The 72,089-nt window shown below is 46.1% G+C and overlaps 1 protein-coding gene across 1 annotated transcript; it reads right to left on the bottom strand.

The window, feature by feature from the left end:
• Window positions 1–23,200: 23,200 nt before the first annotated feature.
• NIFK (nucleolar protein interacting with the FHA domain of MKI67) lies at window positions 23,201–56,818 on the bottom strand. Its single transcript, XM_063933994.1, has 7 exons — window positions 56,645–56,818; window positions 56,143–56,275; window positions 48,580–48,708; window positions 48,232–48,340; window positions 47,572–47,783; window positions 24,561–24,623; window positions 23,201–24,484 (listed from the first exon to the last, which is right to left on the bottom strand). The coding sequence occupies exons 2-7, from the start codon at window positions 56,251–56,253 to the stop codon at window positions 24,296–24,298; spliced, it is 813 nt and encodes a 270-aa protein (XP_063790064.1). The 5' UTR covers window positions 56,254–56,275; window positions 56,645–56,818; the 3' UTR covers window positions 23,201–24,295.
• Window positions 56,819–72,089: the final 15,271 nt, after the last annotated feature.

Raw genomic sequence — 72,089 nt, 5'->3', positions numbered from 1 at the left:
GGTGCCTCTTTGTTTTTATGGATTTTAGGCAGGACATACAGGACCGGTATAGATGGATTTTCAATGGTCATATACTTGGATTCCTCCTCTGTGATTGTGCCCTGTGTAAGGTACAATCTCAAGAAAACTTCAAATTTTTTATCTACATTATCACTGGGATTTCCCCTTAATTTCTGATATGTGGAGGTGTCCATGAGTTGCCTCATGACCTCCTTATTGTACTCCACCAAACTCATGATTACAATGCTCCCCCCCTTATCGGCGGGTTTGATTACAATCTCTTTATTATTTCTCAGACTTGTAATGGCTTTCTTTTCTTCCTTCGTTAGATTGGTTTTCCTATTTGGTTTGAAGGTAACAATATCTAAGTCCGCCTTTACAGCCTTCTCGAATGATTCGATAAAACTTCCCTTCTTATGTTTGGGGTAGAATACCGATTTTCTTTTAAACTTAGATTTGGTATTTGTACCCGTCACAATGTTTCCATCAGGCATATCACTGAAGAATCTTTTTAACGTGAGCTTTCTCACAAATTTTTCTATATCTACCAGGACCTCAAATTTGTCACATCTGTTAGTGGGAGAAAATTTTAAACCTTTCTCAAGGACTGCTTTTTCATGGACAGTTAATTCATATGGACTTAGGTTGTAAATTTTTGATACCCCTAAATCATCTTTCTTAGAATCATTTAGTTCTTTTGCACTAACTGCAATCAGGCTTTTTGAAGTGTTATCATTCTTTTTTCCCTTCCTGCTTCTTTTATTCAGATGTTTCCTTGTCCCCCCTCTCTTTCCTCGTATTTTTGTACCTATCTTCTTCTCTGTGGTCTGTACACACCTCTCTCTAAAAAAGAGGGGCTTGAAGGACCGGGGTTGGACGATTTAGGGAGTTCTTCAAAATCCCTTCCATTCCTATCTGTTGTCCTATAGTTATTATAACCTCCTCTGTATCTCATAGTGTTACCGGTTCCAAATTCTCTTCTGTCGTAGTGATTTCTTCCTCCTTCCCTCCTGAAGTAACTACCATTACTCTCTATCCTTTCTCGATTTTCTTCATCCTTTCTATTCCTTAAATTTGATGTTTCTACGTTTATTTTGATAATGGACCTCCTCCTGGTCTACATGTAGGGATCGTGTTTCTTCCTCTCCTCTCTTTATTTGATAATCGGGTACTTCCCTCCAACCACCCCGATTTCTCCAAGGGGTCCTCCTTGGTAGACCTCCTTGATTGATGTTAACTCCCACTTGTTCCACCTGTTTTGGGGGCCCTATAATTCCTTCTTTTTGATCTTTCTTATCCCTACTGTACTTTTTCTGCTTTTTTATTCTTACCTCCCTCTCACTTCTTAGAATTTTTATGGCGGCTGCGTCCTCCATTTCCTTATACTCCTTAGTCCCCATATAGGGTTCTGCTAGTGATCTATAGGTTTCTATTTCTCCTTCCACCTCCTGTAATTCCTTCTTCTTCTCCCGGATAATTAATTCCATTAATGAGAAGGAACATGTATCAACCAACTTTCGCCATTCTTCAATAAATTCCCCTGACTCTCTTTGGAACGAGGGGAGTTTGTTGATTCTTAGACCTCTAGGTATTAGTCTGTCCGCACAATATTTTTCAAGAGACACCACCTCCCACCATAGTTTTCCCTCTTTAATGAGGAATTTCTCCAGTTTATACATAACATTATCTAGATTTGTGTCTACTAAACAATGTTGATCCTTGTTTCCAAATACATCATCAACCTGGGCCTTTCTCTGAGCCCTATGTGAAAACATTTTCTAAAAATAGGCAAGATACAACTCAACTGGTGTACATTAAATCTACAAAAGGAAAAAAAGAGAGTAGTAACTCGCGCCCTTATAGCAGCTTTGCACTAAGACCCTTAGGGGTAACAAAAATTTACAACCTAAGTCAATATGAATTAACTGTCCATGAAAAAGCAGTCCTTGAGAAAGGTTTAAAATTTTCTCCCACTAACAGATGTGACAAATTTGAGGTCCTGGTAGATATAGAAAAATTTGTGAGAAAGCTCACGTTAAAAAGATTCTTCAGTGATATGCCTGATGGAAACATCGTGACGGGTACAAATACCAAATCTAAGTTTAAAAGAAAATCGGTATTCTACCCCAAACATAAGAAGGGAAGTTTTATCGAATCATTCGAGAAGGCTGTAAAGGCGGACTTAGATAGTGTTACCTTCAAACCAAATAGGAAAACCAATCTAACGAAGGAAGAAAAGAAAGCCATTACAAGTCTGAGAAATAATAAAGAGATTGTAATCAAACCCGCCGATAAGGGGGGGAGCATTGTAATCATGAGTTTGGTGGAGTACAATAAGGAGGTCATGAGGAAACTCATGGACACCTCCACATATCAGAAATTAAGGGGAAATCCCAGTGATAATGTAGATAAAAAATTTGAAGTTTTCTTGAGATTGTACCTTACACAGGGCACAATCACAGAGGAGGAATCCAAGTATAGGACCATTGAAAATCCATCTATACCGGTCCTGTATGTCCTGCCTAAAATCCATAAAAACAAAGAGGCACCACCTGGCCGCCCTATTGTAGCAGGAATTAACTCCAATCTATCTAATCTCTCATGTTATATTGACCATATTTTGCAGCCAATTGTTAAGACCACACGTTCTTATTTAAAGGATACAATAGCTACTATAAATCAGCTCATGAGGGTAGATTGGCAACCAGGATTTCTGCTAGTTACGGCGGACGTTACGTCTCTATATACGGTAATCCAACATCAATTAGGTTTAGAGGCTTTAGAATACTTTTTGAATAAAGAGGGGATGTCTGCGGATAGGAAAAACTTTATTATAGAGGGCACATCCTTGATTCTGCGTAACAATTTTTTCTGGTTTGAGAACTCGTTTTATTTGCAGTTAAAGGGTACTGCCATGGGCACCAGACTGGCACCAAGCTATGCCAACCTTTTCATGGCATATTGGGAGGAACAACAGGTGTGGAAGGGTCATGAGTTTGGTGCCAGTCTGGTGTCATGGAGTCGTTACATCGACGACATTTTGTTTATATGGAAGGGGGACCGCCATTCTTTAGATTCCTTTTGTACGGGGTTAAATACTAATCAGTATGGTATCAACTTGACATTCAATATCAGTGATTCAGAGGTAAACTTCTTGGACCTCCGTATTTATGTGGATAATGGGGTAATCAAAACGAGCAATCATATCAAACCCACTGACTGTAACTCATACATAGATTACAGTAGTAATAATCATTTGAACTGGCTTAAAAGCATTCCAAGGAGCCAGTTCCAGCGGATAAGGAGGAACTGTACTGATATCGATATGTATTGGGAGCAGGCACAAACCCTGCAGGAACAGTTTGAAATAAAGGGATATGATCAAGAGAATGTTAGATCAACCATGAAGATAACTGGGGAATATGACCGTATGGATATGTTAACTAAAAATCCCGTTAGAAATAATGAAAGGTCAAACGAAGTGCTATTTATCACCACATACAATAGTCAATACAGACAGGTTGAACAAATAATAAGAAAACATTGGTCCATTTTAGGAAAGGACCCCTGTCTTAAAGAAGTCGTCTCGAGGGTACCAAAGTTTACCTATAGAAGAGCTAAAAATCTGAAGGAAAGCATAGTAAGCAGTGTGGCTACGGCCCCAAAAATGCTTACTAGGAACAGATCAAAAGGCTTTTTTAGATGTGGCCTGTGTATGATGTGTAAAATGTGTAAAAGTAAAGAAAGCAAAATTACACAATATAAGTCCATACAAACCCAAAAGTCCTACAACATTAAAGACTTCATAACATGCAACTCTAAGAACGTTGTATATCTCTTAGAATGTGTGTGTGGGTTGCAGTATGTGGGCAGAACCACCCGTGTGCTTAAAATAAGAATGGCTGAACATGCCCGTAATATTAAAAAAGGGTTAGAAACCCACAACGTATCATTGCACTTTAAAAATGCCCATGCCTGTAATATTAGTCATCTAAATAATTTTTGTGGAATCAAACTGATTACCCCTAATTGGAGAACCAATGATGGGGAAAAACAATTGGCAAAAATGGAGATGAAGACCATCTATGAGCTAAAAACCTTGGTCCCAAATGGGCTAAATGTAGAATTTGAAATGAAATGGTTTCTCTGATTGAAGTCCATCTCTGTCAAAAGGATGAATAGTATCAAAATGTAATGGTGTATATGGGAGATTTAAGCATTGGTTGATATTATGATTATATGGAATTCAGCTGTTCGATTCACCACTAACATATTTTTCTTTATGTTGTTTTTGTCTTTTACTATGAAAATATATGAATAAATTATCCCTGTGCTGTGGGAAACGGGTTATACATCCCAGGGAACTTCCTGCTTTGCGTTCCATCTAGCCGGAAATACGTCAGTGCAGAAAGGAACTGACGAGGGACAACGGTTTCCATGGCCACAAGCGCGGGGAAGGACTGCCTGACGATGCAGTTTCCAGGACAACATACAGGAAACACGTCATCGTCTGTAAAGGACCATCAGAGTCACGCAATCTTACGGAGATATGTATGCCTCCCGTGGAGCCGGAACCGGAAGTGACGACCCGCGACAGCACAGCGTGATTATGTGGATATAAAATCCGGACTGGAAGGGACTCGTCCATATAGAATAAATGGGGACTTTTATAAAGGGCGTTCCGGGACGGAGTTTGTGGAACACCAATTAATGTGAAAACCTATTTTTCTCTTTGTTGCTTGTTTTAATTCGATATGTAATATGGAAGGAACTATGTATAAATATTCAAGAATACAGTGATAGCAATTTTAAACATTAGAATTATGTCTATAACAGATGCCCATACCAGTGGTGTCTGATTGGTTTGTAAAATGGGAGGGAAGCTCAGTTGGGTTTAAAAGGCCGACTGGATAGGTCCCAAACATGCCCTGAGGAAGGATTTTTTCCGAAACGCGTTGGCTTTTATCTATTTTTACCCAGGTCTAAAGGTTTGTCTTCTATTTCTTGATCTCCCCGATCAGGAACCCAGGCAGTAAGTGCCAAAAATTTGTTAAAGGAATTTTTTTTGGGGGTGAAATTTTCACCATCGGTTCCGAAGGGAGCATAGAGGGACAAACCCAGACGGCCTTGTTGGGGTACAATTGTATGTTTTTTATTGTATGTGAACTTTTTTATTAAAACCGCACTTTTTTACCACTGTGGACGCATAGTACTTTGGAAATCGAGTGCTTGAGATTGGAAAGAAGTGGTTCCTCTCCATTACCCATTCAGCGAATGCTGACTACAAAAGAAACCTTTCAAGGAACATAGGGATATACCCTAAGGTGAGCGTCACAATAAGGGAGAGGGTGCCTTCAGATTGTGGTGGATATGGTGTGATATATGAAGATCTTAAAGAAACCTTTCAGAGCATATAGGGCTCATATATGAGGTGAGCGTCTTGTAAAGAGGGGTTATAGAAAAAGAAGACCATTGTAAAGTATTGTGAAAAGATACCTTTATGTGTGTACCATCACTCAAAAGGAGGTCAGTTTGGAGGTGCGAACTGCCCGGAGAACAGTGAACATCGTTTATTAAAGTATATTTTGTACAGAAATTTTAGAGAAAGGAGGAAATTCCTTTCATCACTAGGATTAGGAGCGCTTGTGTACTACCCTATTTTCTGTAATATATATGTACTCTGGAAGTGGTGTTTCCAAAGGGTCTTAGTGCAAAGCTGCTATAAGGGCGCGAGTTACTACTCTCTTTTTTTCCTTTTGTAGATTTAATGTACACCAGTTGAGTTGTATCTTGCTGCCTATTTTTAGAAAATGTTTTCACATAGGGCTCAGAGAAAGGCCCAGGTTGATGATGTATTTGGAAACAAGGATCAACATTGTTTAGTAGACACAAATCTAGATAATGTTATGTATAAACTGGAGAAATTCCTCATTAAAGAGGGAAAACTATGGTGGGAGGTGGTGTCTCTTGAAAAATATTGTGCGGACAGACTAATACCTAGAGGTCTAAGAATCAACAAACTCCCCTCGTTCCAAAGAGAGTCAGGGGAATTTATTGAAGAATGGCGAAAGTTGGTTGATACATGTTCCTTCTCATTAATGGAATTAATTATCCGGGAGAAGAAGAAGGAATTACAGGAGGTGGAAGGAGAAATAGAAACCTATAGATCACTAGCAGAACCCTATATGGGGACTAAGGAGTATAAGGAAATGGAGGACGCAGCCGCCATAAAAATTCTAAGAAGTGAGAGGGAGGTAAGAATAAAAAAGCAGAAAAAGTACAGTAGGGATAAGAAAGATCAAAAAGAAGGAATTATAGGGCCCCCAAAACAGGTGGAACAAGTGGGAGTTAACATCAATCAAGGAGGTCTACCAAGGAGGACCCCTTGGAGAAATCGGGGTGGTTGGAGGGAAGTACCCGATTATCAAATAAAGAGAGGAGAGGAAGAAACACGATCCCTACATGTAGACCAGGAGGAGGTCCATTATCAAAATAAACGTAGAAACATATCAAATTTAAGGAATAGAAAGGATGAAGAAAATCGAGAAAGGATAGAGAGTAATGGTAGTTACTTCAGGAGGGAAGGAGGAAGAAATCACTACGACAGAAGAGAATTTGGAACCGGTAACACTATGAGATACAGAGGAGGTTATAATAACTATAGGACAACAGATAGGAATGGAAGGGATTTTGAAGAACTCCCTAAATCGTCCAACCCCGGTCCTTCAAGCCCCTCTTTTTTAGAGAGAGGTGTGTACAGACCACCGAGAAGAAGATAGGTACAAAAATACGAGGAAAGAGAGGGGGGACAAGGAAACATCTGAATAAAAGAAGCAGGAAGGGAAAAAAGAATGATAACACTTCAAAAAGCCTGATTGCAGTTAGTGCAAAAGAACTAAATGATTCTAAGAAAGATGATTTAGGGGTAACAAAAATTTACAACCTAAGTCAATATGAATTAACTGTCCATGAAAAAGCAGTCCTTGAGAAAGGTTTAAAATTTTCTCCCACTAACAGATGTGACAAATTTGAGGTCCTGGTAGATATAGAAAAATTTGTGAGAAAGCTCACGTTAAAAAGATTCTTCAGTGATATGCCTGATGGAAACATTGTGACGGGTACAAATACCAAATCTAAGTTTAAAAGAAAATCGGTATTCTACCCCAAACATAAGAAGGGAAGTTTTATCGAATCATTCGAGAAGGCTGTAAAGGCGGACTTAGATATTGTTACCTTCAAACCAAATAGGAAAACCAATCTAACGAAGGAAGAAAAGAAAGCCATTACAAGTCTGAGAAATAATAAAGAGATTGTAATCAAACCCGCCGATAAGGGGGGGAGCATTGTAATCATGAGTTTGGTGGAGTACAATAAGGAGGTCATGAGGCAACTCATGGACACCTCCACATATCAGAAATTAAGGGGAAATCCCAGTGATAATGTAGATAAAAAATTTGAAGTTTTCTTGAGATTGTACCTTACACAGGGCACAATCACAGAGGAGGAATCCAAGTATATGACCATTGAAAATCCATCTATACCGGTCCTGTATGTCCTGCCTAAAATCCATAAAAACAAAGAGGCACCACCTGGCCGCCCTATTGTAGCAGGAATTAACTCCAATCTATCTAATCTCTCATGTTATATTGACCATATTTTGCAGCCAATTGTTAAGACCACACGTTCTTATTTAAAGGATACAATAGCTACTATAAATCAGCTCATGAGGGTAGATTGGCAACCAGGATTTCTGCTAGTTACGGCGGACGTTACGTCTCTATATACGGTAATCCAACATCAATTACGTTTAGAGGCTTTAGAATACTTTTTGAATAAAGAGGGGATGTCTGCGGATAGGAAAAACTTTATTATAGAGGGCACATCCTTGATTCTGCGTAACAATTTTTTCTGGTTTGAGAACTCGTTTTATTTGCAGTTAAAGGGTACTGCCATGGGCACCAGACTGGCACCAAGCTATGCCAACCTTTTCATGGCATATTGGGAGGAACAACAGGTGTGGAAGGGTCATGAGTTTGGTGCCAGTCTGGTGTCATGGAGTCGTTACATCGACGACATTTTGTTTATATGGATGGGGGACCGCCATTCTTTAGATTCCTTTTGTACGGGGTTAAATACTAATCAGTATGGTATCAACTTGACATTCAATATCAGTGATTCAGAGGTAAACTTCTTGGACCTCCGTATTTATGTGGATAATGGGGTAATCAAAACGAGCAATCATATCAAACCCACTGACTGTAACTCATACATAGATTACAGTAGTAATCATCATTTGAACTGGCTTAAAAGCATTCCAAGGAGCCAGTTCCAGCGGATAAGGAGGAACTGTACTGATATCGATATGTATTGGGAGCAGGCACAATCCCTGCAGGAACAGTTTGAAATAAAGGGATATGATCAAGAGAATGTTAGATCAACCATGAAGATAACTGGGGAATATGACCGTATGGATATGTTAACTAAAAATCCCGTTAGAAATAATGAAAGGTCAAACGAAGTGCTATTTATCACCACATACAATAGTCAATACAGACAGGTTGAACAAATAATAAGAAAACATTGGTCCATTTTAGGAAAGGACCCCTGTCTTAAAGAAGTCGTCTCGAGGGTACCAAAGTTTACCTATAGAAGAGCTAAAAATCTGAAGGAAAGCATAGTAAGCAGTGTGGCTACGGCCCCAAAAATGCTTACTAGGAACAGATCAAAAGGCTTTTTTAGATGTGGCCTGTGTATGATGTGTAAAATGTGTAAAAGTAAAGAAAGCAAAATTACACAATATAAGTCCATACAAACCCAAAAGTCCTACAACATTAAAGACTTCATAACATGCAACTCTAAGAACGTTGTATATCTCTTAGAATGTGTGTGTGGGTTGCAGTATGTGGGCAGAACCACCCGTGTGCTTAAAATAAGAATGGCTGAACATGCCCGTAATATTAAAAAAGGGTTAGAAACCCACAACGTATCATTGCACTTTAAAAATGCCCATGCCTGTAATATTAGTCATCTAAATAATTTTTGTGGAATCAAACTGATTACCCCTAATTGGAGAACCAATGATGGGGAAAAACAATTGGCACAAATGGAGATGAAGACCATCTATGAGCTAAAAACCTTGGTCCCAAATGGGCTAAATGTAGAATTTGAAATGAAATGGTTTCTCTGATTGAAGTCCATCTCTGTCAAAAGGATGAATAGTATCAAAATGTAATGGTGTATATGGGAGATTTAAGCATTGGTTGATATTATGATTATATGGAATTCAGCTGTTCGATTCACCACTAACATATTTTTCTTTATGTTGTTTTTGTCTTTTACTATGAAAATATATGAATAAATTATCCCTGTGCTGTGGGAAACGGGTTATACATCCCAGGGAACTTCCTGCTTTGTGTTCCATCTAGCCGGAAATACGTCAGTGCAGAAAGGAACTGACGAGGGACAACGGTTTCCATGGCCACAAGCGCGGGGAAGGACTGCCTGACGATGCGGTTTCCAGGACAACATACAGGAAACACGTCATCGTCTGTAGAGGACCATCAGAGTCACGCAATCTTACGGAGATATGTATGCCTCCCGTGGAGCCGGAACCGGAAGTGACGACCCGCGACAGCACAGCGTGATTATGTGGATATAAAATCCGGACTGGAAGGGACTCGTCCATATAGAATAAATGGGGACTTTTATTAAGGGCGTTCCGGGACGGAGTTTGTGGAACACCAATTAATGTGAAAACCTATTTTTCTCTTTGTTGCTTGTTTTAATTCGATATGTAATATGGAAGGAACTATGTATAAATATTCAAGAATACAGTGATAGCAATTTTAAACATTAGAATTATGTCTATAACAGATGCCCATACCAGTGGTGTCTGATTGGTTTGTAAAATGGGAGGGAAGCTCAGTTGGGTTTAAAAGGCCGACTGGGTAGGTCCCAAACATGCCCTGAGGAAGGATTTTTTCCGAAACGCGTTGGCTTTTATCTATTTTTACCCAGGTCTAAAGGTTTGTCTTCTATTTCTTGATCTCCCCGATCAGGAACCCAGGCAGTAAGTGCCAAAAATTTGTTAAAGGAATTTTTTTTGGGGGTGAAATTTTCACCATCGGTTCCGAAGGGAGCATAGAGGGACAAACCCAGACGGCCTTGTTGGGGTACAATTGTATGTTTTTTATTGTATGTGAACTTTTTTATTAAAACCGCACTTTTTTACCACTGTGGACGCATGGTACTTTGGAAATCGAGTGCTTGAGATTGGAAAGAAGTGGTTCCTCTCCATTACCCATTCAGCGAATGCTGACTACAAAAGAAACCTTTCAAGGAACATAGGGATATACCCTAAGGTGAGCGTCACAATAAGGGAGAGGGTGCCTTCAGATTGTGGTGGATATGGTGTGATATATGAAGATCTTAAAGAAACCTTTCAGAGCATATAGGGCTCATATATGAGGTGAGCGTCTTGTAAAGAGGGGTTATAGAAAAAGACCATTGGAAAGTATTGTGAAAAGATACCTTTATGTGTGTACCATCACTCAAAAGGAGGTCAGTTTGGAGGTGCGAACTGCCCGGAGAACAGTGAACATCGTTTATTAAAGTATATTTTGTGCTGGTTAGCAAGACTTGGTACGGTCCTTCCCACCTGTCAATGAGGCAACCTGAGCGTAGAAAATTTCGAATCATTACATAATCCCCAGGTTCAATGTCATGACAATTACTGTTCGGTAGGTCAGGAATCACCAGCTTTAGATTTCTATTTTGATTTCTCAGCTGCTGGCTCATCCCAACCAAATATTTCAGTCACTTCATTATTGCATTTCAAATCATCCTTGGGGTCTATCATTACATGAGGTTGTCGGCCAAAACGAATCTCAAAGGGTGATAGGTTAAGGGGGGACCTGGGAGTGGTTCGGACGCTGTACAATACTAGTGGCAAAGCTTCTGGCCACAGCAATCCAGTCTCAGCCATCACTTTGCTCAGCTTGTTCTTAATAGTGCTGTTCATTTTCTCCACCTTCACACTCGCCTGTGGTTGGTACGGAGTATGCAGCTTGCTATTAATTCCCATAAGTTTGCACATAACCTGAAAGACTTCACCTGTAAAATGGGTACCCCTATCGCTTTCAATTATTCTAGGGATACCATATCTACACACAAATTCCTGCACAATTTTCTTTGCAGTGAACGTAGCAGATTTGTGGCAGCAGGGAACGCTTCTACAATTGGAAAATACATCAATACAGACTAACACATATTTTAAATTCCTACAGGGTGGTAACTGTATGAAATCAATTTGTATTACCTGAAAAGGTCAGTCTGTCGGAGGAATATGGGATGGCTCTGTTGGTATTGACTTTCCAATATTCTTCCTCAAGCAAGTAAAACATGTCATTGCTCTCTTACCTGCATGAGAAGAGAATCCTGGCGCACACCAGTAGGCTCTCACTAGCTTGAACATATCCTCTTTGCCTAGGTGAGTCAGACCGTGTGCCGCCTCAGCTAGACCTGGAAGATATGCTCTGGGGGCCACTGGCTTACCGTGTCCACCTGTCCAGAGTACTGAGGACTCCTGGCCATACCCCTTTGACCTCCAGACCGCCTTTTCCTGTGAGGAACACAAATTTTGCATTTCAATTAATTTTTGTGTGTTGATTATGTTGAATGTCATCAATGATGTGATGTTCGTTTGTATGGGAGTGCTGGCTGCTGATTTAGCAGCTTCGTCTGCCCGGCTGTTACCAAGTGAAATTGGGTCTTGGTTGTAAGTGTGTGCTTTGCACTTGATAACAGCCACTCTGTCTGGTTCTTGTATCGCTGTTAGAAGCCTTTTTATGTCATGCGCTACAGGTGTGCCAGCTGCCGTCATTACATTTCTGAGGCGCCATAGGGCCCCGAAATCATGCACCATTCCAAAGGCATACCTAGAATCTGTGTATATATTAGCTGACTTACCCTTGGCCAATTCACACGCTCTGGTTAGGGCGACCAGCTCAGCAACTTGTGCTGAGTGCGGTGGGCCCAGGGGTTCAGCTTCTATGATACCTCTGTCATCTACAACTGCGTATCCAGTACACAAGTCTCCCGATTCTGTCTGTGGCAACTACCGTCAGTGTAAAAGGTAAAGTCTATGCCTTCCAGTGGGTTGTCACTGATGTCAGGTCTCGCAGTGAAAGTCTGATTCAGGTATTCCATACAATCATGCGTATCAGTCTCTGCACTAAATCCTCCTTCACCATCATTCTCATCCTCCACCCTTTGTGCCTGTCCAGGCACACTTGGCAAGTAAGTTGCAGGATTTAGTGTGCTGCATCTCTTAATGGTGATGTTTACAGGGGCCATCAGTGATAATTCCCATTTTGTAAACCGTGCCGATGAGACATGTCTGGTTTGGGCGGAGTTTAGTAAGGCTGATACTGCATGAGGTGTATGGATTGTCAGGTTGTGTCCTAACACTACGTCTTTGCTTTTACTTACTAGCAAAGCTATCGCTGCAACACTTCGCAAGCATGTGGGGAGACCGCGCTACGGTGTCCAACTGTGCACTGTAGTAAGCTACTGGCATCACCATGTCTCTGGGTTAAGACACCTGCCGCGCACCCTGCACTTTCTGTACCGTATAATTCAAAGGGCTTCCCATAATCTGACATACCTAATGCAGGTGCCTGTGATAGGCACTGTTTGAGTCTCTCAAATGCCAGTTCGGTCTCATCTGTGTGCGAGATCCGATCTGGTTTGTTCGAAGAGACCATTTCTTGCAAAGGTAAAGCCAGCATGGAGAACCCTGGGATCCAGTTTCGGCAGTACCCACACATTCCAAGGAAAGTGCGGATCTGTTGCTGGGTTTGTGGCAGAGTCATGTCGCGAATCGCCTGTATTCTATCAGCGGTGAGATGTCTAAGTCCTTGAGTCAAGCAATGTCCCAAATATTTTACCCTGGTCCGGCACAACTGCAACTTATCCTTTGAAACCTTGTGTCCTGTATGGGAAAGATGAAACAGAAGCTGTTTCGTGTCTTTCAAGGACGATTCGAGTGAATCAGAACACAACAATAAGTCATCGACATACTGTATTAGCACTGATCCACTCTCAGGTTGAAAGGATTGTAAACAGTCATGCAAAGCCTGGGAGAAAATACTTGGGCTGTCAATGAAACCTTGGGGGAGATGAGTCCAGGTGTACTGTACTCCCCTGTATGTAAATGCAAAGAGGTATTGGCTGTCAGGGTGCAGAGGGACAGAAAAGAAGGCAGAACAGAGGTCAATGACAGTGAAACATTTTGCAGTAGGGGGAATTTGTATGAGGATGACAGCTGGATTGGGCACTACGGGGAATTGGCTCTCAACTATCTTGTTTATCCCCCTTAGATCCTGCACTAGCCTGTAACCCCTCCCCCCACTCTTTTTTACAGGGAAGATGGGACTATTGGCCGTGCTGGACGTCCTGACTAGTATGCCCTGTTGTAGCAACCGCTCTATGACGGGGTACACTCCTAATTCTACCTCTGGCTTCAGAGGATACTGAGGGATTTTTGGAGCTATCCTACCGTCTTTTACTTGCACTACTACCGAAGCTACATTTGCCATCAATCCAGTGTCTTGTCCATCTTTGGTCCAAAGGGAACCCGGTATTTGTGAGATCATTTCCTCTACCTTTTCTGGACACTTATCTATAACAGCAGAATGCAACATTAGCCTTTGAGGGGTATCTAACATATCTTGTACTTCCTGAACGTGATTCTCAGGTATATCCAAGAAGACACCCTCAGGAGTACAGTATATGACACACCGCATTTTACACAATAAATCTCTTCCAAGCAGGTTAGTCGGAGCCGCTGCAGCCAGCAAAAAAGAATGCTTGGTTTGCAAGGGCCCTATCATAATCTCTGCAGGTCTACTGGGTAGTGTTGCACTGTTCCTGTTACTCCCATTGCTGCAATTGTTTTACCCGTGGTTTTTATACCTACAGTCGAATTTAACACTGACTTGGCCGCCCCTGTGTCTACAAGAAAAGGTAATGGTATACCAGCTACATCAACCGTGACCTCAGGTTCACTACCGAGGCTAGCAATCAACTTCACTGGCTGCAGACTACAGGTGTGGCCCAACCCTTATTGTGTGATGAGACCCTCCCGCAGCGCACTGGCAGCTACAATGTGAGGGGGGTAGCTGAGAATTTTCAGAGGTCTGCCAGTCCCTCCTAGGTGGGTACCTCCTTGTTTCCCCTGCGTGTGGCTCGTAACTTCTCCTATGCGTTCCCTGATCCCAATTATGTGTATTGTAGTGTGGTTCATATCCTGGTCTAGGGGGTCGGTATACATTATGTGAACCTTTATTCCTACATTCCCTCGAGTAATGTACTACCTTGTGACAATTATAGCATGTTGCTTCACGTGACTTACCATCAGGGGTCTGGGGTTTCGGCTGATGTCGTTTTGTGGTAAGTGCACCTATACTTACAGTCATCAGTTTTTCCCCGTGACTCCCTGTGTTTAACGATGTTCCTATTATGCTCGATAGCAGACTCTCTCAATGCAGCAACTGAGATACCTCTCTAGTTTGGTAGAGGTCTGTACCCTTGTCCTCAGTGTGTCCTTCAACCCGTCCATTAATACAGAAACGGCTACCTGCCTGTGATGTGTATTGTCCTTAATATCCTCGACCCCAGTGTATCTAGCCATTTCCTGCAGTGCTCGATGGAAATATTCAGATGCCATTTCACCTTCTTTTTGTCTTATGGAAAAGATTTTATTCCATTTGACAACAGTAGGGAAAAATACTCCTAATTGCAGATTTATTTGCCGCAGATTCTCCTGAGTGTACTCCTCAGTGAGAGGTACCTCTGCGTCTAAGTTACAATCAGTTATGAACTTCGCGGGGTCAATATTGGAGGGTAAACATACCCGTAGCACTGTTCGCCAATCTTTGTTTGTGGGTTCGGTGGCGTTACCTAACGCTTTAATGAACCTCTGGCATGCGACTAGATTTTTTCTGGGATCAGGAAATTCTGACATAATTGACCTCAATTCTGTCCGGGACCAGGGACAATGCATGGCAATGTTCCTGACGGGAGTTACTCCCTGAGCGTCAGTCTTCCCATTGGGGACTGCAATCACCCTGACAGGATTTAATTCAATTACATCATTCTGGTTTGATTCTACAATGTGGGGTGCTATTGTCTCTGCATAATGTACGGTACCGTAGCTAGGGGGCCTGACTACTGCTCTTGATGGTTGGGCCGTGCCCACCTGAGTGTCTGCTAGAGAGAGTGTATGGTGGCTGCTAGAGAGAGAGTGCCGATATTGTGCTGGGCTCATCTTCCTGCTCGCAGTCCTGGGGAAAATTTAAAATGGGATACAACTGGCAAGGGTTAGCGTTAGTAACATTTATCAATTACACTCTTATCTTGTACCAATGTGCCATTATCTGTAGCCACTTTCTCCCCCACAATATACGGTGGTGGTGGTGCGGTCGCCATTATTTTCCCGCTAGGTTTGGAACCTGCTGTGCGAGCTAATTCTTTGTATATCCCCCTGTTGTTGCCATAAATGTAAACAATCTATGTCTAATCCTTTGTTTTCTGGATTTTATTAAACATATCCTTAAATTCTGCAATACCTCTGGTTCAAAACTGCCCACTTTAGGGAATGGTACCCTATCCTTGTCAGTCATACGTACCCATTCAGACAAAAAGTCTTCAGTGTGTGATCCATATTTACCACACATAACAAACCTCGCTGACCCCTTGGGCCACGGCACCTAAACCCTGGTTAAACGTCCACCGCTTGTGCAATTGGATCCCATCGCAGACTTTTTCCTTATTACGCAATCCCCAATGCACAATACGAATAGACGGTGAAAGTTCTTAAACCGCTTTCACCCACTCCTTTTCCGCCGGGTACCACGACTCACTCCAAGAATGACCACCGCGTACCCAGTGAGGTCCCTATCTGATTTCTATTCACTGGAAGTGTTTAGGAGTGACTTACCTATTTCCGGTGAATATACACCGTTGGAGATTTTCCTGAGAGAGACCAGCGAAAACGCCCTATACACAAATCACACTTGCGTATGCTCTATACAGTGCTAATGGTACCGCGATTTTAAGCAAAGCACGTAAAGGGGTATCCAGTTGCGCTATATATATCGCATCCACAAATGCGTGGTCCAATCGCATAGCATATAGGTACTTGTTACTTATCTGCCGTACGACCACGGGTCGGTATACAAACTGGGGCCCTCAGTCTGGAGCGTAATACCAAAAACCTTTTTACTTCAATACTTCGCAATACAATGCACTATCATGATCCTTTACAAATCACCTTACGATTTGCGTTTTAAACCTTATACTAACGTGCGTCAGCCGCCTCACGCCACCAAGTCTCCACTCACTTGATGTACCAAACGACTGGATCCCGAATTCCGGGGTTCAAATTTCACTCACTCCTACGTTCGCTCACTCAGGTATACTTGGTTTTTCTGTACAGAAAATTATCATTCATTCAGATAAGCAGCTCTACTCCCAGAGGCAATACAGTAAATAAGAGTTTTATACTAAACTTTGGAAACTGGGCAAGCTTGTTCTATTGTAGCGTGGCTACTGTCCCACCTTTAAACTAAACAAACTATCGTGTGGTTTTATTCTGCGCACACGCTACGCAAGCTTGCGTAATTACGCAACCGTGCATACCTCTCTGCCACGTGCACGTTTTTGTGTACGCTGTCCTCACGTTCCGTACCACGTGTACCAACGTGCGGACACAATAAAACAACTCACACAATTTCTATAAATGTGAGCAATATTAACTATAATTGCTCACTTAACACGCCACACAATTTCTTTCTGTATAAACCTTTATAACTAGGCCAGACTGCGTTTGTGTTTTACACTTACTTCCTTAATATTTATATTATGAATCTAGCAATCAGTCCTATGGCAACAATGTGAGCGGGTGTACAAAGAGTATGGGTGTACGCTTTTGTTGTGTACACATTTGGCGCCAAAAATAAATTCACAGATTTTAAATAGCTTTTTTTTCTGTTTACTTAAGAGTTCTACCAGCATCCCTACAAACTATACAGAGCAGACGTCATCTAATCAGCAAATAAGTAGGGTTTCTCCGTGCATCCACCGACCAAGAAAAGGATACGTAGGATACCTGTCCACCATTTTGCTGATAGGTTAAGTCTGCTGTGACCTGTTAGCCTGTAGATATGTGGAAAACCGGACGATGACCCCAATTGATAATGTCGATTTATATACAGGAACAAAAAGCTATACCTTCTATACACTCTAAACACACTTTAAACCTTAGCCGCTGCGGACGCTATACTTGGTACACACGCTACGTACTTTTTACACTAATAGCGTACAGAGTCCCGTACGATTTACGGACTCTGTGTGAAAACGCCGCGCTGACGGTACAATGCACCTGCAGCACATACACACCCGATGAATACGCTTTAAACCTTATACAGCAATGCAATGCGTTACTAATACACTTTTAAACCTTAGTGGGGAAAGGAAGACAACACCAATTTGTAGTTAAATCACTGGGTTCCAACACCACAGCGTAATATTGCTGAAAGGGGGTTACAATATATACAATATAACAGAATGGCTACAGTCAATGGTACATACGTGAGTATATTCGCGTGCGCTTCCCGGTCCGGTCCTCCGTAATCTAATAGATAACGTTGTGAGTCTTGAGTCAGACCAGGCTGCAGCAGGCTTTATTTATACAATTCTTCCAAAAGCAATACAATGGATACTGTAATCCCTTTGTCCATTGGACACAGGAATGCTTTTACAGTACAGGAGAGGTCATAGGTCGGTTTGAATTGGTGGGCGATGTCTGCTCTAACTGCTCTTGTGGGTGGTCTCCTCTCGATTCCTGCCGCATACATAATGTACAGTAAATACAGTTCATATCTATATTCTGCACATAACTATCCGCAGGAACATGCGATCTTCCTCAAACCAACACCGGAATGTTACCCTTAAAATACCCTACAGCTGGATACCAAACACCACCTTATGACCTTGTTCTGTCCCCTCCTAGTCTGTAAAGGTGAATCCCCTTGTTCTGAAACCATTTAAAAACTGTTGTTATTTTCTGGTGTGGTGCAGGAGGATTATGTGTACATTGTGCACTATTTGGATTAAATATGTAATGTGATTTGATAGCTCTCCATGCGTCCACAAACTCTACCATAAATACCCATACCACGCAAAGATGCGCACGACAGCGGGAGCGACCATACGCAAATTGCGAATATGTGCACGCACAACAGAACAAGTACACGCGCAGAGGCCATCTGTGTGTAGTTCATACGTGGTGTGTACCGCAATATTTTTTGACTTTGACAGTCCTTACGGAGTCCCCAGCATCCTTTAGGACGTAAGAGAAATTATCAATGGAAATCAAATTTATTAACCCATGGAGGTCTGGATTTGGAGTCACACTCAAAATTAACGTGGAAAAACACACTACAGGCTGATCCAACTTTGATGTAATGTCCTTAAAACAAGACAAAATGAGGCTCAGTAGTGTGTGTGGCCTCCACGTGCCTGTATGACCTCCCTACAACGCATGGGCATGCTTCCGATGAGGAGCGGATGGTCTCCATGGGGTCTCCTCCCAGACCTGGACTAAAAGCATCCACCAACTCCTGGACAGTCTGTGGTGCAACATGTTGTTGGTGGATGGAGCGAGACATGATGTCCCAGATGTGCTCAATTGGATTCAGGTCTGGGGAACGGGCGGGCCAGTCCATAGCATCAATGCCTTCGTCTTGCAGGAACTGCTGACGCACTCCAGCCACATGAGGTCTAGCATTGTCTTGCATTAGGTGGAACCCAGGGCCAACCGCACCAGCATATGGTCTCACAAGGGGTCTGAGGATCTCATCTCGATACCTAATGGCAGTCATGCTACCTCTGGCGAGCACATGGAGCGTTGTGCGGCCCTCCAAAGAAATGCCACCCCACACCATTACTGACCCACTGTCAAACCGGTCATGCTGGAGGATGTTGCAGGCAGAACGTTCTCCTTGGCGTCTCCAGACTCTGTCACATGTACTCAGTGAGAACCTGCTTTCATCTGTGAAGAGCACAGGGCGCCAGTGGCGAATTTGCCAATCTTGGTGTTCTCTGGCAAATGCCAAACGTCCTGCACGGTGTTGGGCTGTAAGCACAACCCCCACCTGTGGACGTCGGGCCCTCATACCACCCTCATGGAGTCTGTTTCTGATCGTTTGAGTAGACACATGCACATTTGTGGCTTGCTGGAAGTCATTTTGCAGGGCTCTGGCAGTGCTCCTCCTTGCACAAAGGCGGAGGTAGCGGTCCTGCTGCTGGGTTGTTGCCCTCCTACGGCCTCCTCACGTCTCCTGATGTACTGGCCCGTCTCCTGGTAGCGCCTCCATGCTCTGGAGACCACGCTGACAGACACCGCAAACCTTCTTGCCACAGCTCGCATTGATGTGCCATCCTGGATGAGCTGCACTACCTGAGCCACTTGTGTGGGTTGTAAACTGCGTCTCATGCTACCACTAGAGTGAAAGCACCGCCAGCTTTCAAAAGCAACCAAAACATCAGCCAGAAAGCATAGGAGCTGAGAATTGGTCTGTGGTCACCACCTGCAGAACAACTCCTTTATTGGTGGTGTCTTGCTAATTGCCTATAATTCACACCTGTTGTCTATTCCATTTGCACAACCAACAGCATGTGAAATTGATTGTCAATCAGTGTTGCTCCCTAAGTGGACAGTTTGATTTCACAGGAGTGTGCTTGACTTGGAGTTACATTGTGTTGTTTAAGTGATCCCTTTATTTTTGAAAATATATATATATATATATATATATATATATATATATATATATATATATATATATATATATAATTTATTTTTCTCTCCGCAACATTAAAAGGAGTTCTGCTACAACCATCCCAACTACCCATTAAGAGATCAACATATAATCTGAGTTTTACACAGAATACTTAACTCGTTTCTGGTGCCAGCTACGACCATTCTCTGTTCTGAAAACCCTTTTTCAATGGGAATCGTATAATCCAAGAACATGGCATTACATATTTTTAGGGAAACTGAATATATGCACTCACCATAATAAAGTATGCAGGTTTAGTTCATATTTTGATTAAAACATTTACACTTGCAGCCTCTGCCTAGGAACCCCATTTTTATGCAAGTCTTACTGCCACTCCGAATTACTGTATAAACATGGCCATTGCCATCACATTAGAACTAGACTTCAGACATGCTTCCTTGTTTCAACTTTTTTTTTTTTTTTTTTTTGAACGGACAATGGGCAGATATATTAACCTGAAGAAGGCATAAGGAAGTGATAATTGCAAGGTAATAAATGCACCAATCAGCTCCAATATGTAAATTAGCAGTTAGGAGCTAATTGGCTGGTGCATTTATCACCTTGCACTGATCACTGGTTTATCACTTCCTTATACCGTTTCCAGGCTTAATACATCTGTCCCAATATCCTTTCCAATTGGGAAAATAGCAATTAACTATAGTTTCCTAGACAGTGTGAATGTAATTATTAACCTTATAATAAAATAAAAAAAAAAGGATTGAGTCATTAAACTGTATTGATCCATTGCCAATTGTATTCCTCAGTTATAAATTACTAAAGCAAAGCTTTTCAATCATTAATATACAGTGTTTTTAGCTACGGACAGGGTATAAGGACTGCTCATTTTATTTTGGGAACCGCAGCCATAATAATATGCAGAGAAGGTGTAGAGAACATGTTCATTACCAAAATATCAATGATTCCTTGTTAGCACCACACAATAGAGGAGGATGGAGCCAAAAGACTATGGGGTATATGCAATTCACGGCGAATCGCGGCAAATTATCACCGTTTTTTTAATTCAACACAATTAGACAGGTGAATTCCAGCAGGTGGCTGCCGGAATTCACCATATTCAATGAAAAACGGATTCGACATTCCCGCAGTCGAAAAACGGCCGATTTGCCGGATTTTGCCGCGAATTAAAAAAAACCCGGAATAAAATGGCGTGGGGTCCCCCCTCCAAAACATAACCAGCCTCGGGCTCTGCGCCTGATGCTGGTGCAAAAAATACGGGGGACAAAAAGAGTAGGGGTCCCCCGTATTTTATACACCAGCATCAGGCTCCACTAGCTGGACAGATAATGCCACAGCCGGGGGTCACTTTTATACAGCGCCCTGCGGCCGTGGCATTAAATATCCAACTAGTCACCCCTGGCCGGGGTACCCTGGGGGAGTGGGGACCCCTTCAATCAAGGGGGTCTCCCCCCCCCAGCCACCCAAGGGCAGGGGTGAAGCCCGAGGCTGCCGCCCCCCCCCATCCAAGGGCTGCGGATGGGAGGCTGATAGCCTTGAGTAAAATGACAGAATATTGTTTTTTTCAGTAGTACTACAAGTCCCAGCAAGCCTCCCCCGCAAGCTGGTACTTGGAGAACCACAAGTACCAGCATGCGGGAGAAAAATGGGCCCGCTGGTACCTGTAGTACTACTGGAAAAAAAATACCCAAATAAAAACAGGAGACACACACCTTGACAAGTACAACTTTATTACACACTGCCGACACACATGCTTACCTATGTTGACATGCCGACTGCCACAGTCTCCGACGATCCGAGGTACCTGTGAAAAAAATTAGACTCACCTCAATCCAGTGTCCGGGAGATAATCCACGTACTTGTTAAAAAAAACAACACGAACACCCGTACCATGCCGGACTGAAAGGGGTCCCATGTTTACACATCAGACCCCTTTCCCCGAATGCCGGGACACCACGTGACTCCTGTCACTGAGGTCCCTTCAGCCAATCAGGAAGCGCTGCTTCCGTGGCGCTCACCTGATTGGCTGTGCGCGTGTGACCTCAGACAGCGCATCGCAAAGCCTCTCCATTACTTTCAATGGTGGGAACTTTGCCGTCAGCGGTGGGGTTACCCGCGGTCAGCCGCTGATCGGCGGGTGACCCCACCGCTAGCTGCAAAGTTCCCACCATTGAATATAATGGAGGCTTTGCGATGCGCTGTCAGCTCAGACGCGCACAGAGCCAATCAGCAGAGTGCAAGGACGTTGCGCTCGCTGATTGGCTTAAGAGACCTTTCAGTGACAGCTGTCACGGGGGGGTCTCTCTGCATTCGTGGAAAGGGGTCCCATGTGTCAACATGGGACCCCTTTCAGTCCGTGTGGTACGGGTGTCCGGTTTGTTTTTTTGACAAGTTCGTGGATTTACCTCTGGACCATGGATGTGGTGAGTGTATTTATCTTTTCAGGTACCCCTGGATTCTACTTGGAGAAGAGGACCGATGTCGGCGTGTGAACATAGGTAAGTATGTGTGTGTCGACGTATGAAATAAAAGTTTTACTTTCACGGTGTCTGTCTCCTGTTTTTATTTGGGTATTTTTTTTCCAGTAGAACTACAGGTACCAGCGGGCCCGTTTTTCTCCCGCATGCTGGTACTTGTGGTTCTCCAAGTACCAGCTTGCGGGGGAGGCTTGCTGGGACTTGTAGTACTACTGGAAAAAACAATATTCTGTCATTTTTCTCAAGGCTATCAGCCTCCCATCCGCAGCCCTCGGATGGGGGGGGGGGGGGACGGGGGGGGACAGCCTCTGGCTTCACCCCTGGCCCTTGGGTGGCTGGGGGGGGGGACCCCTTGGTTGAAGAGGTCCCCCCTCCCCCAGGGTACCTTGGCCAGGGGTGACTAGGTGGATATTTAATGCCACGGCCGCAAGGCACTGTATAAAAGTGACCCCCGGCTGTGGTATTATCTGTCCAGCTAGTGGAGCCTGATGCTGGTGTATAAAATACGGGGGACCCCTACTCTTTTTGTCCCCCGTATTTTTTGCACCAGGCGCAGAGCCCGGTGCTGGTTTTAAAAATACGGGGGAACCCCTGTCAATTTTTCCCCCGCATTTTTAGAACCAGGACCAGCTCGAAGAGCCCGAGGCTGGTTATGCTTTGGAGGGGGGACCCCACGCCATTTTTTTCAGGGATTTTACCATTCCATCAAAAAAAAATATATATTATTTTTAAAAATATATAAATACTTGTGCCTCCAAAAAAGACAAACCAAGTACCTAATCCCTTCTAATATAAATAGATATGATATTACCAAGAAAAAAAAAAAAAAACCACAAAAAAAACATGTTTTAAATTTTTTTTATTAGTTTCACCCACCAAAGTGTGGCGGATTGAAAATGACGAATTTACTGTCTAAAAGCACTGTTGTCGAATTTCCAAACTTCCATTGAATAGACTTTGGTCGAATTGCAGCATGTGTATCATTGCAAAAAAGTCGAATTTGTCAAAAGTCGAATTTCAAAAAGTCGAAATTTGAAAGTCCATTTTTTTGTCGGAAAGTACTGAATTGCATTGTCGATTTTTTTTTTGTTGGCGAAAAATTCCCGAAATTCTACAATTTTGGGAATTCGACCACAATTGCATATACCCCTAAGTCACTCACCAATAAGTATTTGTATATTCTGTATGGGCAACATAGTCAAAACCAAGATTAGCGCACAAATGATCATTACTACAGTATAATACAGTAAAGGAAAAATTAGGACATTTACAGGAATAAAATATATATATTCAATAAATGTATCCATAAATGTGCAAGAGTCAATGTATTTTAGTGTATATTGTATAGAAGTAACTGCTCCACATATCCCAAAAGAGAAGGCAAATACTGGTTTATTAAAAAATAAAGATTTATGACTGCAAAATCCAGGTCAGCAGAAAAAGGTCCTTGCTCCACCCTTACAGACCCCATGTATGGAGAGAGAGAGAGAGAGAGAGAGAGAGAGAGAGAGAGAGAGAGAATGAGAGAGAGAATGAGAGAGAGAATGAGAGAGAATGAGAGAGAGAATGAATGAGTATATATATATATATATATATATATATATATATATATATATATATATAATATTAGCATATAAAAACATTGCAGCATCAATGGACTATTCATCTTTGCAGTTTCATAAAGATTTTACCAGTATTAGAGCACACAGTCCTGCACACAAGAATGTTTAATACAGTGAGACATATAAAAAGTTCTCATACCATAAATACAGAGAGCAGATACTGGATGTGAAACCATTACACAAGAGTGGTCCTGTATGGAAATATTTACAGGAAAGTATAATGATGTCATGTTTGTGGATAAGGGTCTCATCCTCCCCAAGTACTCTGGCCTCAGCAGCACGTTTCCCTTGCAGGTTCTGCAGTCCTTTATCCCCAAATTCAATTTGTTTGTAATTTCAGTTTCTTAATCTTTATTCTCTTCTCCATCTTGGCGAGTTTCGGTACTTTCTTAGAGGTGGTTTTTACCTCCGGTAACTTCAGTACAATTTCATCATCATCATCTGCATCGTCCAAGCGGACAGATTTTCTCCTTTCCAGAACTGTTGGTGTGCACACTGGTGTTGGGTCCTGAAAAACAAAGACTTCTTTATTACATCTTGTCTGGACCAGTCTGATGTCTGACCCAGAAGTAAATTCCACTCACCTGACTGTTTACAGACAAGTCAGCATCTGACACAGACCGTTTTGTCACCTTCTTATGAGCAGCCTGGAAGATAAGGTAAAAATTATTTAACCCCTCTTAGGGATAAAGGATGTAAATAAATATTTATATTTTTAGCACAGTAAGTTACGTTTCGCTTTACAAGTGGAAACAGTGATAAAACAAAGGTACACTTGCACACAGTTTTGAAGGAACTTGGCAGGGAGGTTGTTACAAACATCTTGGAGCACTACTAACAGATCTCCTATGGAAAGAAGGTTTGCTGAAATCCTTCTGTCTCTTCTTTTAATGCCAGACAGACGCAATGATGTTGAGATACCAGGGCTCTGTGGGGACCATATCTCTTGCAGGACACCTTACTCTTCTTTACGCTGAAGATAGTTCTAAATGACATTGGCTGTATGTTTGGGGTTGTTGTCCTGCAGAATAAATTTGGAGCCAATCAGATGCCTCTCTGACGGTACTGCATAATGGGTAAGTACCTGCATGTATTTACCAGAAATGAGGATGCTCTTAATCCTGACCAAATCCCCAACTCCATTTGCTGAAATGCAGTACCAAACTTGCACAGACCTCCACCATGCTTTACTATCGCCTGCAGACTCATTGAACCGCTCTCCAGCCCTTCGGCAAACACACTGGCACTGTTACAGTCAAATATTTCACATTTTGACACAGTCCAGAGCACCTGTTCTGCACCTGAAGCACTAAGTTTCCCTTGCCCACCACTGTCTACAGTCCTCAACATTGTCCCTTTCGCTGTGCTTTAATGCAGAGAAATACTTATCATGCAAAACCATCAGGGAGGTGTCCTATTTGCTCCAAATTTATTCTGCAGCAGGACGACGGTGCCAAACATACAGCCAATGACCTTAAGAACTCTCTGCAGCGTAAAGAAGAGCAAGGAGTCCTGGAAGTGATATGGCCCCCACAGAGCCCTGATATCTCAACATTAGAGTTTGTCTGGGATTACACGGAAGAGATAGAAAGATTTAAGCAAGCAAACGTTCACAGAAGATCTGAGATCTGTTAGTAGTTCTCCAAGCTGCAAGTAATTAAACGGTTTAAGCCCCCAAAAATGCAAACATACAAGTAGATAGATAAAATGACTGCGCTTGGTGAATAAAGATTATGCTCATCTATAAAAAAAAAAAATATACAGTCAATTATGGCTGTGTGGCTTCCAAAAAATGGACGGGAGACTCGTGCTTAATTTAACATTTAATAAAATGTCAGACACAACGTACAAACATATATAAATATAATGGGCAGTCAAACTTTAGGGAATAGATACACTCTCTCTCATAATGCCAAATTATCTAAAATATACAATATACAAACATGGATACATTCACAGTTCCAATAGTAATTAAGTTTTATTATTACTACTTCTCCACAGGCTCTATTTTAGTTTGTTGCTACAAACTTCTCCAGACAGACGATACAAGTCAATATGTGGCTGTTTCTTAGAAACTGGTTAATAGAAACATAAAAAAGGGATAGAAAATTTTAATATATTTATATATATTTTTTATTTATATTTTACCCCTCTGGACGGTTCAAATTGTAATATCTGCAGCAACGGTATCTCTAGGAATAATCCCAGTGAATTCTGAGGAGCTTTATTTCCAATAATGCAGTCACTCTATAGGCCCATACACACTAGGCGATTTTTGCTCCAATCCCGCAATGACAGACTATTGATTCCATCTTGAATCTGTAAGTTGTCAGGAATGGATTTAACAACTTTAAATTGAGAATTGGCCTCAGAAAAACCCATCCGGTTTTGGCACTACAAAAAGATTTGAATAAAATCCCGTTCTTTTGACAAGTAGGGACCGGCAGAATTACTTCAGTCTGAAGTAACACTTGAATAGTAGTGTCTAATGACTTCGCTTTCTGAGGACACCAAGGAAGGCCTGTCATAAAGAACTATGTATAAATAGTGTATAGTTCAGCGCTCACTAAGTTTGCATTGGTAAATATATTGAATATATTGTGACTTAAATACCATATGTATATAAAAAAATTTTTTTTTAAAGGTCTAAAAAATATACGTGATTTATTTATAAAAAGAATAAATTGTGACAATTTTAAAAGGGTTCAATTAATACCGGTATTAAATCCACACACAACATGTAAGACAAGACAAACATAAAACAATCCCTGTGGGCACACTTGTTCTGCGATTTACCCCACTGGAAGACAGATTATGGGTTGTAGCACAGTCTCAGTAAATTGCACTGATGTTAGAAAGTGCTTTTGATTTATCTGTGTTCATGCAACAGTCTGGTAGATGCAGGGGTTAACACTGGTGTGATTGGTCAGGATCTCTCCTACCATATTTAAAACACAGTCCTGTAGTTTTTGTCCTGTATCAAAGAATGTAGTAAGATACTTGCTGAAGGTGCAGCGCTGGTGCTGTCTGCCGGCAGACACCCGTCCGTCTGGCTCCGTTGTCTCTCACTTCCGGGCGCTGTACGGAGCGTGATCGATTCGTTCCGCGATCTACGCGTTTCACCTAGTAAGGCTTTGTCAGGATTGCGGTGTGATCGATTTCCTGCCCAACGCTGTTTTATAATGCTCCCATGGTAACAGTTTATTTCCGCCCTCAGATGTGCAGGCGGTGGTAGCTTCTTTTGCTTGTATTTATTGGTCAATACATATGACACACAAACGGCACAACACATAAACACACATTTAGAAGTTATTTATCACAATATTCTTATTTCTGATCCTCAGTATCTAGTCACTTCCGCCCACAGGTTGAATGGTGATCCTGGCTTCCTCGCCCCTACTGCGTATTACAATTTTATTTATAGTGTTTAATAGGCATGCATTAGATTTTACCAAGATCACATCTTAGATTTATAGCAATTTTGCTTCTGTGTAGGATAAAAGAAAAGAAATAAAATTCTAATAATAGTTATGCACTAGTGGAAATCCAGTCGTATATATCTAGTGATCTTTGATAATGTATTCAAACAGGATCTGAATCCAATTTTATCCAAATCAGTCTATATACCCAACAGGTTATAATGGGATAAAAAACACCAGATGATAATTAAAAATAGCATTTATTTATATAGCAGGTAGTCCCCGATAACAAATCTTAATGTTATGAGATGTACTATAAGCAGGGAATAGAGAGAATAAATGATTGACATACACTGCAAGTAATATGCTAAGTAGGATGTGTGATTAACTCAGTTGCATCTATATTCCACAATAGATAATAGCTAAAAAGGCTACACTATATCATAAGCCATGTGGAACCCAGTGTACCTCGCAGAAAGATTCAACAATGGTAAGTCTACCATAAATCCTTTTCTTTGAATTCATAGGGGGCACTGGAGTACTCTTGGGATATGGACGGCTTCCATAGGAACAAGGCACTGAATAGTTAAATTTAGAACTCTCCTCCCCTCCATATCCCAGAGTACCTCAGTGTTTTTTACTGAGCCGAACAGGAGCTATAGAGAGGTTGACAATGGAGAATTACATATAACATAACAGACAACAATAAAGTTGACACATAACGTGACTGACAACTAAACAGTTGGCACTATAACTGCTAGAACTTGAAACCTTGAACAAGTCGGTGAGAATGTGTTACCATAAGATCCTCTGAACTTACCACAAACCAGGTAAAACTGCTCTGGGTGGGCGTCCAGTGCCCCCTATGGATTCAAAGAAAAGGATTTACCTGGTAAGTACCAAAATCCTATTTTCTTTTTCATCCACTAGGGGTCACTGGAGTACTCTTGGGACATAGCAAAGTTTCCCCCGTGGGCAGGAGAGCTGTTTGGCACCTGTAACACTAGGCGGCCAAAGCTAGATGCTGATGCCGCTAACGTATCAAACTTAGAAAAGCGCACAAACGTGTGCACTGATGACCATGTAGCCGCATGGCAAAGCTGCGTCGTAGAAGCCCCACGACCAGCTGCCCACGAAGTTCCCACAGAACGTGTGGAATGAGCTGTTACTGATGTAGGCGGCTGTAACCTAGCACGAAGGTAAGCCTGACGAATGGTCAGTTTAATCCATCTGGATAAAGTCTGCTTAGAAGCTGGCCAACCCATCTTGGCAGCATCATAGAGAACAAACAACGTATCCGTCTTCCGAACTGTAGACGTTCGGGATACAAACACGTAATGCGCGTACCACATCCAAGGTTCCAGAATTTCCTGTCAACACAGGAACTACTATTGGTTGATTGATGTGAAATGATGACACTACTTTTGGTAAGAAAGTGGAATCCGCTCTGTCATCATGAAACACCAAATACGGTGGCTTGCATGACAAGGCACCCAAATCTGAAACACGGCTTGCCGAAGCTAAGGCCAGTAGAAAAATTGTTTTCCAAGTGAGAAACTTTATATCCACTTGTTGTAAGGGTTCAAAATATGAAGACTGTAAGAAATCTAAAACCAGATTCAAGTCCCATGGTGCTGTAGGTGGAATGAATGGAGGCTGTACTCTGAGTACTCCTTGCAGAAAAGTGTGTACCGACGGCAATAGAGCCAATAGTCTTTGAAAGCAAATTGACAACGCAGATATCTGCACCTTTAGTGTAGATGAACGCAGTCCTCCATCTAACCCTGTCTGTAGAAATAACAAAAGACGGGATAACTTGAAAGATGAAGTCGGAAACTTCCGATCTTCACACCAAGCTATATATAGACACCAAATTCTGTAATAATGAGCTGCCGTAACCGGCTTCCTAGTTCGTAACATGAATGGTATAACCGATTCTGGAATGCCCGCTCTTCTTAAGAGGGCGGTCTCAACAGCCACCCCGTCAAATGCAGCCGCGCTAAATCGGGGTAAAGGAACGGACCCGGTTGTAACAGGTCCGTACGTAGTGGGAGTGGCCAAGGATCGTCTGCGAGTAGTCCGCGGAGATCCGAGAACCAAGCTCTCCGAGGCCAATGAGGCGCCACTAGTATTACTGTGACGGACTCTCTTGATCCGTTTTAGCAACAGAGGGAGCAGCGGAAACGGTGGAAACAGATACACGAGGCTGTACGGCCACGCGATGGTGAGAGCATCCACCGCCACTGCCTTTGGATCTCACGTTCTGGACACATACTGGGGTGTTTGGTGACTGTGGCGAGATGCCATCAGGTCCACTTGAGGGTAACCCCACCTATGGACCAACATGTGAAACACTTCTGGATTTAATGCCCATTCTCCTGGATGAAAATCCCGACGGCTGAGATAATCCGCCTCCCAGTTGTCCACTCCCGGAATGAACACTGCCGACAATATCACTTGATGATGCTCGGCCCAATTGAGGATTCAAGCTACTTCCCGCATGGCCATGCGGCTTCTCGTTCCTCCTTGTTTGTTGATGTATGCGACCGCCGTCGCATTGTCTGACTGCACCTGAACAGTCTGAGACCGAAGCATGTGCACTGCTTGTCGTAGCGCATTGTAAATTGCCCGGAGTTCCAGGACATTTAAAAACAGCAATCTTTCGTGATCCGCCCAGAGACCCTGGAGCTGATAATTTTGAACTACAGCTTCAACCTCTGATTCTCGCGTCCGTCGTTAGAATTATCCAATTCCAGGCGCCGAACCGTTTCCCTGCGGTTAGATTGTGTACTTTGAGCCACCAGAGTAGAGACACTCTAGCCCGTGGCGACAACCTCACCCTGTGGTGAATCTGCAGATGCGAGCCCGACCACTGTGCGAGCACATCCAGTTGAAAAGGACGTGAGTGAAATCTCCCGAACTGAAGCGCTTCGAAAGCCGCCACCATTGTGCGTAAGAGGCGAATGCACAAATGTACCGAGACACTGCGTGGCTTGAGCACTAAATGTACCAGATGACGAATGACCTGTACTTTCTGTTCTGGTAGGTAAATTCTTTGATTTACCGTATCGAGAATCATACCTAGGTATTGAAGTCGTTGAGACGGAATCAGATGCAATTTCTTGAAGTTGACAAGTCAACCGTGCTGTACCAGTACATTGTACGTTAGCAACACATGTTGGAGGAGCATCTGGTGAGACGGAGCCTTGATGAGCAAATCGTCCAAGTACGGAACCATTATCACTCCCAGGGATCTGAGATGAGCTGACATCACCTTGGTGAATACCCAATGCGCTGACGAGGCGCCAAACGGTAGAGCCTGAAACTGATAATGGTTCTGCCGTATTGCAAACCGCAAGAACCTCTGATGAGGTGGCCAAATCGGAATGTGTAAGTACGCATCCTTGAGATCCAGTGCAATCATGAATTCCTGTGGCTCTAAACCTGCAATTACTGACTGCAGAGATTCCATCTTGAATCTGTAGTAAGTGACGTACTGATTGAGACCCTTTAAGTTCAATATTGGCCTGACAGAGTCATCCGGCTTTGGTACCACAAACAGACTGGAATAATAACCCTGACCTTGTTGGTGTACAGGGACCGGAATCAAAACTGCTGCATGCAGCAGAGACTGAATGGCAATTTGCAGAACCGCCCTCTTGTCGTCCGACACAGGCAGTCCTATCTTGAAAAACCGCAGTGGTGGGAGACATTCGAACTCTATTGTGTAACCTTTTAACACTAAATTGCGGATCCACCCATCTGTGGACGTCTGGAGCCACGCCAACTGGAACGCCTGAAGGCGTGCTTCCACATTTGGAGATCCGAGATTGGCTGGAAGCCCGTCATGCCACTGGCTTGTCAGTGACCTTAGCGTCCCGACGACTGGTGTTGGTTTGTTGGAAACCACGTCCTCGTCTACCAGGCGTGGCTGTTCCTCTGCCACGCCCGCGAAAGGACTGAGGTCTAAAGGATTTGAACGCAGGTCCAGAGTATCTCCGTCTAGGTACTGTTGGAGGCAATGGTAAGAAAACAGACTTTCCTCCCGTGGCCTCAGAAATCCATTTGTCCAATTCAGGACCAAAACAACTTCTCGCCACTGTAAGGTAACGCCTCTATACCTTTTTTGACCTCCGCTTGCTAAGACCGCAGCCAGAGTGCTCGTCGTGCTGTAACTAGCGAGGATGAAAGACGAGAAGTGAGCTGACAGACATCAGTAGAAGCTGTACATAGATAATCAGCAGCTTCCCAGATTTGATCAGCGAGAAGTATAAGGTGATCGTCACTTAAGGCAGACTTGAGTTCTGTTATCCATACCATTAACGCCTTAGTTACCCAAATGCCAACCAACCCAGGTATAAGCAACACTCTTGCTGTATACATGGACTTTAGCATAGCTTCTATTTTACGGTCCGAAGGGTCTTTAAGCGTAGTAGCAGTTGGTACTGGTATGGTTAATTTCTTTGTAAGTTTAGACAGACGAATACACCAATGGCGGATTCTCCCATGTAGCTGTCACAGACTCTGGAAACAGGTAACTAGACTTAAATCTGCGAGGTATAGAAAACAGTTTATCTGGATTCTTTTGTGTTTCTAGTAACATCTTAAGAGATTCCGAAACAGGAAAACACATTGGAGTTCTCCGTCGTTTAGTAAAGACGACCTCATCATTTGTCAGAGGCTCCCCAGTTTCTGTAAACTTCAGAGACTGACACACCGCTCTGATGAGATTATCAATGCCCGGGCTGTCAAAATCGTCACTATCTGACTGCTGGTCTACTTCGCCCTCCTCACAGTCATCTTGCGCAAAGAGGTCTGGCATAGAATAGTCAGAATGCAACATAGCAGAAACAGGTAAATCACAAAGACGACAAATGAAATTTCTCCCTTTTACCCAAAGTGGACTTGGACTTTTGGCAAGGCTGAGAACCCTCCGGTAGTTCTAGCGGTCTCACCCTAGACTTAGTTCTTACCGCTTCCCGCTTTTGTCGAGCGGCAGCCAATTCTGATTGCAATCCAGCCGTAACCTGTGTTAGCATAGCCCATGGAGGGTCCGGTGATGAAACCGGCTTTGTAACCGGAGTCAAACTTGTATTCGTAGCTGAATCCACAAAACATACTGTACATGTGGTAGATCCATCCGGTAACACATTCTTACAGACATGGCAGTGAAACTGCTTTTTTGTTTCTGCTGGTGCCTTACTCATTATGCAGACAGACGACAGAAAATACAAAGACAGACAACTTGCACGACTCAGTAAAATTGTACTAAGGGGTCATAAAATATATATTATATATATATATATATATATATATATATATATATATATATATATATATATATATATATATATATATATTTTTTTTTTTTTTATATTATTATTTATTTATTTATTTTATATCTATCTATATATCTCTGGCCAAGTGCAGTGCACGCCAGTCTATATGAAATCTGATTCCAAATTCCCACTAACACCCCTGCGCCTTCTGTGGAGTAGAGATGTAGTACAGGAACGTCTGGAATCACAACAGGAAGAAACAGGAAGCATGGTTAAAATGGCCCCCCCATGCTTACAGTATAAAACAAAGTGCAGATTATAACTTCCCAAACAGATATAATCAGTGAATATCCTGTTAAAAAAGGCTTAATAGCCTCTCTATCTAATAACCCATGCAGCGTTCTGCTGCTGCTATGGGCACACTCTCCCCCCTCCCCCCCGTACTCCATGTACCGCTATCTATTACACTGAGCCGGGGCTTACCTGCGGGGAGCTGAGGTAGAGGGAGCCGTGGAGCGGCGGCTATGCATGGTGAATGCGGCCGGCGCGGCTCTGTGAGAGGCGGGAGGCAGCACAGCGGCGGTGACCAGGTAGCGGCGGCGGGCCATCACACAGCGGCGGTGTTCCTGGAAGCGGCGACGGGCGGCTACATACCTGGACACCTTGTAGTGAGGGCTATGACGGGGCTTCTTCTGCAAGCTCCGTCCAGCTTCTCATGCAGGTAATCCTGCACGTGACTGAGGGAGCTCTTTTTAGAGAGGCCCGACACGCCAGTAGCTGCTTGTAAGCAGCTTCCACTATCCCGGACCCACGCCTATTGGAAGCGGGGAAGGGATGTGGAAAATGTTGTAAAAAAAAAAATACAAATATTCAAAAAGTAGTGTGGATAACTCCACACAAGCCTTGTTGCTACTATGAGCACAGAAAAACACTGATGTACTCTGGGATATGGAGGGGAGGAGAGTTCTAAATTTAACTATTCAGTGCCTTGTTCCTATGGAAGCCGTCCATATCCCAAGAGTACTCCAGTGACCCCTAGTGGATGAAAAAGAAATCTGGACCTTTACGGATCCCAACCTCAGGCCCATATACACACCTGCTTGCAGGAAGAGGAGAAACTGTCCAGTTGAAACTCCACCGTAGGAAACTTCTTGGATACACACCAAGATACATATTTTTTCCAAATACGGTGGTAATGTTTAGACATTACTCCTTTCCTAGCCTGCATCAGGGTAGGAATAACCTTGTTTGGAATGCCCTTCCGAGCTAATATCTGGCGTTCAACCTCCATGCCGTCAAACGTAGCCGCGGCAAGTCTTGATAGGCAAACGGCCCTTGCTGCAACAGGTCCTCCCGAAGAGGGCGAGGCCTCGGCTCTTCAAGCAGTAGATCCACAAGATCCGCGTACCAAGCCCTTCTTGGCCAGTTCGGAGCAATGAGGATTGCCTGAACTCTTGTTCTCCTTATGAGTTTTAGAACTCTTAGATTGAGTGGAAGTGGAGGAAACGCGTACACCAACTGGAACACCCATGGAGTCACTAGGGCGTCCACTGCCACGGCTTGCGGGTCCCTTGACCTGGAACAATACCGCCAAAGCTTCTTGTTGAGATGAGAGACCATCATGTCTATTTGAGGTACACCCCAAAGATTTGTTACCTCCGTGAACACCTCCCGATGGAGGTGTGGAGATGGACTTCCTCAGCAGACACTGCTTCCCAGTTGTCTACTCCCAGAATGAAGATTGCAGACATCGCCAACGCGTGTTTTTCTGCCCAGAGGAGGATTCTTGTTACCTCTGACATTGCAGCTCTGCTCTTTGTTCCACCCTGTCGGTTTATGTAAGCCACCGTTGATACATTGTCCGACTGCACCTGAATGGCTCGATCTCGCAGAAGATGGGCCGCTTGGAGAAGACAGTTTTAGACCGCTCATAGTTCCAGAATGTTTATGGAAGGTTGGATTCCAGGCTTGACCACCTTCTCCAGCCTGGAGACTCGCATCCGTGGTTAGAAGGATCCAGTCCCGAATCCCGAACCTGCGGTCCTCCAGAAGGTGAGGTAGTTGTAGCCACCAGAGGAGTGAAATCCTGGCTTTTGGCGACAGATGTATTCTCTGGCGCATGTGTAGATGAGATCCCGACAACTTGTCCAGGAGAACCAGTTGGAAGGGCCGAACATGAAACCTTCCGTACTGTAGAGCCTCTAAAGAGGCCACCATCTTCCCCAGAAGGCAAATGCACTGATGAACTGAACTGCAGGCACCAACTTACAAACTGAGCTTCAGTGCCAGGCTGTAGAGGCAGCCGTGCAGTGCATCCTGGGAACAGTTAAAGCTTTAGCCTGTTGGTGCCTCGGATCAAAATCCAACTCTACACCCCGATGTTATTCCCTGTGGTATACCAGTGTACCCCGCTGCAGAAATATTGTTGGTCCAGACTTCTGGTGAGGTTTCGGCCCAGGCATCATGAAACCATTCCAACCATGCGCACACCATAGGAGACCGTCATGCCACGGTCTTGTCAGCAGGTTTAGGGTGCCGTTTTCGGGCTGTGGACTGGGAACAGCTTCTGCCTGTTTCCACGAACTAGACTGCCGAAACCTCTTCCTCTAGCTCGAAAGGATTGAGACCTAAATTAATTGAACACCGGACCAGATTAATTTCTACTGATCGGTGGCATAGGTTTTGGATAGGCAGAAAAATAAGATTTTACTTACCGATAAATCTATTTCTCGTAGTCCGTAGTGGATGCTGGGGACTCCGTCAGGACCATGGGGATATAGCGGCTCCGCAGGAGACAGGGCACAATAATAAAAGCTTTAGGATCAGGTGGTGTGCACTGGCTCCTCCCCCTATGACCCTCCTCCAAGCCTCAGTTAGGATACTGTGCCCGGACGAGCGTGCATAATAAGGAAGGATATTGAATCCCGGGTAAGACTCATACCAGCCACACCAATCACACCGTACAACCTGTGATCTGAACCCAGTTAACAGTATGATAACAACGAAGGAGCCTCTGAAAAGATGGCTCACAACAAGAATAACCCGATTTTTGTAACAATAACTATGTACAAGTATTGCAGACAATCCGCACTTGGGATGGGCGCCCAGCATCCACTACGGACTACGAGAAATAGATTTATCGGTAAGTAAAATCTTATTTTCTCTGACGTCCTAGTGGATGCTGGGGACTCCGTCAGGACCATGGGGATTATACCAAAGCTCCCAAACGGGCGGGAGAGTGCGGATGACCCTGCAGCACCGAATGAGAGAACTCCATGTCCTCCTCAGCCAGGGTATCAAATTTGTAGAATTTAGCAAACGTGTTTTCCCCTGACCAAGTAACTGCTCGGCAAAGTTGTAAAGCCGAGACCCCTCGGGCAGTCGCCCAAGATGAGCCCCCTTCCTTTTGGAATGGGCTTTTACCGATTTTGGCTGTGGCAGGCCTGCCACAGAATGTGTAAACTGAATTGTATTACAAATCCAGCGAGCAATCGTCTGCTTAGAAGCAGGAGCACCCATCTTGTTGGGTGCATACAGGCTAAACAGCGAGTCAGATTTTCTGACTCCAGCCTTCCTGGAAACATATTTTTCAGGGCCCTGACAACGTCAAGTAACTTGGAGTCCTCCAAGTCCCTAGTACCCGCAGGTACCACAATAGGTTGGTTCATGTGAAAAACAGAAAACACCTTAAGGAGAAATTGAGGACGAGTCCTCAATTCTGCCCTGTCAGAATGAAAAATTAAGTAAGGGCTTTATATATGATAAAGCCGCCAATTCTGACACACGCCTGGCTGAAGCCAGGGCAAATAGCATCGTCACCTTCCATGTGAGATATTTTAAGTCCACAGTGGTGAGTGGTTCAAACCAATGTGACTTTAGGAAACTCAAAACAACATTGAGATCCCAAGGTGCCACTGGGGCACAAAAGGAGGCTGTATATGCAGTACCCCTTTTACAAACATCTGAACGTCAGGCACTAAAGCCAGTTCTTTCTGGAAGAAATTCGACAGGGCCGAAATTTGAACCTTAATGGACCCTAATTTTAGGCCCATAGACAGTCCTGTTTTCAGGAAATGTAGGAAACGACCCAGTTGGAATTCCTCTGTAGGGGCCTTCTTGGCCTCACACCACGCAACATATCTTCGCCAAATGCGGTGAAAATGTTTTGCGGTTACATCCTTCCTGTCTTCGACCAGGGTAGGGATGACTTCATCTGGAATGCCCTTTCAGGATCCGGCGTTCAACCGCCATGCCGTCAAACGCGGCCGCGGTAAGTCTTGGAACAGACAAGGCCCCTGCTGGAGCAGGTCCTTTCTTAAAGGTAGAGGCCACGGGTCTTCCGTGAACATCTCTTGAAGTTTCGGGTACCAAGTCCTTCTTGGCCAATCCGGAACCACGAGTATCATTCTTACTCATCTCCCTCTTATGATTCTCAGTACTTTTTGTATGAGAGGCATAGGAGGGAACACATACTCTGACTGGTACATCCACAGTGTTACCAGAGCGTCCACCGCTATTGCCTGAGGGTCCCTTGACCTGGCGCAATATCTAGTTTTTTGTTCAGGCGGGACGCCATCATGTCCACCTTTGGTTTTTCACAACGGTTTACAATCATGTGGAAGACTTCCCGATGAAGTCCCCACTCTCCCGGGTGGAGGTCATGCCTGCTGAGGAAGTCTGCTTCCCAGTTTTCCACTCCCGGAATGAACACTGCTGAGAGTGTTATCACATGATTTTTCGCCCAGCGAAGAATCCTTGCAGTTTCTGCCATTTCCCTCCTGCTTCTTGTGCCGCCCTGTCTGTTTACGTGGGCGACTGCCGTGATGTTGTCCCACTGGATCAATACCGGCTGACCTTGAAGCAGAGGTCTTGCTAAGCTTAGAGCATTGTAAATTGCCCTTAGCTCCAGTATATTTATGTGGAGAGAAGTCTCCAGACTCGATCACACTCTCTGGAAATTTTTTCCTTGTGTGACTGCTCCCCAGCCACTCAGGCTGGCATCCGTGGTCACCAGGACCCAGTCCTGAATGTAGAATCTGCGGCCCTTTCATAGATGAGCACTCTGCAGCCACCGCAGAAGAAACACCCTTGTCCTTGGAGACAGGGTTATCCGCTGATGCATCTGAAGATGCGATCCGGACCATTTTTCCAGCAGATCCCACGTAAAGGTTCTTGCGTGAAATCTACCGAATGGGATCGCTTTGTAAGAAACCACCATTTTTCACAGGATCCTTGTGCAATGATGCACTGATACTTTTCCTGGTTTTAGGAGGTTCCTGACTAGCTCGGATAACTCCCTGGCTTTCTTCTCCGGGAGAAAACATCCTTTTCTGGACTGTGACCAGAATCATCCCTACGAACAGTAGACGTGTCGTCGGAAAAAAATGCGATTTTGGAATATTTAGAATCCACTCGTGCTGTCGTAGAACTACTTAAGATAGTGCTACTCCGACCTCCAACTGTTCTCTGGACCTTGCCCTTATCAGGAAAGCGTCCATATTTCTTTTAAGAAGAATCATCATTTCGGCCATTACCTTGGTAAAGACCCGGGGTGCCGTGGACAATCCAAACGGCAGCGTCTGAACTGATAGTGACAGTTCTGTACCACGAACCTGAGGTACCCTTGGTGAGAAGGGCAAATTTGGACATGTAGGTAAGCGTCCCTGATATCCAGTGACACCATATCGTCCCCTTCTTCCTGGTTCGCTATCACTGCTCTGAGTGACTCCATCTTGATTTGAACGCTTGTATGTAAGTGTTCAAATATTTCAGATCTCACCTAGCCGTCTGGCTTCAGTACCACAATATAGTGTGGAATAATACCCCTTCCCTTGTTGTAGAAGGGGTACTTTGATTATCACCTGCTGGGAATACAGCCTGTGAATTGTTCCCAATACTGCCTCCCTGTCGGAGGGAGACGTTGGTAAAGCAGACTTCAGGAACTTGTGAGGGGGAGACGTCTCGAATTTCCAATGTACACCTGGGATACTACGTGTAGGATCCAGGAGTCCACTTGTGAGTGAGCCCACTGCGTGCTGAAACTCTTGAGATGACCCCCTACCGCACCTGAGTCCGCTTGTACGGCCCCAGCGTCATGCTGCGGACTTGGCAGAAGCTGTGGAGGGCTTCTGTTCCTGGTGATGGGCTGCCTGCTGCAGTCTTCTTCCCTTTCCTCTACCCCTGGGCAGATATGACTGGCCCTTTTGCCCGCCTGCCCTTATGGGGACGAAAGGACTGAGACTGAAAAGACTGTGTCCTTTTCTGCTGAGATGTGACTTGGGGTAACAAAAGGTGGATTTTTCAGCTGTTGCCATGGCCACCAGGTCCGATGGACCGCCCCTTTATACGGCAATACTTCCATGTGCCGTCTGGAATCTGCATCACCTGACCACTGTCGTCTGGCAGATATGGACATCACATTTACTCTTGATGCCAGAATGCAAATATCCCTCTGCGCATCTCGCATATATAGAAATGCATCCTTAAAATGCTCTATAGTCAATAAAACCTTGTCCCTGTCAAGGGTATCAATATTTTCAGTCAGGAAATCCGACCAAGCCCCCTCAGCGCTGCACATCCAGGCTGAGGCGATTGCTGGTCGTAGTATAACACCAGTATATGTGTATATACTTTTAGGATATTTTTCAGCTTCCTATCAGCTGGCTCCTTGAGGGCTGCCGTATCTGGAGACGGTAACGCCACTTGTTTTTATAAGCGTGTGAGCGCCTTATTCACCCTAAGGTGTGTTTCCCAACTCGCCCTAACTTCTGGCGGGAAAGGGTATACCGCCAATAATTTTCTATCGGAGGAAACCCACGTATCATCACACACTTCATTTAATTTATCTGATTCAGGAAAAACTACAAGTAGTTTATTCACACCCTACATAATACCCTTATTTGTGGTACTTGTAGTATCAGAAATATGTAACACCTCCTTCATTGCCCTTAACATGAAACGTGTGGCCCTAAAGGAAAATACGTTTGTTTCTTCACCGTCGACACTGGAGTCAGTGTCCGTGTCTGTGTCGACCGACTGAGGTAAATGGGCGTTTTTACAAGCCCCTGACGGTGTCTGAGACGCCTGGACAGGTACTAATTTGTTTGCCGGCCGTCTCATGTCGTCAACCGACCTTGCAGCGTGTTGACATTATCACGTAATTCCTAAATAAGCCATCCATTCCAGTGTCGACTCCCTAGAGAGTGACATCACCAATACAGGCAATTTGCTCCGCCTCCTCACCAACATCGTCCTCCTACATGTCGACACACACGTACCGACACAGCACACACACAGGGAATGCTCTGACAGAGGACAGGACCCCACTAGCCCTTTGGGGAGACAGAGGGAGAGTTTGCCAGCACACACCAAAAACGCTATAATTATACAGGGACAACCCCTTATACAAGTGTTTTCCCTTATTACATATATAAAAATGCTATCATATCGCCAAATAAGTGCCCCCCCTCTCTGTTTTAACCCTGTTTCTGTAGTGCAGTGCAGGGGAGAGCCTGGGAGCCTTCCTCACAGCAGAGCTGAGCAGGAAAATGGCGCCGTGTGCTGAGGAGAATAGGCCCCGCCCCCTTTTCGGCGGGCTCTTCTCCCGGAGTTTGTGAGATCTGGCAGGGGTTAAATACCTCCATATAGCCTCAAGGGCTATATGTGATGTATTTTAGCCATAAAAAGGTATTATACATTGCTGCCCAGGGCGCCCCCCCCAGCGCCCTGCACCCTCAGTGACAGTTGGTATGAAGTGTGCTGACAACAATGGCGCACAGCTGCAGTGCTGTGCGCTACCTTATGAAGACTGAAAGTCTTCTGCCGCCTGTTTCTGGACCTCTTCAACTTCGGCATCTGTAAGGGGGGTCGGCGGCACGGCTCCGGGACGAACCCCAGGGTGAGACCTGTGTTCCGACTCCCTCTGGAGCTAATGGTGTCCAGTAGCCTAAGAAGCAAATCCATCCTGCACGCAGGTGAGTTTTCTTCTCTCCCCTAAGTCCCTCGTAGCAGTGAGCCTGTTGCCAGCAGGACTCACTGAAAATAAAAAACCTAACTTAAACTTTTATTCTAAGCAGCTCAGGAGAGCCACCTAGATTGCACCCTTCTCGTCGGGCACAAAAATCTAACTGAGGCTTGGAGGAGGGTCATAGGGGGAGGAGCCAGTGCACACCACCTGATCCTAAAGCTTTTATTATTGTGCCCTGTCTCCTGCGGAGCCGCTATATCCCCATGGTCCTGACGGAGTCCCCAGCATCCACTAGGACGTCAGAGAAATTAAGATTTTCTAGTCGTTCCCTGCAAAATCCAATTGTCCCAATTCTGGCCTAAAAGATTCCCCTGCAAAGGGGATCGCATCCACTGCCTTCTTGGAATCAGAATCCATTTGCCATTAGAGCCACAGAATCCTTCTGGCCAATATAGCAGACTCAGATGCGCAAAGCTATCCTGCTAGCATCCTTTGTAGCTTGGCAAATGTATGTGGCCAATACCCGGATATGCTCCGCTAGTTGAACTATTTCTTCCTGGTTATCTTCCGCCACTGCCTGAACAATTTGACCAGCCCATGCTACAATAGCCCTATTAACCCAAGCGTTGACAATCGTAGTTCAATGTGATGCTCCTGCGACCACAAAGATAGATTTTAGTGCTGTATCCAACTTAATATCTGATACATCCTTTAGTGTAGTCACGTTTGGTATAGGTAATATTGTCTACTTTGATAGTCTAGTCAGGGAGGCGTCAACATTCGGTGGAACCTCCTACTTAAACATGACACTCTTGGGCAGTGGATAATTAGCTATAAACTTCTTGGGGATCTGGAAGAGTCTAGCTGGCTGCTTCCATGCTTCACTCATGTAATCCTGGAGTATGAGGAATTGGAAAAACTGCTGTTTGCTGTTTCGGAGACTCAAATAGAGCAAAGACCTCAGGTTCCTTGACCTCTTCTTCTTTGAAGTTAAGGACCTGTTTTACTGCTTCAATAATAAGAATTTACTTACCGATAATTCTATTTCTCGTAGTCCGTAGTGGATGCTGGGAACTCCGTAAGGACCATGGGGAATAGCGGCTCCGCAGGAGACTGGGCACAAAAGTAAAGCTTTAGGACTACCTGGTGTGCACTGGCTCCTCCCCCTATGACCCTCCTCCAAGCCTCAGTTAGGATACTGTGCCCGGACGAGCGTACACAATAAGGAAGGATTTATGAATCCCGGGTAAGACTCATACCAGCCACACCAAATCACACCGTACAACTTGTGATCTGAACCCAATTAACAGCATGATAACAGAGGAGCCTCTGGATAGATGGCTCACAACAATAACCCGATTTAGTTAACAATAACTATGTACAAGTATTGCAGACAATCTGCACTAGGGATGGGCGCCCAGCATCCACTACGGACTACGAGAAATAGAATTATCGGTAAGTAAATTCTTATTTTCTCTGACGTCCTAGTGGATGCTGGGAACTCCGTAAGGACCATGGGGATTATACCAAAGCTCCCAAACGGGCGGGAGAGTGCGGATGACTCTGCAGCACCGAATGAGAGAACTCCAGGTCCTCCTCAGCCAGGGTATCAAATTTGTAGAATTTAGCAAACGTGTTTTCCCCTGACCAAGTAGCTGCTCGGCAAAGTTGTAAAGCCGAGACCCATCGGGCAGCCGCCCAAGATGAGCCCACCTTCCTTGTGGAATGGGCATTTACAGATTTTGGCTGTGGCAGGCCTGCCACAGAATGTGCAAGCTGAATTGTATTACAAATCCAACGAGCAATAGTCTGCTTAGAAGCAGGAGCACCCAGCTTGTTGGGTGCATACAGGATAAACAGCGAGTCAGATTTTCTGACTCCAGCCGTCCTGGAAACATATTTTCAAGGCCCTGACGACGTCCAACAACTTGGAGTCCTCCAAGTCACTAGTAGCCGCAGGTACCACAATAGGTTGGTTCAGATGAAACACTGAAACCACCTTAGGGAGAAAATGAGGACGAGTCCTCAATTCCGCCCTGTCTGAATGGAAGATCAGATAAGGGCTTTTACAGGATAAAGCCCGCCAATTCTGACACGCGCCTGGCCGAGGCCAGGGCCAACAACATGACCACTTTCCATGTGAGATATTTTAACTCCACAGATTCAAGTGGTTCAAACCAATGTGACTTTAGGAACCCCAAAACTACATTGAGATCCCAAGGTGCCACTGGAGGCACAAAAGGAGGCTGTATATGCAGTACCCCTTTTACAAACGTCTGAACTTCAGGAACTGAAGCTAGTTCTTTCTGGAAGAAAATTGACAGGGCCGAAATTTGAACCTTAATGGACCCCAATTTTAGGCCCATAGACACTCCTGTTTACAGGAAATGCAGGAATCGACCTAGTTGAAATTCCTCTATCGGGGCCTTACTGGCCTCGCACCACGCAACATATTTTCGCCAAATGCGGTGATAATGCTTTGCGGTTACATCCTTCCTGGCTTGATCAGGGTAGGGATGACTTCATCCGGAATGCCTTTTTCCTTCAGGATCCGGCGTTCAACCGCCCTGCCGTCAAACGCAGCCGCGGTAAGTCTTGGAATAGACAGGGTCCTTGCTGGAGCAGGTCCCTTCTTAGAGGTAGAGGCCACGGGTCCTCCGTGAGCATCTCTTGAAGTTCCGGGTACCAAGTCCTTGGCCAATCCGGAGCCACGAGTATAGTTCTTACTCCCCTCCGTCTTATAATTCTCAGTACTTTTGGTATGAGAGGAAGAGGAGGGAACACATACACTGACTGGTACACCCACGGTGTTACCAGAGCGTCCACAGCTATTGCCTGAGGGTCCCTTGACCTGGCGCAATACCTGTCCAATTTTTTGTTTAGGCGGGACGCCATCATGTCCACCTTTGGTTTTTCCCAACGGTTTACAATCATGTGGAAGACTTCTGGGTGAAGTCCCCACTCTCCCGGGTGGAGGTCGTGCCTGCTGAGGAAGTCTGCTTCCCAGTTGTCCACTCCCGGAATGAACACTGCTGACAATGCTATCACATGATTTTCCGCCCAGCGAAAAATCCTTGCAGCTTCTGCCATTGCCCTCCTGCTTCTTGTGCCGCCCTGTCTGTTTACGTGGGCGACTGCTGTGATGTTGTCCGACTGGATCAGCACCAGCTGACCTTGAAGCAGAGGTCTTGCTTGGCTTAGGGCATTTGAAATGGCCCTTAGCTCCAAAATATTTATGTGAAGTGATGTCTCCAGGCTTGACCACAAGCCCTGGATATTCCTTCCCTGTGTGACTGCTCCCCAGCCTCGCAGGCTGGCATCCGTGGTCACCAGGACCCAGTCCTGAATGCCGAATCTGCGGCCCTCTAGAAGATGAGCACTCTGCAACCACCACAGGAGAGACACCCTTGTCTTTGGTGACAGGGTTATCCGCTGATGCATCTGAAGATGCGATCCGGACCATTTGTCCAGCAGGTCCCACTGGAAAGTTCTTGCGTGGAATCTGCCGAATGGAATTGCTTCGTAGGAAGCCACCATTTTTCCCAGGACCCTTGTGCACTGATGCACTGACACTTGGCCTGGTTTTAGGAGGTTTCTGACTAGTTCAGATAACTCCCTGGCTTTCTCCTCCGGGAGAAACACCTTTTTCTGGACTGTGTCCAGGATCATCCCTAGGAATAGAAGACGTGTCGTCGGGATCAGCTGCGATTTTGGAATATTGAGAATCCAACCGTGCTGCCGCAACACTACTTGAGATAGTGCTACCCCGACTACCAACTGTTCCCTGGATCTTGCCCTTATCAGGAGATCGTCCAAGTAAGGGATAACTAAAACTCCCTTCCTTCGAAGGAGTATCATCATTTCGGCCATTACTTTGGTAAAGACCCGGGGTGCCGTGGACAAACCAAACGGCAGCGTCAAACTGATAGTGACAAAACTAAACTTTCACTAAGAAGCTCAGGAGAGCCCCTAGTGTGCACCCTTCTCGGCCGGGCACAAAAATCTAACTGAGGCTTGGAGGAGGGTCATAGGGGGAGGAGCCAGTGCACACCAGGTAGTCCTAAAGCTTTACTTTTGTGCCCAGTCTCCTGCGGAGCCGCTATTCCCCATGGTCCTTACGGAGTTCCCAGCATCCACTAGGACGTCAGAGAAAAGGGATTGTAACCCCTCGACCTCAGCATCCTCCTCCTGACGACAGACATCAATTATCGCCTCTGACTCCCTCATCATCTAGGAGACCCCCCTCCTCCTCCAACTCTTCTTGCAGGATAGTAAGGGGTCTATGCCGCTTTATGCACATTCTTACCTACCTGTGCGGGCGGAGTTATTTTAATTAGGAATTCCTCCATAGTCTTGGAAAAACCTGCTGCCCATTCTAAATGTTGCTTGCAGGATTCCGGGGGCATGTTCCACACCACGGAGCTGCCAACATTAGTGCTTTTTTTTTTTTTTTTTTTTTTTTTTTTACACATTTTGGACATACACAGTAAGTCTGTTTTTGTTGGTGCTTTAGACATGTTAAAGACACACAGATCGGAAGAGAGACTGTAGGGATATAAGGAGCAATGAAAAATTGGGAGTCACACAGAGCTGGAATGAAATTTTTTTTTTTTTTTTTTTTTTACCAGCATGACGTTTACCACACCACTAACTGTTAAAACAGCCCAAGTTGAATGTTGAGAAATTATGTTGCTCCTCCTTGCAGGACCTGTCAGCAGGGTCCTTTGGAAGAAAAAATACACTCATTTCTCACAGAGGTCTGTTCATAGAGCTTGCAGTGAACATACATAATACTAGTAGGGATTAATGATAACTGAACAGGAGCTTAAACCTTTTGTTCAGATTGCCCTACAGCAGGCACGTCAAACTCGTGGCCCTCCAGCTGTTGTGAAACTACAAGTCCCAGCATACTTTGCCATACCTGATTAGCTGGTAAAGCATGCTGGGACTTAGTTTCCCAACAGCTGGATGACCTTGAGATTGACATGCCTGCCTTACAGTAACTAAACACCCAATACTTTCTCTCCTCAGAGATGACTGCCCTCTATAACTGCGCGCATACACAGGATCTAAAATGGCTGCCACTAAATTTTTTCAGCCACCTCACAGCCTGGCTCATCTCTAACCCTGTGGGCCGCCTTCTCCATGTAGCTTAGCGGCTTCTCTATTCCCCTCAGCGTAATCTTTTATGCGTAAAGGGGACAGTTATCCCCTCTGGCAGCAAACCTTCTGCACTGCGAGCTCAGCCATCACCTGGGCACAGTCATGCTTAGTGACCCCACGGGTTGTGCACCGAGCGCAGCTACGAAGTCCTGGCCGCCGCCATGCCACCTCACTTCCGCATGACCTTCACTAGCTGCACCCCCGCTACCGCTGACTATATAACTCTGCTGAGGGAGGACTCCCGCATTACTATGGGGGATTAGGGTACCTTGCTGGGCGCTCTGCCCCCTGATTATAGTACTCCCTGCTCAGTCAGATCTTCTGGATGAGATACTGATCCCTTCGGATGGGATCTTTGTCTCACTGAAACTGATCAGTCTAGAGAGCCTTCTCCCTCCTTTCAGTTAGGCTGGATCGGCTCATAATATTTTAAGTTAAAGAAAGGTCTCTCATGGAGCAAGAGATCCATTCCTGTGCTGCTACCTCCAGCACAATTTCTCAGACTGGAGGGATTAGGGGGCGTGAAGGGGAGGAGCTAGCTGTACATGTTTTTTTTTTTTTTTTTTTTTTAAAGAGTGTGCTACCTCCGGTCTGCATCCTTCACAACCCAGCTGTCTGAGATCTCGTGTCCCCTAGTGGATGAAAAAGAAATATTGTTGAATTAAGCATGAGTCTCCCATCCATTTTTTGGAAGCCACGCAGACAGCCATAACGGCTTTTGTGTATTATCTTTTATAGAGAAAAATCATCTTTCATTCACCAAGCACATTAATTGTATCTATCTTCCTTTAGGATTGACATGCAGTACCTGGCTCCTGCCACAGATGAAGATCCGGCATTACACAGCCCAGTCTCCAGGGGAGCCAGCATCTCCGGGGATCCAAAACAGAGGTGAAAGGGACAGAATAAATACAGAAGTGGTATAATAGAGGTAAAAGGGCCAGGAGGGACAGGGCCAGTACAGAGGGGACAGGACTAAGACAGAGTGTACATTAAAAGGACAGGGGTGACAGGGACAGGATAGAGGGTACAGGAGAGATGGTTAACAGGATCAGGATAGATGTGATAGGGCCATGACAAAGACAAAACCAGGATAGAAGGGACAGACAGAAGGGACTGGAGAGAGGGGTGACATGGCTAGGACAGAAGTAACCATGTCTGTACAGTGAGTGAAGAACAGAAATGACAGGGTGAGGACAGTGTTGACTTGACCAAGATAGAGATAACTCCCTAGAGTCACTGACGCAGGCTGCTGCTGTCCCACTCCAACCTGGGGGACCAGATTCTCCAGTCGGAAGCGGTGCTGTCCAACCTACCTGAACCTATCCTGGCTCTCTAAGTTCTGAATCCTGCTCAATGCACTGCCGCCCCCCCCCCCCCACCCTCTCCAAACGTCACGGCTATTCACTGCGCAGAGAACTGCGGTAGTGGGCTGGGACATGAAGGATTGGACAAAAGTGTGGTGTGGCCCTGCGGGTGCTGCCAACAGTTCTCCACCCACAGCGCATATGCGCTGTGGCGGCACTGTCCTAGTTATGGCACTTATGTCCAGTGCGGCCGAGCCCATGATAAATTAAAGTAGTACTAAGCCAACTGTGAGGCACAGAATAGCACTCATGGCAGCAAAAAGAAAAAGAAAAAAAAGTGATGGGTAAACAAATGTATGGAAATACCCTCCGCGTGCCAATTTGTCTCCTTAGTGGGCTACCAATAACATTATGCAACACCCCAGCATTGCCAGATGGACATTACTACATCAAACACTCACAAATCCCGGGAAGTCGTAGTCGATGCCTTTCTCTGCTAAACGCTTCCTTAGCTTCTTCTCTTTGTCCAGCATTCTCTGCGACATCCTCTTTGCCTGCTGCAGGCTCCTGGGTTTGTTATAGCGTTTAACTGCTGGCAGTGTTGGCTTCTTGAACTTGGCATCACATCCTACAAAGATTCTGGGGTGGACTTTTTCTGGAGGCATAAATTCACCTGGACAGGAGAATAAATCAAATTATTTTTTAACAAACAAAACATAATAAACGTCTTTATCACAGAGATCCTCATGCAACGGTCAGGACCGAGCCACAAACTAACATGCATCTAGCTGGCTCAGTACGATTTACAGACGGTCGGGATACCGGCTGTCAGTATACAGAAAACGGCATCCCGGGCGTCAGTATACCGGCAGCGTGGCAAGTGCAAAGAGAGTCCCTTTGCGGGCTCTGTGGCTTGCTGCGCTCGAATACCCCCTGTGAGCCAGGATTCCGGCTATCGGTATTGTCAGCAGTCGGGATTCCAGCATCGGTATTCCGACCACCGGGATCCCAACTACCGGCAAATTAACTACATACAGTTTTAAACTTATAACTGTCAAAACTGTAACATTTAAAACAGGGTTTCTCAGGTCAGGCCCCTGCATACCCAGGCCACTACTTACATTTTAGCAGCCTCTCACAGAAGAGATAATTGTTCATCGTGTCTGCAACAATTTTAGCAACTTCATTGCATTCAAACTCCACATATGCATATCCTTTACTGGCACCAGTCTGCAAATCAGAAGATAGATACAGAAAAGGCAATTCCACACATTGATAACATAGCTCTATGTTCGGAATTTAAGGATCATAGAGATTGTCTGGATAAAGTAGCAACAAAAATAATGCTATATTAAAAGAACCGCACAATTATATTATTGGTGCTACCATAGTGTAATTTTTGTTTCAACAAGTGTTCAGTTAGTATAAGCCACTCCCAGATTTTATGCAGACAATTTTTTTTTTTTTACCTTCTTACTTCTTGAAAGACGCAGCCTAGTCACTGTCCCAAATTGGCTGAAGTATCTTCTCAGCTGGGGCTCAAACAGAGCCCGAGGTATGTGAGCGACGTAGACGACACCAGGAGAAAGAGCCTCCACCTGAGAAGAAAATCTAATTTCAGCACCAGTTTACTTAAAACAACAATGACTGGCTATGACATCTACCCAGTACACACACTGCTAGCCTTCCCTGCTACCCACGTGAACTTGTCATCAGACTGGACGATGTGTATGTTGGAAGGTGATAGAGATTTATGGTACTTCGTTAAATCTTTCTGCGAGGTACGCTGGATTTCACAGGGAATACATCTGGGTGTAGAGGCACCAACAGGCTAAAGCTTTAGACTGTCCCAGGATGCACTGCAGGGCCTCCTCTAAAACCCCACCTCCAGGCACTATGAGCTCAGTTTTGATAACCAGCCCAATGCAGAAGCAGGTAAAAAGAGAAGGCAGATGTTAGTCACACAGAACCACGTTCTCACGTCAGGAGAAGGGAATAGCGGCTAATGCCATACAAACCCAAAGAAGCCAAGTGCGTCAGTGTGGGAGCCCTGTGGAACCAAGTGTACCTCGCAGAAAGATTTAACTATGGTAAGTCTACCATAAATCTCCTTTTCTGCAGTGAGGTACACTGTATTCCACAGGGAATACATTGGTGATGTCCTAAAGCAGTTCCTCAATGGAGGGGACGCACCTTAGTGGGTATGAGAACCCAGCGTCCAAAGGAAGCATCCTGGGAGGCGGAAGTATCAAAGGCATAGAACCTAATAAACATTCACCGAGGACCACGTAGCCGCCTTGCACAATTGTTCTGCGGACACGCCACGAATGGACAACTCAAGAGTGTCCAACAGACAGAGTAGAATGGGCTTTGATAGCAGCAGGAGCTGGGAGTCCAGCCTGCGCATAAGCTTGTGCAATCACCATTCTAATCCATCTGGCCAAGGTTTGCTTATTACGCAGGCCAGCCATGTTTGTGAAAACCAAAAAGTACAAAAAGGGAATCTGATCTCCTGACAGAGGCAATCCTTCCCACATATATGGAGAGCCCGTACTTTGGAGGACAAACCAAAAGAGATGAAGGCCGGAACCACAATTTCCTGATTAAGGTGAAAAGATGATACCACCTTAGGCAAATAAGTTCTAAGAACTGCCCGGTCACGGTGAAAAATCAGAAAGGGTGGACGACAGGACAAAGCGCCTAAGTCAGACACCCTCCTAGCAGAGGCAATAGCCAACAGAAAAATGACCTTCAGCATAAGGCATTTAAGGTCCACAGACTCAAGAAGTTCAAATGGAGACTCCTGAAGGGCATTCAGAACAGACAGACATCCCATGGAGCCACAGGAGGGACGTAGGGAGGCTGAATCCGTAAAACACAGAGTGAAAGTATGAACATCAGGAAGACACGCAGTTTTCCTCTGAAACCATACAGACAAGGCAGAAATATCAACCTTGAGGTAGGCTAAACGAAGGCCCAAGTCCAGGCCTTGTTGTAGAATAGCCAAAAGTCTGGCAGTCCTGAAAGTATATGCATCATAGTTCTTACTGGCACACCAGGTGAAGTAAGAATTCCAAACCCTATAATAAAATCAGAGCGGAAGCCGGTTTACGGGCTTTCAACATCGTTTGAATGACCGCCTCAGAGAAACCTTTGGCTCTCAGGAGTGATGCTTCAAGAGCCACGCCATCAAAGCCAGTATGGCCAGATCCAGGTAGACACAAGGGCCCTGAATGTGGAGGTCTGGGCGTTGAGGAAGTAGAAGAGGACACTATCGAGAGACCCTGCAGGTCGGAGAACCAATGCAGTCTGGGCCACACTGGAGCGATTAGAAGTAGTATTCCTCCTTCTTGCTTGAACTTCCATATTACCCTGGGCAGGAGTGACACTGGAGGGAACACGTATGGCAGCCGAAAGTTCCAGGGAATTGCCAGTGTGTCCACAAACGCTGCTAGAGGATCCCTTGTCCTTGATCCGAAAACCGGAACTTTGTGATTGTGTCGAGACACCATCAGGCCTACATCTACTTGTCCACTAGGAGTTGAAAGACATCCGGATGAAGACTCCGCTCTCCGGCGTGCACGTCCGGACAACTGAAGAAGTCCGCTTCCCAATTGAGGACGCCCGGAATGAACACTGCCTATAAGTCTGGAAGATGGCGTTCCGCCCACTGAAGAATTTTTAACACTTTCATCATTGCCATGCGGCTTGGACCCTGGAGAGTGTTGCTCCAACACCGCGCCCCAACCTCGCAGACTGGCGTCCGTTGTCAGGAGGACCCAATTGGAGATCCAGAAGGGATGGCCCCTGCTCAACTGCTGGTCCTGTAGCCACCAGCTCAGTAAAAGACAAACCTCCGGAGTCAAGGAGATCATTTGAGACCTGATCCGGTGAGCAGGCCGTTCCACTTGGAAAGGATTAACCGCTGTAGAGGGCGAGAATGAAATGGAGCACTCTCTACCATGTCGAACGCCAACACCATAAGGCCTAGTACTTGCCTCGCCGAGTGTATTGACACTCGCTGGCGAGAGAGGAAGTATCTGATCCTGTCCTGAAGTTTCAGGACCTTCTCTGGAGACCAGAACAATCTTTGGTTGTGCGTGTCCAACAATGCCCCCAGGTGCACCATGCTCAGAGCAGGGACCAGCGAGGACTTCTTCCAGTTGATGAGCCACCCGTGGGCTTGTAGGAATTGGGCAGTCCGCTCCAGATGACCGGAGAACCTCTAGGGAGTTTGCCAGGATCAGCAAGTCGTCCAGATACAGCATGATCCCGACACCCTGACAGCGGAGAAGAGCCGTCATGACTGCCACTACCTTGGTGAAAATCCGAGGAGCCGTAGTCAGTTCGAAAGCCAAAGCCTAGAATTCATAAGGTAGGTTGCCAATAGCAAACCGCAGATATTGCGGATGCGACATGGCAATAGGTATGTGCAGGTAAGCATCCTGTATGTCCAGGGATGCCATATAGCCCCTGGGTACCATAGCCAGTACAATAGAGCGCAGAGTTTCCATACAGAATTTGGACACCCTCACAAATTTATTCAAAGATTTGAGGTTGAGTATAGGCCAGGAGGACCCATTTTGGTTTCGGCACTAGAAACAGGTTCAAATAGTAGCCCCTGCCTCTTTGAGACAGAGGTACCGGTACAATCACTCCAGGATCCAGGAGGGATTGTACAACCAAGTGTAGAGCTTGCGCTTTCAATGGATCCGAGGGGGATCACTGTTGAGCAGAACTGGCGAGGGGGGCATCTCTTGAAAGAGATTGCGTATCCGTGAGAGAGAACTTCCCGCACCCTGGCGTCTGAAGTGATATTTAACAAAGACTGGGCGAACTGCAGAAGTCGGCCTCCCAGCCTGGGGTCCGCCGGGGGAGGCCCGCCCTGTCTTGCCGCAGGCTTGTCCTGTTTGGAAGCAGGCTGACGGGCGGCCCACAATTGCTTAGACTTGGGCTTGGTGGTTTTGGAAGTACGAGCTTGTTCGGATATGCCTGACCCTTTGCTTTACCTGGAGGTCGAAAGGAACGAAAAGTAGTATCCTTAGCCTTCGGAGCAGAAGGATTAGTACTTGGGAGAAATGCAGTCTTGGCTGTTGCTTAGTCAGTCACAATCTTGTTCAGATCCTCCCCAGATAGTATGTCCCACTTAAAAGGGAGCACCTCCAAGGTCTTTTTGGAGTCCAGATCCACTTTCCAGAACTGTAACCACAAAATTCAGCTAGCCAGTATGGACGTAGTAGATGCCTTGGCCGCCATTACACCTGCATCAGAGGCCGCCTCCTGGATATAGTGAGAGGCTGTGGTAATATACGACAGATATTGTCTGGTAGTATCAGAAAAACTCAGAGGTAGCTCATCCTCAATTGCCTGAACACATACTTCAATAGCTTTTGCAGCCCAAGAGGCTGCCATAGTGGGTCTATGTACAGCACCAGTAAGTGTGTAGATAGACTTCAGGCATCCCTCCACACGCTTATCTGTCGGTTCCTTCAGTGAAGTGACAGTGGTGACAGGCAGAGTAGAAGACACCACTAGACAGGCGACATGAGAGTCCACTGGCAGTGGAGTTTCCCACTTGTTATCCAGTTTCGCAGGGATAGGATAGCGAGCAAACATCCTTTTAGACAGGGAAAATTTATTTCCTGGAGACGACCATGACTCCTGACGTATGTCAATTAAGAGGCCAGAATGAGGTAAAGCTACTTTAGCAACCTGCTGACATTTAAACTTATCAGGTTTCTTAGACGTAGCAGGAGGTTCACTATCATCAATCTGGAGAATCAGCTTGATAGCCTCCACCAGTTCAGGAACATCAACTTGAGTTGTAGATTCCTCATCAGAAACAACTGTATCAGTGACGACATCGGAAGAATCATCCGAAATATTATGGATTGTGAGGAAGAAATGGCCCGCTTAGATGACCCTTTGTTCCCAGCAGGGCGAGAGACAGGTTTTTGTTTTACTAAGGACGGATTTAATTGCCTTAACTTGGTTGACAGAGTATCCGCCCATGGTAGATTAACTACAGGGACAATATGTGGCTGCAATAGCACAGGTGGTCCCACAGGGGGCGTAAGTCGTTACAAGCGTAGTCAGCATATTTGAAAATGTGGCCCAATGTAGATCCTGATTTGCCACATGTGCTGCAGGCTGACTAGAAGGTGCAGAGAACCCAGTACCTGATCCCTCAGCTAAAATCTTTTCCTCAGGTAAATCCGTGGCGCTAGCACTGCATGATGCAGGAGCGTCTGCGGAGTTCCCGTCCTGTGAAGCAGACATTATTGGGAATGTAGTCTTAGGGTGTAACAGTACAATATAGCCAAACACAATACCTGACAAAAACCCTGTGTTATGTGACCGCAAATGCAGAGCACAAACTGAGGATTTAAGCGGTATGAGGTGGCTGAAACAGTGAAAAACATAAAACAGTATATCCTGTGGAATACTATATGGTATATCAGACCCTGACGCACTTAGCCCCCCAGGGTATAGAATATAGTGATAGCAATATGTGTGATAAACAGAATAGAAACCACACAGCAGCTATAGGCACACAGTCACAACGCAGAAATGATGACATATAAACAATAAAACTGCACTGGACTAGTAATACTACATATAGATATGTATGTATGTATACAGCTATAACAATGCACAGTAACCACTGGATGCATATTACAGAATACTTGTAATAAATATTCATATATAAGTGCACTGGTTCATAACCAACGCTGTCTAAACGACATGTAGAATACTTATCGTATATACTCTAGTATAAGCAGAGTTTTTCAGCACATTTTTTGTGCTGAAAAAGCCCCCAGCCCCACCCCCCCCCCCCCCCCCCCCCCCCTCCCCCTCGGCTTATACTCGAGTGATGCTCCGTAACTGCTGCCTGGGAAAACGTACCCTCCCGTGCTCCCCCGCTGTTTTGTGAAGGAGGGACACGGAGGGCACAGCGCGTGCCTCTACTGTGTCCCACCTGAGTCTCTGGCGGGTCTATTAAATGAAGTACCCGTTCGTGAGCTCTGATTGGCTCACGAACCGGCACTCCATTTAACAGACCCGCCGCTACCACCGGAGACGCAGGAGGGACTCAGGAGAGGCGCGCGCTGTGCCTTCCGTGTCCCTCCTTCTTTCAAAAAACAGCGGTGGAGCGCGGGAGGGTAAGTTGTACCTGGCACCGTGGGGGTATATCTGGCACCTTGGGGGCATATCTGGCAGTATGAGGGCTGTGTACGGCTAGAGCTGCATTTCCACCCTAGGCTTATACTAGAGTCAATAAGTTTTCCCTGGTTTTTGTGGTAAAATTAGGTGCCTCGGCTTATATTCGGGTCGACTTATACTCGAGTATATACGGTAAGTGTTTTGTAAATCACAGGTTCTCAAACTCTGTCCTCAGGACCCCACACAGTGCATGTTTTGCTGGTCTCCTCACACAATCACAAGTGAAATAATTAGCTCCACCTGTGGAGCTTTTAAAATGTGTCTGAGTAATTAATACACCTGTGCACTTGCTGGGTTACCTGCAAAACATGCACTGTGTGGGGTCCTGAGGACAGAGCATGAGAACCCCTGTTGTACATACACAGCACTGATGAGGTAGGCGGCTTTACAGAGGAGACAGTGCCCAGCAGTCCCAGGATCAGCGCAGCTCTGTGAAATAGCACCCAATCACTGACAGAGTGAGTAAGGAAGGGGAGGGGAAGGGGAGGGGGAGGGGAGGGAGGGAGGGGAGGGAGGGGAGGGAGGGGAGGGAGGGAGGGGAGGGAGGGGAGGGAGGGGAGGGGGGAGGGAGGGGAGGGGGGAGGGAGGGGAGGGGGGGGGAGGGGAGGGGGGGGGAGGGGGGGGGGAGGGGAGGGGGGGGGAGGGGGGGGGGGGGGGAGTCCAGGGTGGGAACATCTGCTGTAGATGGCACCTGGGGGAGGGGCTACAGGTCAGTGCCTTATCCCCTCTGCTGGACTTCACCAGGTACTATGGAGCATATAATAAACAGATTTTTACTAAATCCGACCTGTGCTCCCTGCCCTGGTAGATATAGTGGGGTCCCTGCATGGCCACAGTGACCATGCCAGCAGCGCGGTCCGACCGGATCACGATTTCTGCAGGTCCCACCTGGGGGACCCTCTTACCTACTCCCTGAAGTGCGGCCACGCGATTCAGGAGAGCATCAGCGGTGATATGCGCCTGATGACCGGAGCGCCTCCGCTGCAAGTACCCGGCAACCAGGGCGTGGAAATATGCAGCGCTGCAGCACAGAATGTCAGCATGACATACACAGCATCTAGTGACTGTGCTGCAGACTTTGAAGTCTTCTTTCTTCTTAAAAAGCTCTTATTAAGCCTGCCTAGCGCAGCCACACCTGTTAGTGACCTGCACTGCAGGCACCAACTTAAACTGAGCTCCAGTGCCTGGAGACGGGGCTATAGAGGAAGCGGTGCAGTGCATCCTGGGAACAGTCAAAGCATCGGATCAAGATCCAAGTCTACACCCCCGATGTTATTCCCTGTAGAATACCAGTGTACCCCACTGCAGAAACAATAATTTTATTTATATAAAACACTGTTTCTCCAATAGGACTCAGGGCACTTAGAATATAATACAGTACAGAAACAATGAAGAACAGAAAAGCTTTTAATAAAACAGAGCATGGAGATAAGGGGGATATCCAATTAGCCCCAGCTAATTGCTGCAATTTATCAGGGATTTTGTTTCACCTGCCAGGTGTGGTGAGCTGAAATGTGTGAAGTTACCCATTAGGGGACCTAAACGGGACTTATCTTGATCACATCCATTACTTTAACCGGGTTTAGCCACTTTACACAGCTAATCCTGACTACTATTAACGCAATATAGCAGGCAAGTTAATTAAATATCGCCCCTCAATCTCCACGATATATCCATTTAATATGGCCCTTAGACCCATGTACAAATACAACACAGGCTAATACAAGGACAGACTAAGGTACACTCATCACGACACATGTACATAGTTCTTCTCTCATACACCTATACATGTAACATATGCTAGGTACCTGTTGTTTCCTTCGGACATTCTGAACTTTCTTCTTGAATTGCTCATGCAGTTTAGGGTCCAGAGAGAGCAGCGGACCGCCAGAGCTCGTGTGTTCAGGACTCTCCGACATGTTCACCCAGCCACCAACGAGTCTGCAACAGAAGGGAACACGTGGATCTCAACCTGCAACAACACCACGCAGTGTCCAAAGGAACCTACAACCCCTGCCGGGAGAATTGCATCACACGCAGCGCGACACCTGGCGGCAACTCTGCAGAAGTACCCCACCAAGCGCATTGAACGACACATAGCACCACTCCTGTATAACCACACAGCTGTATGTATTTATATGTATCATTGTAAGTACTACGCCCAGGCCTAGAGGTTGGGCCGCACCTCGGAACTACCAAGCCGGTGCAGTGGTACTGAAAGGGCTCCGGGCGCTAACACGCTATGCACACAGGCCCGGCCCAGGCTTTGTGGCACCTGGTAACCCACATCAAGATATTTTCAAGCTTTACCTGACAGAGTGGTGAGGAGAAGGACACTCTCGGTGCTACAGCAGCCAGCTGTCCCGATGCTCGTAGCCACGATGCGCTCCACGCCGCCCAGTTCATCTACGTGCGACTCCCCGCACCGGATGCTGAAAGGAACAGTCAGTGCGCAGACGCGACCTCCCACACCATGGAAACTAGTAATCATCGAGCCGAACGGCGCCATCTTGTGCGGGGCACAGGCTCCTTGGGCGGCCATTTTTCTTCTGGGTTACAGGTTTGCTTATGAATTGTATCCACTAGAGGGAGGTATCGCATGCGATGGAACCCTTCAACTCCCCACAGAGCCGCGGCCCCCGAGAGTAGGTAAGCATACCTCCCAACATGACCCTCTCCAGGAGGGACACAATGGTCTGCTTCTGGACTTTTCTCTTAATGTATGATTGCTGACACCTGTGTTGAACAGGTTAATGGATAAGAAAGGTGTTTCAGCACAGGTGATGGCAATCACAAATTAAGAGGGAAGTGCAGGAGCAGAGCATTCTGTCCCTCCTGGAGAGGGTCATGTTGGGAGGTATGGGTAAGTATGATGCAATCTACCGTTAAGCACCCTCATCGCAAGCGACATGGTCAGATCTTACCTACTGCATGTAAGATCTGAAAATCCTTCTTACGACACCTGGACCACTTGTGATACGTTGGCCCGATGAGTTGATATTTCGGGTTGGGTTGCCATCGGGGGTTGGGACGGAGCCGGGTGGGTGCAAAGGCATACCTCCCAACTGTCCCGATTTTCGCGGGACAGTCCCGTTTTTTGGGGACTGTCCCGCTGTCCCACCTGCGGGCCGCAGTGTCCCGCGGTGGGGGGGCAGTTGGGAGGCTCTGTCTGTCGCTGCCCTGCTTAACAGAGCAGCGTTGAATAGACGCTGTGCGCACAGCGTCTATTCAGCGGTGTCAGAGGGAGAGGGGGCATGCCAGCGGCTCACAGAGCGCTGGGCATGCCCCCTCAGTGACGAAAACGGGGGCGTGGCTCACAATCGCGGGTCCTCCCGTGAAGCCACGCCCTTTTCTTAGACCACACCCCCTTTTCGGGAGCGCGTGCGACTTCGCCGCGTGTGTTTCCCTCTTTGGGGAAACACAAAGTTGGGAGGTATGGCAAAGGCAGTGCTGGGAAATGAGATCATCTCCAGGCCACCTCTGCCTATGCTGTGAACGGGTCCTGGGTCGCATCGTACGGCAACCCGTTCACACTGCAACTGACCCGGTAATAACCCTTCTTTATTTCCATGTTGAATTACCGGGTCAGGCGACCTGAGAATTCATTAGTGACCCCTTTCACACCGCACAGTGACTTACGTCGATCTGGAAATATACAGGGTCGATACCGGGTTATTTGTGCGGTGTGAAAGGGGTATTATTGAATTATATGGGATGCATTATAATTATATTTCTGCAGTGTGAAAGGAGTATTATTGAATTATATGGGATGCATTATAATTATATTTCTCTTACGTCCTAGAGGATGCTGGGGACTCCGTAAGGACCATGGGGTATAGACGGGCTCCGCAGGAGACATGGGCACCTATAAAGAACTTTTAGTATGGGTGTGCACTGGCTCCTCCCTCTATGCCCCTCCTCCAGACCTCAGTTAGAGCTTGTGCCCAGAGGAGATAGGGTGCATTACAGGGAGCTCTCCTCTAAGTTTTCTGTGTAAAAGAATTTTGTTAGGTTTTTTATTTTCAGGGAGCACTGCTGGCAACAGACTCCCTGCGTCGTGGGACTGAGGAGAGAGAAGCAGACCTACTTAAATGATAGGATCTGCTTCTTAGGCTACTGGACACCATTAGTTCCAGAGGGAGTCGGAACACAGGTATGAGAGAAGCTCAAAGAGACATTGGATTGTTGGGTTCCAGAGCCAATGCCATGGCTATTTCAGCGAGACGATCCTTATGGACCCGCCAATTGATGGGTGATGCGGATTCAAAAAAGCATATTGAGGGTTTACCCTATAAGGGTGATGTGTTGTTTGGGGATGGGCTCGCGGACCTTGTTTCCACAGCTACCGCAGGTAAATCTACCTTTTTACCTTTTGTTCCCCAACAGCAAAAGAAAACTCCACAGTATCAGATGCAGTCCTTTCGGTCGCAAAAGCCGAGAAGAGGTCGGGGCTCCTCCTTCCTTGCCAGAGGTAAGGGTAGAGGGAAAAGAACACCTGCCGCGGCGGGTTCCCAGGAACAAAAGTCCTCCCCGGCTTCTACAAAATCCACCGCATGACGCTGGGGCTCCCCTGCGGGAGTCCGCACTGATGGGTGCACGCCTTCGACTCTTCAGCCAGGTCTGGGTTTGGTCAGACGTAGATCCTTGGGCGATGGAGATAGTTTCCCAAGGCTACAAGCTGGAATTCGAAGAGGTGGCCCCACGCCGATTTTTCAAGTCGGCCTTACCAGCTTCTGCCCCAGAGCGGGAAGTAGTGTTAGCTGCAATTCAAACGCTGTGTCAACAGCAAGTGATTCTAGGGGTTCCCCTGAGCCAACAGGGAAAAGGGTACTATTCGACCCTCTTTGTGGTCCCGAAGCCGGATGGTTAGGTCAGGCCCATTTTAAATCTAAAATTCCTAAATCAGTACTTGAAACGTTTCAAATTCAAGATGGAATCACTCCGAGCTGTAATAGCCAGCCTGGAAGGGGGGGATTTTATGGTGTCACTGGACATAAAGGATGCTTACCTTCATTTCCCCATATATCCCGCTCATCAGGAGTACCTGAGATTCGCGGTACAGGATTGTCATTTCCAGTTTCAGATGTTGCCGTTTGGGCTTTCGACGGCCCCGAGGATTTTCACCAAGATAATGGCGGAAATGATGGTGATCCTGCGCAGGCAAGAAGTCACAATTATCCCATACTTGGACGATCTCCTGATAAAGGCGAGATCAAAAGATCGATTACTGAAGAATGTGTCACTCTCTCTGAGAGTGCTCCAGCAACACGGTTGGATTCTCAATCTGCCAAAGTCACAGTTGGTTCCAACAACTCGACTATCGTTCCTAGGCATGATACTAGACACGGAACGAAAGAAGGTTTTTCTCCCGTTGGAAAAAGCCCAGGACTTCCAGAACATGGTCAGAGACCTGCTAAAGCCAAAAAGAGTGTCAGTTCATCAATGCACTCGAGTTCTGGGGAAAATTATGGCGGCCTACGAGGCCATTCCCTTTGGCAGGTTCCATGCGAGGACGTTTCAATGGGACCTTCTGGACAAGTGATCCGGGTCCCATCTACAAATACATCGGAAAATAACACTGTCCCCCAGGGCCAGGGTGTCTCTCCTATGGTGGCTGCAAAGTGCTCACCTTCTAGAGGGTCGCAGTTTCAGCATTCAGGACTGGGTTCTGGTAACCACGGACGCGAGCCTCCGAGGATGGGGAGCAGTCACCCAAGGAAGAAACTTTCAAGGACTATGGTCAAGCCAGGAGTCCTGTCTACACATCAACGTGCTGGAATTAAAGGCCATATACAACGGCCTTCGACAAGCGGAGGGTCTTCTTCGCAACCTACCGGTTCTGATTCAATCAGACAATGTCACATCCGTGGCTCATGTGAACCGCCAAGGCGGGACAAGGAGCAGAGTCGCGATGGCGGAAGCCACCAGGATTCTTCGCTGGGCGGAAAATCGCGTAAGCGTTCTGTCAGCTGTCTTCATTCCGGGAGTAGACAACTGGGAAGCAGACTTCCTCAGCAGACACGATCTTCATCCAGGAGAGTGGGGACTTCATCAAGAAGTCTTTGCAGAGATAACGGGTCTCTGGGGAGTTCCTCAAATAGACATGATGGCGTCACGCCTCAACAAGAAGCTTCGGAGGTACTGTGCCAGGTCCCGGGACCCTCAGGCAATAGCAGTAGACACTCTGGTAACGCCATGGGTGTTCCAGTCGGTCTATGTGTTTCCTCCTCTGCCTCTCATTACAAAGGTGTTCAGGATCATAAGACGGAAAAGAGTACAGACAATACTCATTGTTCCAGACTGGCCTCGAAGGGCCTGGTACTCGGATCTTCAGGAGATGCTCGCAGAAGATCCTTGGCCTCTTCCGCTAAGGGAGGACCTGTTACAGCAGGGTCCCTGCACGCTCCAAGACTTACCGCGGTTACGTTTGACGGCATGGCGTCACCTGGGCCGTTGTCTCCACTTTCTACAGACAGAAGTGGATATGGGCCTGAAGTTAGGCTCTGTTAAGGTACAGATTTCGGCCTTATCGATATTCTTTCAGAAGGAATTGGCTTCTCTTCCAGAAGTCCAGACTTTTGTGAAGGGAGTGCTACACATCCAGCCTCCTTTTGTGGCCCCAGTGGCGCCATGGGACCTGAACGTGGTGTTACAGTTCCTTAAGTCACACTGGTTTGAACCCCTTAAAACGGTTGAGTTGAAATTTCTCACCTGAAAGGTGGTCGTTATTCGCCTTAGCTTCGGCAAGGCGGGTGTCTGAATTGGCGGCATTGTCTCACAAGAGCCCCTACTTGATTTTTCATGTGGATAGAGCAGAATTGAGGACTCGTCCTCAATTTTTACCTAAGGTGGTGTCTTCATTTCATATGAACCAACCTATCGTGGTGCCTGTGGCTACGAGTGACTTGGAGGATTCCATGTCCCTGGATGTAGTCAGGGCCTTAAAGATTTATGTAGCCAGGACGGCTAGAATTAAGAAAACAGAGGCTCTGTTTGTCCTGTATGCAGCCAACAAGATTGGCGCGCCTGCTTCAAAGCAGACTATTGCTCGCTGGATCTGTAACACGATTCAGCAGGCTTATGTTACGGCTGGATTGCCGTTACCACATTCAGTAAAGGCCCATTCCACTAGGAAGGTGGGCTCTTCTTGGGTGGCTGCCCGAGGCGTCTCGGCATTACAGCTTTGCCGAGCGGCGACTTGGTCGGGATCAAACACTTTTGCTAAATTCTACAAGTTTGATACCCTGGCTGATGAGGACCTAGCATTTGCTCAGTCGGTGCTACAGAGTCATCCGCACTCTCCCGCCCGATTGGGAGCTTTGGTATAAACCCCATGGTCCTTACGGAGTCCCCAGCATCCTCTAGGACGTAAGAGAAAATAAGAATTTTAAACCAACCAGTAAATCTTTTTCTCCTAGTCCGTAGAGGATGCTGGGCGCCCATCCCAGTTCGGAAGATCTGCAAGACTTGTATATAGTTATTGCTTACATAAGGGTTATGTTACAGTTGGAATCGGTCTTGGACCGGTGCTGTTGTTTGTTCATACTGTTAACTGGTTTTGGGTATTCCAGGTTATATGGTATGATTGGTGTGGGCTGGTATGAATCTTGCCCTTAGATTAACAAAATCCTTTCCTCGTATTGTCCATCTCCTCTGGGCACAGTTCTCTAACTGAGGTCTGGAGGAGGGGCATAGAGGGAGGAGCCAGTGCACACCCATACTAAAAGTTCTTTATAGGTGCCCATGTCTCCTGCGGAGCCCGTCTATACGCCATGGTCCTTACGGAGTCCCCAGCATCCTCTACGGACTAGGAGAAAAAGATTTACCAGTAGGTTTAAAATCTTATTTTCTCTATCGTCCTAGTGGATGCTGGGGTTCCTGAAAGGACCATGGGGAATAGCGGCTCCGCAGGAGACAGGGCACAAAAGTAAAGCTTTCCGATCAGGTGGTGTGCACTGGCTCCTCCCCCTATGACCCTCCTCCAAGCCAGTTAGATTTTTGTGCCCGGCCGAGAAGGGTGCAATCTAGGTGGCTCTCCTAAAGAGCTGCTTAGGAAAGTTTAGCTTAGGTTTTTTATTTTACAGTGAGTCCTGCTGGCAACAGGATCACTGCAACGAGGGACTTAGGGGAGAAGAAGTGAACTCACCTGCGTGCAGGATGGATTGGCTTCTTGGCTACTGGACATCAGCTCCAGAGGGACGATCACAGGTACAGCCTGGATGGTCACCGGAGCCTTGCCGCCGGCCCCCTTGCAGATGCTGAAGTAAGAAGAGGTCCAGAATCGGCGGCAGAAGACTCCTCAGTCTTCTAAAGGTAGCGCACAGCACTGCAGCTGTGCGCCATTTTCCTCTCAGCACACTTCACACGGCAGTCACTGAGGGTGCAGGGCGCTGGGAGGGGGGCGCCCTGGGAGGCAAATGAATACCTATTTTGGCTAAAAATACCTCACATATAGCCTCCGGAGGCTATATGGAGATATTTAACCCCTGCCAGAATCCGTTAAGAGCGGGAGACGAGGCCGCCGAAAAAGGTGCAGGGCCTATCTCCTCAGCACACAGCGCCATTTTCCCTCACAGAAAGGCTGGAGGGAAGGCTCCCAGGCTCTCCCCTGCACTGCACTACAGAAACAGGGTTAAAACAGAGAGGGGGGGCACTAATTTGGCGATATGCTTATATATATATATATTAAGATGCTATAAGGGAAAACACTTATATAAGGTTGTCCCTATATAATTATAGCGTTTTTGGTGTGTGCTGGCAAACTCTCCCTCTGTCTCTCCAAAGGGCTAGTGGGTCCTGTCCTCTATCAGAGCATTCCCTGTGTGTGTGCTGTGTGTCGGTACGTGTGTGTCGACAGGTAGGAGGACGATGTTGGTGAGGAGGCGGAGCAATTGCCTGTAATGGTGATGTCACTCTCTAGGGAGTCGACACCGGAATGGATGGCTTATTTAGGAAATTACGTGATAATGTCAACACGCTGCAAAGTCGGTTGACGACATGAGACGGCCGACAAACAATTAGTACGGTCCAGACGTCTCAAAAACACCGTCAAGGGGTTTAAAACGCCCGTTTACTTTAGTCGGTCGACACAGACACAGACAGGGACACTGAATCCAGTGTCGACGGTGAATAAACAAACGTATTCCTTATTAGGGCCACACGTTAAAGGCAATGAAGGAGGTGTTACGTATTTCTGATACTACAAGTACCACAAAAGAGGGTATTATGTGGGATGTGAAAAAACTACCATAGTTTTTCCTGAATCAGATAAATTAAATAAAGTGTGTGATGATGCGTGGGTTCCCCCCGATAGAAAATTATGGGCGGTATACCCTTTCCCGCCAGAAGTTAGGGCGCGTTGGGAAACACCCCTTAAGGTGGATAAGGCGCTCACACGCTTATCAAAACAAGTGGCGGTACCGTCTATAGATAGGGCCGTCCTCAAGGACCAGCTGACAAGGCTGGAAAATATAATAAAAAGTATATACACACATACTGGTGTTATACTGCGGCCAGCGATCGCCTCAGCCTGGATGTGCAGAGCTAGGGTGGCTTGGTCGGATTCCCTGACTAAAAATATTGATACCCTTGACAGGGACAGTATTTTATTGACTATAGAGCATTTCTATATATGCGAGATGCACAGAGGGATATTTGCACTCTGGCATCATGAATAAACGCGATGTCCATAACTGCCAGAAGATGTTATGGACACGACAGTGGTCAGGTGATGCAGATTCCAAACGGCACAGTATGGCCGTATAAAGGAAGAGGACTTGTTTGGGGTCGGTCCATCGGACCTGGTGGTCACGGCAACTGCTGGAAAATCCACCGTTTTTTACCCTAAGTCACATCTCTGCAGAAAAAGACACCGTCTTTTCAGCCTCAGTCCTCTCGTCCCTATAAGATCATATCTGCCCAGGGATAGAGGAAAGGGAAGAAGACTGCAGCAGGCAGCCCATTCCCAGGAACAGAAGCGTTCCACCGCGTCTGACAAGTTCTCAGCATGGCGCTGAGACCGTACAGGACCCCTGGATCCTACAAGTAGTATCCCGGGGGTACAGATGGGAATGTCGAGACGTTTCCCCTTCGCAGGCTCCTGAAGTCTGCTTTACCAAGTCTCCCTCCGACAAGGAGGTAGTATGGGAAAAAATTCACAAGCTGTATTCCCAGCAGGTGATAATTAAATTACCCCTCCTACTACAGAAAAGGGGTATTATTCCACACTATATTGTGGTACTGAAGCCAGAAGGCTAGGTGAGACTTATTCTAAAATTTTTTTTTTGAACACTTACAAAGGTTCAAATTAAGATGAAGTCACTCAGAGCAGTGATAACGAACCAGGAAGAAGGGGACTATATAGTGTCCCGGGACATCAGGGATGCTTACCTCTATGTCCCAAATTTGCCCTTCTCACTAAGGGTACCTCAGGTTCGTGGTGCAGAACTGTCACTATCAGTTTCAGACGCTGCCGTTTGGATTGTCCACGGCACCCCGGGGTCTTTACCAAGGTAATGGCCGAATTGATGATTCTTCTTCGAAGAAAAGGCGTCTTAATTATCCCTTACTTGGACGATCTCCTGATAGGGGCATAGTCCAGGGAACAGTTGGAGGTCGGAGTAGCACTATCTCGAATACTGCTACAATCAGCACGGGTGGATTCTAAATATTCCAAAATCGCAGCTGATCCCGACGACACGTCTGCTGTGCCTAGGGATGATTCTGGACACAGTCCAGAAAAAGGTGTTTCTCCCGGAAGAGAAAGCCAGGGAGTTATCCGAGCAAGTCAGGAACCTCCTAAAAACAGTGCATCATTGCACAAGGGTCCTGGTAAAAATGGTGGCTTCCTACGAAGCAATTCCATTCGGCAGATTTCACGTAAGAACTTTTCAGTGGGATCTGCTGGACAAATGGTCCGGATCGCATCTTCAGATGCATCAGCGGATAACCCAATATCCAAGGACAAGGGTGTCTCTCCTGTGGTGGTTATAGAGTGCTCATCTTCTAGAGGGCCGCAGATTCGGCATTCAGGATTGGATGCTGGTAACCACGGAGCCCAGCCTGAGAGGCTGGGGAGCAGTCACACAAGGGAAAAATTTCCAGGGAGTGTGATCAAGTATGGAGACTTTTCTCCACATAAATATACTGGAGCTAAGGGTAAATTTATAATGCTCTAAGCTTAGCAAGACCTCTGCTTCAAGGTCAGCCGGTATTGATCCAGTGGGAAAAACATCACGGCAGTCGCCCACGTAAACAGACAGGGCGACACAAGAAGCAGGAGGGCAATGGCAGAAACTGCAAGGATTTTTCGCTGGGCGGAAAATCATGTGATAACACTGTCAGCAGTTTTTCATCCCGGGAATGGAAACTGGGAAGCAGACTTCCTCAGCACGACCTCCACCCGGGAGAGTGGAAACTTCATTGAGAAGTTTTTTCCACATGATTGTAAACCGTTGGGAAATACCAAAGGTGGACATGATGGCGTCCCGTCTGAACAAAAAACGGGACAGGTATTGCGCCAGGTCAAGAGACCCTCAGGCAATAGATGTGGACGTTCTGGTAACACCGTGGGTGTACCGGTCGGTGTATGTGTTCCCTCCTCTGCTTCTCATACCTAAGGTGCTGAGAATTATAAGACGTAGAGGAGTAAGAACTATACTCATGGCTCCGGATTGGCCAAGAAGGACTTGGTACCCGGAACTTCAAGAGATGCTTACAGAGGTCTTATGGCCTCTGCCGCTAAGAAGGGACTTGCTTCAGCAAGTACCATGTCTGTTCCAAGACTTACCGCAGCTGCGTTTGTCGGCATGGCGATGGAAAGCCGGATCCTAAGGGAAAAAAGGCATTCCGGAAGAGGTCATTCCTACCCTGGTCAAAGCCAGAAAGGAGGTGACCGCACAACATTATCACCACGTGTGGCGAAAATATGTTGCGTGGTGTGAGGCCAGGAAGGCCCCACAAAGAAATTTCAACTCGGTCGTTTCCTGCATTTCCTGCAAACAGGAGTGTCTATGGGCCTCAAATTGGGGTCCATTAAGGTTCAAATTCGGCCCTGTAAATTTTCTTCCAGAAAGAATTGGCTTCAGTTCCTGAAGTCCAGAAGTTTGTCAAGGGAGTATTGCATATACAAACCCCTTTTTTGTGCCTCCAGTGGCACTGTGGGATCTCAACGTAGTTCTGGGATTCCTCAAATCACATTGGTTTAAAACCAGTCAAATATGTGGATTTGAAGCATCTCACATAAAAAGTGACCATGCTCTTGGCCCTGGCCTGGACCAGGCGAGTGTCAAATTGGTGGTTTTTTCTCAAAAAAGCCCATATCTGTTTGTCCATTCGGACAGGGCAGAGCTGCGGACTCGTCCCCAGTTCTCTCCCTAAGGTGGTGTCAGTGTTTCACCTGAATCAGCTTATTGTGGTGCCTTGCACCTACTAGGGACTTGGAGGACTCCAAGTTGCTAGAAGTTGTCAGGGCCCTGAAAATATGTTCCAGGACAGCTGGAGTCAGAAAATCTGACTCGCTGTTTATACTGTATGCACCCAACAAGTTGGGTGCGCCTGCTTCTAAGCAGTCGATTGCTCGTTGGATTTGTAACACAATTCAACTTGCACATTCTGAGGCAGGCCTGCCACAGTCTAAATCGGTTAAGGCCCATTCCACAAGGAAGGTGGGCTCATCTTGGGCGGCTGCCCGAGAGGTCTCGGCATTACAACTCTGCCGAGCAGCTACGTGGTCAGGGGAGAACACGTTTGTAAAATTCTACAAATTTGATATCCTGGCAAAAGAGGACCTGGAGTTCTCTCATTCGGTGCTGCAGAGTCATCCGCACTCTCCCGCCCGTTTGGGAGCTTTGGTATAATCCCCATGGTCCTTTCAGGAACCCCAGCATCCACTAGGACGATAGAGAAAATAAGAATTTACTTACCGATAATTCTATTTCTCGGAGTCCGTAGTGGATGCTGGGCGCCCATCCCAAGTGCGGATTATCTGCAATACTTGTACATAGTTACAAAAATCGGGTTATTATTGTTGTGAGCCATCTTTTCAGAGGCTCCGCTGTTATCATACTGTTAACTGGGTTTAGATCACAAGTTGTACGGTGTGATTGGTGTGGCTGGTATGAGTCTTACCCGGGATTCAAAATCCTTCCTTATTGTGTACGCTCGTCCGGGCACAGTATCCTAACTGAGGCTTGGAGGAGGGTCATGGGGGGAGGAGCCAGTGCACACCACCTGATCGGAAAGCTTTACTTTTGTGCCCTGTCTCCTGCGGAGCCGCTATTCCCCATGGTCCTTTCAGGAACCCCAGCATCCACTACGGACTCCGAGAAATAGAATTATCGGTAAGTAAATTCTTATTTTAATTTCTCTATAGAATCGCAGCAGTAACTGTCACATTTCCCACATCCTTCCAATATGTATCCACGTTCCATAAACTGTATGATATGTATGGTCTATATAAACGTAACAAGATTCCTGGAAAAATATATCACACTAAATATTTACTGACAAGGTAGTTTTGAACTGAAATTTTATTTAATAAAACCACGAAAATTAAAAATAAACAGCAGGCTCCTCTATGTTTGGTTTTCCATTTCTCTGCATGTGAAAGACACAGAAGGAACATAGTCCCTCATTCCGAGTTATTCGCTCGCTAGCTGCTTTTAGCAGCATTGCACACGCTAAGCCGCTGCCCTCTGGGAGTGTATCTTAGCTTAGCAGAATTGTGAATAGAAATTTCTTAGCAGTTTCTGAGTAGCTCCAGACTTACTCAGCCATTGCGATCAGTTCAGTCAGTTTCGTTCCTGGTTTGACGTCACAAACACACCCAGCGTTCGCCCAGACACTCCCCCGTTTCTTCAGACACTCCCGCGTTTTTCCCAGAAACGGCAGCGTTTTTTCGCACACGCCCAGAAAACGGCAAGTTTCCGCCCAGAAACACCCACTTCCTGTCAATCACAGGCCCTCATTCCGAGTTGTTCGCTCGGTATTTTTTTCTCGCAACAGAGCGATTAGTCGCTAATGCGCATGCGCAATGTCCGCAGTGCGACTGCGCCAAGTAAATTTGCTATGCAGTTAGGTATTTTACTCACGGCATTACAAGGTTTTTTCTTCGTTCTGGTGATCGTAATGTGATTGACAGGAAGTGGGTGTTTCTGGGCGGAAACAGGCCGTTTTATGGGTGTGTGCGGAAAAACGCTACCGTTTCTGGGAAAAACGCGGGAGTGGCTGAAGAAACGGAGGAGTGTCTGGGCGAACGCTGGGTGTGTTTGTGACGTCAAACCAGAACGACAAGCACTGAACTGATCGCAGACGCCGAGTAAGTGTGGAGCTACTCAGAAACTGCTAAGAAGTGTCAATTCGCAATTTTGCTAATCTTTCGTTCGCAATTTTGATAAGCTAAGATTCACTCCCAGTAGGCGGCAGCTTAGCGTGTGCAAAGCTGCTAAAAGCAGCTTGCGAGCGAACAACTCGGAATGAGGGCCACAGAACGAAGAAAAATCCTCGTTATGCCGTGAGTAAAATACCTAACTTTTGTGTAAAATAACTAAGCGCATGCGCTCTGCGAACCTTGCGCATGCGCAGTAAGCGACTAATCGCAATACAGTGAAAATTGTCAACGAGCGAACAACTCGGAATGACCCCCATAATTGTTAACAATTATTCCATACCCTTGGCACATACAACCACAAGTATATTGTGAAGGTTTTTACTGTGCAAGCTCAGAGAGAAAGCAAGGAATAAAAATAATATGGCTATTTGCTATTTTTCCTATTTTATAGCTGCAGAATGCAGTCTCAGAAATGTATTTCCAGAAATCATTAGAAGTCAGATTCATAGGAAATATTTAATTGATGAATATAGATTTCTATCAGTAAATGCAGCTGCTATGGGGCGCGAGCTGCTTCCAGGGCCCGCTGTTCCCCTGCATCCAGACATGAGCTGCCTCCAAGGGCCGCTACCCCCATCCCACCGCAGGATGCAGCGACAAGGATCTAGAGAAGGAGGTGCGGGGAATCCTTCCTGTGCAGCTCCAAATCCTTCTGCCGGTGCCGCGACTTGCGGTATTTAGGGGGTGGGGGCTAATTCTGTGAAGTGCCTTTACTATCAGAGACCGCTGCTGTCATCATGAGAGAGAGGTAATGTATCTTCTGCTTGTTCCCCCTCTCTATCTCCCCTCGCTGTCCCTGACACTGCCGCTCTCTCCCTTTATTTCACTGACAGTCTGTCTCACTCTCTGAACTATCTCTCCCTGACAATCTCTCACTCTCTCTCTGAGACTGTCTCTGTCCCTGATACTGTCCCTCTCTCTCTCCCTGACACTGTCGCTCTCTACCTGACATTCGCTCTCTCTCTGACACACTCTCTCTCCCTGATACTGTCCCCCCTCTATCTCTCCCTCCCTGACACTGTCTCTCTCTCTCTCTGACACTCTCTCACTGATACTGCCCCCTCTCTCTCTTTCCATGACACTTTATCTCTCTCTGACACTGTTTCTCTCCAGACACTGGGCCTTAGTCAGACCTGCCCACTGATGCGAGCCGCAGTGCAGTTTGCGGAAATCGGTAAACTCTGCATACACACAGCATTGGCATTGCACACACATTGCGGTTGCATCTCCGATGGATGCAACCATAATGTGATTGACAGCAGCGGATGTTCGAGGGGCGAATGTGGCCTTTTGGGGACAGCTGCGTGATGTCATGCGCAGCTGCTCTGATTTAAAAAAATGGCGGCCAACCGCCTGACGGGGTTAACCTTCGTTCCATTGCATCCGCAATCTAATTGCGGACACATCGGGAAGCGGCCTCACACATGCTGGGCGTCCTTGCCCTGTACTGGGCGGCCCCCAGCATGTGAGGAGAGACTCAGATCTGGCTACGTATGCAGCAATCTGCATCCATCTCTGAATGAGCTCCACTGTCTCTCTCCCTGACACTATTACTCTCGCTTCCATTCTGACACTGTCTCTTTCTCATACGTCCTAGAGGATGCTGGGGTCCACTTCAGTACCCTGGGGTATAGACGGTTCCGCAGGAGCCATGGGCACTTTAAGACTTTTCTAGAGTGTGAACTGGCTCCTTCCTCTATGCCCCTTCTCCAGACCTCAGTTTAGAATATGTGCCCAGTCAGACTGGTCGCACTCTAGTGGAGCTCTACTGAGTTTCACTGAAAATACTTTGTTAGGTTTTTTATTTTCAGGGAGACTGCTGGCAACAGTCTCCCTGCTTCGTAGGACTTAGAGGGAGGAAGTAGGAACCAACTTCCTAAAGAGTTTCATGGCTCTGCTTCTTGCTGACAGGACACCATTAGCTCCTGAAGGGTACTGAACACTAGCTGCGGCTATGCGCTCACTCCCACAGCACGCCATCACCCCCCTAACAGAGCCAGAAGTCAGAAGACACGTGAGTATTATTACCGGAGATCTGCAAGAGGGACCTCCGGTCATCGTGACGGCTCAAGGTACCGCGCAGCGAGTGGGAACGCTGCGCGGACATGCTATCCGTACACGGCGCACAGCAGGGTGCGGGGGGGGCGCCCTGGGCAGCATGAAAACCTACTCTGACTGGCGAAAAGGTAGCTTATTGGGCCGAGGCACAATCTTACACCCCCGCCAGTATAATTATGACCTCATGTTTGCTGAGGAAAAATGCGCCATTGCAAGGGGCGGGGCTTCTTCCTCAGGCAGCCAGCACACTGCTCAGCGCCATTTTCTTCCAGCAAAAAGCAAGGGAAGAAATGCTGATCCTCCTCTCAACTTATGATTTTAGTATCAGAGTGCAAAAAGGGGGGGAAAGTGTATATTGTGGTATTATAAGCTATTATTGACAATATATATAGATTGGAAAGTCTCTGTGTACAAAGTACACGACACAGGGATTTTTGTTTAAGCGCTGAGTTGTGGACTGGCAATGTTTTTCTGTGTCCCTCTGACAGATTTTACTGTGGGTCTGTCCCCTATAAGCCCCGGAGTGCCTGAGTTGTAATGTGACACCAAGTGCCTGACTGGGTGAAAGATTTACGTGATAAGGTGCATACACACGGAGCGATATAACTGAGCGATTTTGACTATATAGTCAAAATCGCTCAGAAAGTTAGTGCATATCTCTCCATGTGTACACAGCCAGCGATAGCGATGCGCGTCCCCGCCAGGTCGCTATCGCTGCTAAAAATAGACTGTGCAGGCAACTCAATTTTGGCTATGTCGCTGGGAAAGAAAAAGCATCCCCTTGCTTGAATGAGTTAGCCAAAATCGCCCATAGCCAAAATCGCTGCAAAAGTTAGTCAAAATCTCTGGTAAAGTTAGTCAAAATCTCCTACTTCCAGTTCAAGGGAAATCGCTCAGTCAAAATCTCTCATAGTCAAAATCTCTCCGTGTGTATGCACCTATAGATGTGAATCATATCAGTAAGAGATTGGATAAGTCTGAGTCTCATGCAGAAAACTGAAAATAATCTGTTGAAGATGTGGTTTTTAATAGTTCTGCCTTTCATCCACAGGGTACCCCTCTGGGTCACATAAACTTTTGCACAAGTAGTATGAACTGATACCGACACGGACACTGATTCCTGTGTCGACACTAGTGATTCCAGGGGAATAGGTCCTTAAGTTAGCGAAAAACATTCAAAACATGTTTTAGCTGTAAAGGAGGTATTAGAAGTTACGGAGCCCCCTCCTTTACCACAGGAGCAGGTTTACTTTAGTAAAGAAGTAATGTAAATTTCCCTCCACCTCATGAGCTGTACAGTCTCTTGGA

The sequence above is a fragment of the Pseudophryne corroboree genome, chromosome 7, assembly GCF_028390025.1.
Source record: "Pseudophryne corroboree isolate aPseCor3 chromosome 7, aPseCor3.hap2, whole genome shotgun sequence".
In the NCBI taxonomy this organism is placed as follows: domain Eukaryota; kingdom Metazoa; phylum Chordata; class Amphibia; order Anura; family Myobatrachidae; genus Pseudophryne; species Pseudophryne corroboree.
This window is presented reverse-complemented; position numbering and strand designations above follow the sequence as displayed.

Bases quoted from the DNA above. Each gene is read 5' to 3' on its own strand.
- NIFK (XM_063933994.1), bottom strand. From the start codon at position 56,253: ATGTCGGAGAGTCCTGAACACACGAGCTCTGGCGGTCCGCTGCTCTCT. The intron at 47,784-48,231 runs GTAAGTAGTGGC...TCTCCTGTCCAG, and splicing joins CTGTGAGAGGCTGCTAAAAT to GTGAATTTATGCCTCCAGAA. The intron at 24,485-24,560 runs GTGAGTGGAATT...TTTGTTTTTCAG, and splicing joins ACTTGTCTGTAAACAGTCAG to GACCCAACACCAGTGTGCAC.